This window comes from Carica papaya, chromosome 1, assembly GCF_054855325.1.
Source record: "Carica papaya isolate Zhongbai chromosome 1, ASM5485532v1, whole genome shotgun sequence".
In the NCBI taxonomy this organism is placed as follows: domain Eukaryota; kingdom Viridiplantae; phylum Streptophyta; class Magnoliopsida; order Brassicales; family Caricaceae; genus Carica; species Carica papaya.
The window spans coordinates 19,236,447-19,308,535 of NC_142309.1; the positions used below are offsets into that span (position 1 = coordinate 19,236,447).

General features: G+C 33.1%; 2 protein-coding genes and 1 long non-coding RNA gene across 32 annotated transcripts; 2 read left to right on the top strand and 1 right to left on the bottom strand.

Annotated features, from left to right (window-relative positions):
* The first annotated feature begins 15,332 nt into the window (after positions 1-15,332).
* On the top strand, positions 15,333-39,314 carry LOC110807300 (MADS-box transcription factor 23-like). Of its 3 annotated transcripts, none has more exons than XM_088221293.1 (10): positions 15,333-15,437; positions 15,604-15,807; positions 27,392-27,470; positions 32,930-32,991; positions 35,790-35,889; positions 35,982-36,023; positions 36,099-36,182; positions 36,310-36,464; positions 36,556-36,666; positions 38,999-39,314. In XM_088221293.1, the coding sequence occupies exons 2-9, from the start codon at positions 15,626-15,628 to the stop codon at positions 36,572-36,574; spliced, it is 723 nt and encodes a 240-aa protein (XP_088077419.1). In that variant the 5' UTR covers positions 15,333-15,437; positions 15,604-15,625; the 3' UTR covers positions 36,575-36,666; positions 38,999-39,314. The 3 variants fall into 3 exon arrangements, with proteins under 3 accessions (XP_088077419.1, XP_021888089.2, XP_088077420.1); XM_022032397.2 differs by having other exon boundaries at positions 36,099-36,140; XM_088221294.1 differs by lacking the exons at positions 36,556-36,666; positions 38,999-39,314 and having other exon boundaries at positions 36,268-36,404.
* Positions 19,609-48,930, bottom strand: LOC110807301 (uncharacterized). Of its 28 annotated transcripts, none has more exons than XR_015819659.1 (8): positions 48,689-48,930; positions 48,313-48,370; positions 45,508-45,625; positions 37,526-37,670; positions 37,024-37,087; positions 35,088-35,239; positions 27,173-27,221; positions 19,609-19,931 (listed from the first exon to the last, which is right to left on the bottom strand). It is a non-coding gene; the product is annotated as an uncharacterized LOC110807301 (long non-coding RNA). The 28 variants fall into 28 exon arrangements; XR_015819672.1 differs by lacking the exon at positions 35,088-35,239 and adding an exon at positions 27,325-27,363 and having other exon boundaries at positions 48,689-48,926; XR_002538449.2 differs by lacking the exon at positions 19,609-19,931 and adding an exon at positions 20,539-25,924.
* Positions 48,931-64,410: 15,480 nt separating this feature from the next.
* Positions 64,411-66,829, top strand: LOC110807316 (Pentatricopeptide repeat (PPR-like) superfamily protein). Its single transcript, XM_022032414.2, has one exon. It carries the CDS (start codon positions 64,720-64,722, stop codon positions 66,565-66,567), a length of 1,848 nt encoding a protein of 615 aa, XP_021888106.2. The 5' UTR covers positions 64,411-64,719; the 3' UTR covers positions 66,568-66,829.
* The last annotated feature ends 5,260 nt before the right edge of the window (positions 66,830-72,089 follow it).

Consider the following 72,089-nt stretch of genomic DNA (forward strand, 5'->3'; position numbering starts at 1 on the left):
TATAAAGAAGAAACCATGTCTGACTATTTAAAGATTTTTAATTGTTTGGTCTTCACATCTGCATTGACCGGTGATAGACTCAATTTTGATGCTAGAGCCAAGTGATGCATTTTAATTGGACACATTTTCTCAGTGAAGAGGTATAGGCTATTTTATAAAGAGACGGGTAAGATTTTTGTTTCCATAAATGTAATTTTTCATGAGGGAATTTTTCCTTGCAAGGAAAGAAGAAAGCTAGAGGAACAATATTCATCCCCATTCCGCTTTGATAACCACAATGGCATCGAACCGTGGATATCTGCACCAAAGATGGGAGAATCAAAACTATTGTTGTAGAGAAAAGCAGTAAAGAAACTGAGAGATAACAGGATCTTGAGGGACAATAAGTGATTATCAATGTTGAAGGGGATACAATCACTGCTAAGGATAAACCCAAAAGGAAATTTACAAGAATTAAAAGAAAACCAGAATATTTATATGATTATATGTGTGAACAGATTCTAGATCACCATTCAAATTAAGAAGATGAAGCCAGAGATCAAAGGACTGATGCAGCAGTACCAATATCCATGATTGTTGAGTACCATAAGATTAAGGGGGACACATAAATTATCTACATAGTATCATTGTTCAAAGGGAACCAGATTCCTATGAAGAGGCAAGTCGGTATACCAAGTGGAGAGATGCCATGATCAATGAGCTACAAGCTCTAGAAGAAAAGAAGACATGGAACGTTGTGAATTTGCCTCATGGGAAGAAAGTTATTTGCTATAAATGGGTATAAAAAACCAAATATAAGGCCGATGGGTCGATTAAGAGACACAAAGTAAGGTTGGTGGCCAAAAGGGTACACTCAAATTGAAAGTTTGGACTATCATGAAACCTTCTCACCTGTAGCAAAGATAGTTATTGTCAGAATACTTATTGCCCTTCATAATGTAAAAAATTAGCATCTACACCAATTTAATGTAAATAATGTTTTCTTGTATGAAACTCTAGAAGAGGATGTCTACATGGAGCTACCTCCAAGATATTCAAAAGAAAAGAGTGGTAAAGTCTGTAAGCTCTTAAAAAGCTTATACAGTTTAAAATAAGCATAGAGGCAATGGTATGTGAGATTTTCTGACTTTATTTTCAAACAAAGCTTATCTCAATCCAAGGCTGATTATAACCTTTTTATGAAGAGTAATGATAAACAATTTACTGTTTTTCTCATTTATGCTGATGATATCATAGTGGTCAGAAATGATACCAATACGATTAATGAGCTCAAAGTTAAAATGGATAGTGAATTCAAAATCAAAGACTTAGGAAATTTGAAACATTTGTTTGGGATAAAAGTTGCTAGATCAAATCAGGATATATACATATGCCAGAGAAAGTATGCATTAGATTTGTTAAAAGACACAAAAATGCTTGGAGAAAAGACTTTTACCTTACTATTGGATCAAAACACAAAATTTTTTAAGGATCAAGAAGAACCAATTCCTAATCCAAAAGTCTCTGGAAGACTGATAGGGATGCTTATGTATCTCACATTGCCAATACAAAATTTAGCTTACTCAATTCAAGTACTGAGTCAATTCATATAAGATCCTAGGGATGCCTATTTGAAAGCAGCCTACAAAATTCTAAGGTATCTCAACGCCACTCCAGGGTAAGGATTATTTTATTCAAGTGTGTCTAGTTTAAAGTTGAAAGCCTACTTTAATAGTAACTAGGCTGGCTATCTAAACACCAAAAGATATGTCACCGATTATTGTGTGCTACTTGGAAGTTCTCTGATTTCCTGAAAGTCCAACAAGCAGCATATTGCCCCAAGATCATCTATTGAAGCAGAGTATAGGATTATGGTCAGCACATTATGTAAACTTATATAGATCAAATATTTGTTAAATGATCTGAAAATAAAACATGAAGATGGAACATAATTGTATTGTGACAACAAAACTGTCATGGACATAGCTACAAATCTTGTTTTTCATGAAAAAACAAAACACATCAAATTGGATTGTTATTTTGTTAGAGGGAAAGTTCAAAAGGGAAGCATAGTGACTAAACATATTGCTAATAATGGGCAACTTGGGATATTTTTACAAAGTCTTTGTCAACTTGGCTGTTGAATGAACATATGATTAACATCGGAGCAGAAAATGTCTACTCGCCGTCTTAAGGAGGGGTGTTATTGGATCAACTTTTTCCTTGATGGGCTGTCAGTTCATGTCTGTTTTCTCCTCCATCCCAGAACGTTGCATTTCATTTAATGGGAGTCCTCCATTTTTATGTGCACAGGCACAGCTACAATTGGTGAGCTCAGGTATATATTGATATCTTCCAGCTTCACTAATCATTATGTATTCCCTTAGTCGAAACCCTAATAAGGTTTCCTCCTTTGCTGCTCTATTAGGGTTTTATCTCTCTATCGAATACAAGGTATTTTTGTAGCAGCCCCGGTAATTCAAAATGGAAATTATATTATAAATATTTAATGCGGAAGCGAGATCAAAATTTCGGTTAACATCCCTTACACGAAAACCAAAAACGTACTTAAAATATAAAAGATTAAACTAACTAAGAGAGAAACTCGAAAATAAAACTATGAGTATGACTACAGAGTCTCTAGGCATCCCCTTCGTCGTCCTCCTGCGGAACGGGCTCGGGAACCATGTCTTCCTGATCTGAAATGGTTAAATAAGGAGTGAGCTACACTAGCCCAGTAAGAACATCACGATATCTCACCGTCACGGAGGTAAAGGTGGGTAGAAAAACACAAAAGACCAATGGAGCATGATTTACAACAAATCCTTTTTATTTATGATAAAACCTTTACCATCCACTTACCTCGGTGGAATTCATGAAGCAATATAAGAAAACAATAACATTATCACAATCATGGAATAATATAAGCTGTAAAACATAGCACTTATCACGCATTTTGTAATTCAATCATTATACAACATATCCTTTTCTCATTTACCAGCCTACTAGTATCCATGGGGGTCCATAGGGGTCCCGCTACCCGTTAACCTTTAACATTCATAATCGGTTTCCAGGGCCGTCCCCATACCCCGTCCGGTATGGGCGCCAAAACCATAAACCTCAATACCCCGTCCGGTATGAGGGTGAAACGGGCCGTCCCCATACCCCGTCCGGTATGGGCGCCAAAACCATAAGATCTCCATACCCCGTCCGGCATGTGAGACCACAATCCCGGTAGGGTTCCCTACGGACCCGGTCCGTCCACCATCTCCCAGGATATCTAGTCAGGCTGACCCCATCATACAATTATCAGTCTACACAATCTTTCATTTTCCTTTTCCTCAATAAGCATCATCAATTCACATTAAAAAAAAATAAATCGTAATTCATACCAAACAGACAACATACAGTATCAGTTCTTCAGTCTTTCAACCCATAATTAATAAAACAGTAATATATGCACTCAAAACCATAAAATGAACACATCAAACCTCATAATGCATTTAAAGCTGTAAAACAGGCCAAATAACAGTAAATCATCAATCACACTAGACTCGGGCTCCATTAGCAACCTTAAGCAATTTCACACATGCGTTAATTCAAGAAATACCGTTTTATCATTTTGAACTTTAATACCGTGATAGAAAATAGGGTGAGGGGTCCTTACTTGTTTTCGGGATCCAAATACGATTCACAGTGCGCCTACAGGCCGTCCCTAATTTTTCCTGAATTTTTCCCGGGGAACTGAAACACACTAACGGTACCTGCACGTGTTCCAAAAAAAACCCAAATTAGGCCCAGGGCCTCTTTCGGCCCAAATCGCAACTCCGGCACGGCGGCTCCGCCGTGCTCCAGCGACGGCGCTGCCGCTGGTGGCGGCGAGTCGCCTCGGGTTGGCTGTTTTAGGCCGAATTCGGCCACACTCGCATCGGTCCCTGTGAGAAAACAACCCTAGGGCCCTCGGGGGGCCAAAAAATCACGGAAAAACGGAGCTTACCGGCGGCGGCGCTCTCGGGTGCGGCGGCTCTCCGGCGAGGTTCGTGTTTTGGTGATTCGGCTCCGGTCAACCTGTAGAGAAAAGAATGGTGATCACGGTGATATAAAAATTGCATCAAACGGAGGCCGGGAAGGGCCTCGTCGGGCTGGTCTTTGGCTGCGTATTCCGGCCGTTTGGCCGGGATTTTGGCTTCGATTTGGCCATAGGAGGAATCAGCTTGAAAAAACGAGTCGGGGGTATGAAATTTACCTCGATCGGCGGTCAAAAATTTCCCCGGTGCGGCGGCGGGTGGCGGCGGTCGGCCTCTGGTTCGTCTTCTCCGGCGAGCGGCAGGCGGCTAGGGTTTGTGGTCTGGTGTGGGGGTTCTATTTATAACCCCTTGCCCTTTGATTTCAGCCGTCCATTTTGTTTTAATCTGGGCCGTCCATTTTTTATTAAATCTGGGCCGTCCGATCACGCGATTGATCTGGGCCGTCCGATCGCACCCACGCGGATCGCCAACGTGGCCCGTTCAGGAGCGACGTGGTCTTGCCACGTGGCAGGCCCCGGTTGGCCGGGCCTGCTGACCGGGCCTGCTGACGTGGCTTTTCTCTTCTTTTTTTTTTTTTTTCTCGGTCCGGGCGCTACAATTTTTCTCTCATTTCTTTCATAAAGGATGTATATTTGTGCATGATAAACTGATAGACAAGTGAAATAGGAAGATTAATCGGTGAAAACTTTGGTTTGTTGCAATCTATACAGAAAATAGGCATGTTTTATAAATATTTATTTCTTAAAAAAAATTTACATGTAATTAAAAAAAAAAAAAAAAAAAAACTACCATTAGAATAAAATGAACTTTTTTGGCGGTTACAAGAGTTTGGCAGAAGCTTTCAATTGTTGAGAAAATGTAGCTCTGAAGTTCCAGTAGCGGCTAAACTGTCAATATTAATCATGATCTTTTTATACTTAATTTTGCTTAAATTATTTTCTAAAATATTTATTTTATTTTTAAACTTGTTTATTTATTCAAAAATTAAGTCCCATGTAATACATATTTCATTAGATAATATTGTTAACCGAGTATATTTTAACATATATATGGTCTTAAAAAACCTTAATTTTTTTTTATAATATTTATATATTAATCTGAAATTGATGCTCAATAACGTTGTTAATTTAAAAATATTACCACAATAAGTTTAACTAATAATCATTACAATAGTACATGCTAATTATAAAATTAAAATATATTATTTATTATAATAATTTTTTTATTAATACTGTACAAATTGATAATTCAAGATGTAAATTTTGCAAATCACTACTACCTCACAATATTCTCCTGATTATATATACATATGTGTGTGTGTATATATATATATATATATATATACGCGTCTTAACATTGTCTAGAATATAGAATTAATATAGCTACAACAATATATTTTTCATTTTTTTTTTTTAGAACTTTTGAAACGAATGATATTTAAAAATTCAGTAAAAATAATAAACCTTATATTATTTTATTTGTTAATAAACGAGAGTTGTTAGCTTTTTTTATTTATTCAGTTAGGGTTATTAATTAATAATTAATAATTAATTATAGAGGGTATTTTCCTACGTTGGCAAGAGGATTGAAGTTTATTGGTCCACGTAGTGCAGTTCACGTGGTATTCAGCTGATCATGGGTACTCGAGCTCCAATAGAACAATCGTTGATTAATCCCAGATATTTTCCACAAACACAATCTTTGAGCACACCGGCATTCCATGAATTTATCTTCTTAAAAAAATCTATCCATATTTCTAGGAATAATCAATTCAAGGAGACCACTTTTTAATTATAATTTCTTTTTGAGAAAGCACTCATTTTATTATTAAATTATATATATTTTATTTACCAAATATATTAATTAATTTAATAGATACCCGTTAAACTTGTATATATATATATATATAACCTTAATTCCTAAAATATTTTTTATGATTGATTTATTAAATGCTCCAAATAATAACACTTGAATTTATAGATTTCATAATTATTAAAAAATAGGGAAAAAAATCCATTATATTTATGAGATACAATAATTTATCTGTATTTTTGGAACATTATTAAATGTGGGTGTATATTGATGGGGAGAATATTTAGCATTGCGTGTTGAGGAGCTTCTTTTTGTTCTTTTAAACAATCGAAGACGTATGAAAATGCATGTTCAAAGTTACGAAACTCATTTTCACAAATTAATTTCCATATAAATTAATTATTTTGAAAACATAGAACAGTTATAAACTAACCATTATCATCTTAATAAAACTAAATCAATTAATTGAGAACACACTAAAAATATAACTAGAGACCAATACATAATTTGTCTCGAGAAATTATACTGTATGAATGACATTTATTGATTTAGTACCATGTTTCATCAAAAGTTTGATAAAGATTTATTTATTCCATGAATTTCGTCATTAAACTCATGTTTTCCTTAAAGTTTTTATGAACAACATTTTTTTAGTAAGATAAGTGTGAATTATACTAATGTATGCTAAATTATCCAATAAAATCTGTAATATCAAAATTCGAAATTTGATCCGAAATTAATTTTAAAATTAAAAAATTAAATTTATAAATTTTTATTTAATGTAAAATTAGGAAAAAAAATAAGTGTAATATGAAATTGAAAAAATTTTTGAGAAAAATTGTTGAAATTTTGTGTTCAAATATATTTTTAAAAGAAAAATCAGAAATTTAGGGTCAAAACATAATTAAAAAAATTGTGTCACACATGATACCCAGTCAGTAACCCCGACGAACCAGAACACACCGTGTGGCAAGCCACGCTAAGTCAGTGCCACGCGGGAGGCCACGCTGGTAATCCGCATGCCCGCGATTAGACAGTCCCGATGTGTTCCCGCGCACGCGAACGGTGCAGATCCGTTTCCTTATCAGGCACAATCAGAAGGTCGCGACTAAATGCGATAAACGACCACATTCGTTCCCTCTTTAAATATCATCGTACGGTTCAAATCAAATCGCAATGAACAGTCCATATGTATTTTCTCTTTAAACGCGATCAGACGGTCGAGATCAAATGCGACGAACGGTTCAGATTTAAGGAAGACGGGTATAAATATCTCACATCACACCGAACTTAAACCCTAACAATCAGTCCCCCGCCGGAGAAGAAGAACCAATCGCCAGAGAATGAAGTTGACCGCCGTCGCGCCGGAGCCACCTCTGATTGTTAAAAAATATAAAAATTCTTCTATTCGCTCGTAATTTGATTTTAAACACCCTCATGACCAAAACAGAGTAAAAGAAACAGCGGATGAACCAAAAATTGGGGTAAAGTCTGTCAGCACCGGTGCGAAAAAAACTAAAAATCACCTCAAATGAGCCCCTTCTCATTTCGCGTTTCGTATGATTTTTCCACTATTGTGTTCACCATTCCGTTTTCTACATGTTGACCGAAGAAAAACGTCCAACCGTGAAGGTGAACAGGCGGAGTCATCACACCAAAAAATTTCGCGGGCGGCGGCGCTGTGGCCGGAGCACGACGGTGCCACCGTGCTGCAATTTCAAAATTAGCTAGAAAATATTTTTAACACCAATTTTAGATTTTTTTAGGTATTTTATGTACGTAAAGTGTGTTTTTATATTCACAGAAAAATTTAAGAAATCCAGATACTGCTAGTAGGCGTAGTAGAAAGTTCAGTGTTTCAAACACCGATTCGGATAAGAATCCATCACCTTATTTTATGTTATGAAATTGGAGTCTAATTATAAATAATATAGTATTTTGCGTAATTTAAAAAACTTCGATAATTAATTACAGGTTACCAATGGAGGTAGAATCGGTTATTTATTTATGTTTGTCCTATTTTAACTGATTGTTTGATTTTACAATTTTAAATGCCTGATAATACACTGAAATTTGTAAGATGATTCAGTTGTATTTTTTTAATGCATGTATTGCTTGTCTTGCGTGATGTACAGTTAAATTATGAAAATAAAAAATAAATATAAATAAAAAATTACTTGGTTAAATGAATGAATGAAATTATTGTCTTACTGGATATCTTGGGAGATGGGGACGGATTGGGTACATAGGGAACTATATCGTGAACGTCACCTCATACCGAATGAGGTATTGAGAATTGATATTTTTTGTGCTCATATAGGACAGGGTATGGGGACGACCTGTTTCACCTTCACACCGGATGGAGTATCGAAAATTGCTATTTTTGGCGCTCATACCGGACGGGGTATGGGGACGACTTGTTTCACTCTCATACCGGACGGGGTATCGAGAATTGGTATTTTTGGCGCTCATTCCAAACGGGATATGAAGACGGCCTGTTTCACCCTCATACCGGACGAAGTATCGAGAATTTGTATTTTTAGCACTTATACCGGACGGAGTATGGGGACGACCTCTTTCACCCTCATATCGGATGGGGTATTGATGGATAGTATTTTAGTGCTCATATCGAATATGGTATGAGGATGGCCGGTTAGTTGACAATGTTGAATAATGGTTCATGCGTAGTGGAACATCTCTATAGATCGTCATAGATACCAGCAGACAAATAAAAATGGAAGGTTGTTATTCTTGTTTACTTGAATATGAGATTATGATGTTGTTGAACTATTGTCTTTGTAGATCGGTTTTGAAAATCTTGCAACGGTAAGTGTGAAATAAATAGTTTTACTTATGATAAATGAATTTACTTAATTTAAGAGCTTCATTAGTTATTTTTATGATTTTTACCAATATTTATTTCTGTATCGGTGAGTAGTGTGATATTCTTACTGATCTAGTGTAGCTCACTCTTTCATTAACCATTTCAGATCAAGAGGATCAAGATCTAAATCCCGATCAACAATTGGATTGTGAATAGTTTATCACTCGGACTCCCTTCAACGGCTAGTGAATGTCGTACTAAGATACTTAATTATTTATTTTTTATTCATTTCTTGATTTTTTACTTGTTTTTTTGGAATGGTCGTTCCCGTAATCCTATTGAGTATTCTAAATTATTGTGTAAGGAATGTAAACTCTAACTCTGTTATTCCGTTTCTGCATTCAATTCATGTCTTTATTTCATTTTCAAGTTTCTGGTCATTACAAAATCTCTATTTATATACAGATTAACGAAGAAAGTAGCACCAGTACAGACTACCTTATAAATAGAGTTCACGACTATCTACCTAAGATTATTATTTTTGACAATGTATTGTAGGAATCTAAAATTTTACTTCTACTTTTAATATTTGTGATAATATCTCTTCTAAATAAACTAGTTAATAATTTTTTTATTGATATATTATTTTACCAATAAAATTCGTAATAAGGATATTATTTTCTTCTAAATATATATTGCAATGTGTAATTTTTTGTTGTTGCATATTTTAGATTATTGAAATATGAAGTATAGTATCAAAGTAATTAAAAATGTTAATTACCATGTCAATTTAGTGGCAATTGATAAAAATTACGTGATAGTATAGTGTATTTTAAATAATAAATTTGCGATCCAACTAAGACTTCCATAATGTTTTAAGGCATTATTGATAAATTCTTTTTCAAGTGGCGTGGGACACAATCAATAATAATAATCTTATCCTTGAAGTGTTATTAAATCTTTAATTTCTAGGACTCAACAGAGGATTTTCTTCCTTACCCAATTTGTTTGTAACATAAATACGACTTTCAATTATTGTACTGCTATGATTGTATATATTATAATTTTAAATTCAAAATAAAAAGTTGCAAATTAATTAATGGTTATATTAGAAATCACTAAAAGACAGGTGGGGGTGTGTGTGTGTACGCGCATATATATATATATATAACACCATGTTCAGGAGATTCATGCCCCGATAAGCTTGGCATTCGAGTTTGTTTACCGAGAAATAGGATAAAATAATTTTTAATAAAAATTAAATTTCCTTAGTAAAAGTGAGGTGTAATAACTAATAATATATATATATATATGACTTATATATAGCTTCATTTATTATAATGTATAACTATCTTGCTTGTTTTAGTGGATTAATCTATTAGCTATTAAAAGAAGTATATAATCGAATTATTTAAATATATATATATTGAATTATAATCAAAATTGTCTCAAAAGCTTATCATGGTTCTAAATTACATATAATTTATCTAATAAAAAAATTAGTTATTCTTATAAGATTTTAAATCAAAATTAATAGTTAAAATTAATAACTTTAATTCACATTTGGTATATTTCCAAATGAATAGATAGATACTTAAACCTTATTTTATAGAGTATGACACTTAAATCTATTAACTTTTTTTTAAAAAAATAATTAAAGAAATAAAGTTCATTTGTGCTATAACATGTTAAAAATAAAAAAAAAATTGAATTTAAAAATAAACTTCCCTCTAAAGTACCATAATATTACCAACCCAAAATAGTGTCGGTCTTGGACTTGCCTCTGTCAGAAGTGAGGAAGAGAGACACAAGAACGTGGTGCCTCACAGTTCTTGCTGACAAAAAAAAAAAAAATATATATATATATATATATATAGAAAAAAAAAAGTATCAGAGCTTTGAAAGGGGACAATAATAATATCAGCTTAGAAATTTTTTTTTAGATATTTCAACGGGCACGTTCTCCAATTTCCTGATTTGGAAACCTTAAAAACTAAAAAAGGAAATACACATCTTTTTGGGCCAGACTTCACTTTACACTCGTCCTCTCTTGTTTTGACACGTGCTGTCGCACAATCGGTTACTTAATCGCCATTAGCATATATATATATATACATATACATACACACACATATATGTACGTACATGTACGTCACTCTTTCATCAAAATTCCATCCATGTCCTGTATATATATATATATATATATCATAAACATATAAAATACGTTAACCTTTTCTTTCTCAAACTTATTATATTTTTGTTTAATCTTAATATTTTAATTACTTCATGAAAAAATATATATGATTTACATTTTTATGTATAATTAAATTAATTTATAATGTCTTTAATAATAAAATAATAAATTTGTATTTTCACTAATTCAATAAACAATTAGTTAGTTCAAGTTATACATGAATTAACTTTATATTATATATTTTCTTTTAATTCAAAATTTTATAATTTCTTTATTATATTTCTAATATTTTATACATCATATCATATTTTAAATTAAACTTAACATAAATCTCAATACATTGAATTATAAATTTAATTACAGTAATACATGTCAAAAATATTTTTTAAAATAAAATTTAATCACAGCGAGAGCTCTTGTTATGCTTCTTGATTTGTGTTGGTAACAAATAAACTTAGAAACACATTGTGGCAAAAAGTCTTATTTCCAGTTGTGGGGATGGCTTTATGGTGGAATAACGAAACATCATAATTCACGTAGCATTAGGATGACTAAAAACGAAAATAATCATGAGAGATAATAATTAATCATGGCTTTTTTACAAGTGAAATGCCTATGGCTGTGATTTGACTTGCTAATCTCATTCTACTTTTTGTTAGATAATATTCCATATTCAAAATAGTAATATTGGCTTATCTATTATGTACAATTTTTTTTATAAATATTTAAAAATAAAATTTATGTTATATTACAAGTGACGTATAAATAGAAAAAATTAAATAAAATATAATAAACTAAAATCAATCATTACCCTAGCATTTAGCCCAATGGTTATCATTCACAACCATCTATAAAAACTAAATAATAATAAAAAAAAAAACAATAAGGTCGAGATTATTTATGTAAGTGAAAGAAAAATTACTTTAATAATCCATGTGAAATTAAAAATTAATGTTACATATATTTTATAAAGAAAATGAATAACAATTTTCATTTTATGTAAGTTAATAACCTACTAATACATTCTAAAAAAATGAATTTTCAAAATTTATTTGATAGAATTAAATCTAGAAAGTTTTGCAATGCATTTATAACTTGTAACTAATTTATTATTGGTGATTTTAAATTGATTAACTATTGGTGATTTTCAAAATGCGTCAATGTTATTGTAACGATCCCAGAAATATTCAAAAAAAAATAAAAGATAATTAAAGTACGGAAGCGTAATAAATGTTCAGAGTTTACATTCCTTACACAAATAACTCAAAATACTAAATAGCGTTAGAGAATTCACTCTTTTAAAAGAAACATAAGAATAAGGAAATAAATGAAAAATAAAGAAATTTAGCATCTAGTCGCAATCTTCCTGCGGATCGGGCTCTAGAACCTGATTCTCTTTATATGAAATGGTTAAATAAGGGATGAGTTACGCTAACCCAGTAAGGATATCATATTATATCACTGACACAGATGTAAAAATTGGTATAAAATCAACACACTAATGGAGTACTTAATTTAAATAAATTCTTTTATCATAAATAAAATTATTTACCGTTTGTTTACCGTAGTAGGATTCATAAAAATAACTTATGCAGACTATTAGTATCATACAGATAGTTTCATGTAAAATCAGCAACATAGCACATATCATAAGTCTATATACATCGTCAATAAATCAAACAATAACTATCACTTTTTCACCAGCCTACTAGTATCTATAGGGGTTCATAGGAATGTCCCTGCCACAAGTGAACCATTTTCTTTAACAATATCAATTACGGACTGTTCCCATATCCCATCCGGTATGATCGCCAAATTATTAAACCTCAATACCCCGTTTGGTATGAGGGTGAAGCGGACCGTCCCCATACCCCGTCCAGTATGAGCGCTAAATTATCATGTCTCCATGCCCCGTCCGGTATGAGACAATGTTCACGGTAGGGTTCCCTATGTACCTAGTCCGTCTACCATCTCCCAAGATATCTAGTAAGACTGTCGTCTTCATCTATTAATCTTCCCACCCAACTTTCTCGTTTTCTGTTAGTCTCCATTTTCCAAATCAACCATAATCACATAAAAAAATAAACATGCAGCAGGAAATACAAGCATATCTCAATTTTCTAACTAAACGATGATAATGTAAGGCAGCAATACATACATTCAAATCATAAAATTGATAAATCCGATACTATAATATCTTTAAACTGTAAAAATCAACAAAAATTAATAAAGAATAATTTTTAATTTTGGCTCCATTAGCAATCCGTAATTAATTATGTACATTTATTAAATTCGCACAAAATAGTATATTATTATTTATTTAAACTTCAATTCTATGATAGGGAATAGGGTGAGCGATCCTTACTCGATTTGATGTTCGAAAAATTAAGCTGTTCGATTAGACCTACGGGCGATTTTCGGATTCTCTGAATTTTTTTTTTCGATAATTAAAACATGTTAATAGTACCTACAAATATCCCAAACAAACCCAAAATCAGTCTCAGAGCCTAATTGGCCAATTTCAAAATTTCGACACTGCGGCTTTGCCATGCTCTGGTGACGGCGGTTTGCATCGAGTCAGCTGTTTTTGGCTGATTTTGCATTGATCTTTGCAATAAAATACGTTAAAGGGCATCGGTTGACTGAAAAAACACAAAAATCGAAACTTACCGGCGATGAGGCTCTCCGGTGCGGCGGCTCCTCCGGCTCATGTTGCGGTTGGGTTTTTTATTCTGGTCAACTTGTAGAGAAGGACACGATGATCACAACGGTGAAAAAATTACACAGAACGGGAATAAAAAAGGGTCTCATCAGAGACGTTTTGTGAAATTTTCCGCGTCGGCACCGCTGGACTTCGCTGGCGTTTTTCAGCCAATTAGCTAGTCTCTTTGCTTCGATTTGACCATGGGTGAGCTAAAAATTAAATTTCGAGCAAAAAGGGAAGTTTTTACATTTTTTTGCAGTCAGAAAGGGTTCTAGTGCGGCGGCTGGTGGCGGCTGCGGGTGGCGACGGCTCCTTCCCGGCAGCCAGGTCTTCTTCTCCAGCGAGGGATTCTGGCGGCTAGGGTTAGGGTTTGATGTGAATGAGAGTTATTTATTTTTGTCTGCTTTTGATTTGTGTCATCTATCGCGTTTGATCTGAACCGTCCAATCACAATTAAAAAAGGAGTGAATCTAGGCCGTTAATCATGATCCAATCTGGATCGTCCATCGCGATCCAATCTGGATCGTCCATCGCGATCTAATCTGGCCGTTCGATCGTGTTTGGGAGGGATCACATCCAGGCCGTCCATGCGTGCGGGAACAGACCTGGGCCGTTCGATCACGGGCTCACGGATCGCCTGCGTGGCACCGCGTCAGCGTCCGTTGCCACGTGATGCGTCCTGATTCGTCAGGGCTATTGACCAGGCATCCTACGGGGTAATTTTTTTCTAAATTACGTTTTGACCCCTAGTTTCTGATTTTTCTTTAAAAAATATCCCTAAAACTCAAAGTTTTACCAATTTTTCCCAAATTGCTTTCAATTTCATCATCCATCAATTTTACTTCATTTTTTACTCTAAACTAAAATTAAAAATTGAAAAATTAAGACATTATATTTATAATTAAATCTTAAATTATATTAAAATTAAATTTAGAGTATTACAGTTATAGTTTGATTGGTGTATTTTTGAAATGAATGAACTATTTTTGAAAACTTATATGAAAATTCATAATTACTTCAATTAAGAAAATTTATTTATTAAAAAATTTAAGTGAAATTATAAAATATTTAATTAAAATTAGTAAAAATTTGAGTACTACTACATTATTCCAATATCACTTAAAAATTCATAGGATTAGTTAAATTAAACAGAGATTTTAAAATTTATTACAAACATCACCTTTGGTTTGGTTGATCTAAGTACTTTGCTAATTTTCACCTTCAATTTAATAAATTTATACGTTGATATATGGAAATATTATTTGAGTTTAGAAAAATAATTATTTGACTGTAATGAAGTCAGCTTACTACGGGCACCTGATTTATGCCCCCCATTTATCTAACATGACTACATGAGTTACGCTAACGGTCGTTTATAAGAACAGTAACCGTTGATTTACCTAAAAAAGAAAGATAAACGAGTCGTCATTCTTGAAAACGACGGCCCCCGAGCTGTGACCTTAGCCCATGCCAGCCTCAAATCAAAAACCTCACGAGGCACACAAGTGGCTATTCCAGATCTTGAAAGGGTTATTACGCGCGTTTCCCCATGCAAGTTTTTTTTTTTGCTCTTTAAAAAAAATAATGAAAATAAAAGAAAATTCCTAAAAATGGGAACTACGGTGCGTTTTGTATTCGTAGACCCACGCGTCAACGATCTATACGGTGGACGGTTCGGGTCTCACCCTTCCCCCAAAACAAACCGTTTAATATTTTCTCGACTCCTGAATGGTCCACGTGTCAGCCATCTACCGGTTCTCTACACCTGAAACCACCGGATTTTAAATCTCGCATACACTTTCCTTATATAGGTTCTTCCTGTTTTGGCTGATGTGAGTCGTCGCCACCAAAACGACGTCTCTGAAACCTCGCTTTGTCTCCATTCTCGCGGTTAAAGTAAGTGAAAGTCTCTGCTATTTCTTTTAGATTCCTTTTTTCTCGCTCATAAAATCTCTTTCTCTCTCTTTCTTATCAGATTTTGTCTGTTTTTTAATTTACTTTCGGAAATCTGGCACGAAAATAGTTTGATTTCGACTTAGAATTTCGGTGTTCTTTTTGGAAGCTCGAAGAATATTCTGATTAGTATGGGGAGAGGGAAGATAGTGATAAGGAGGATTGATAATTCCACGAGCAGACAAGTGACTTTCTCCAAGAGAAGAAATGGATTGTTGAAGAAAGCGAAGGAGCTCGCGATCCTCTGCGACGCGGAAGTCGGAGTCATGATCTTCTCCAGCACCGGGAAGCTCTACGATTTTGCTAGCACCAGGTCATTTTTCCTCATCTAAGATCTCATGATTCCTTTCGTTCTTTTCATTTCTCTCTCTAGCATATATACGATATCCATGGATTATACATATACACATTTATAACGAGCTCTTCTCATCTCTATATGTACATAGTCAACTAAGGTTTTTTGCTTATACATATATGGTATTAGGGACCACTGTCGTCGTTAGGGTTTAACCAAGCCGATCTAATTATTTCGAGATAGTAGTTCGATTTCCGGAAGAAAAAAATAATTTAATGCTAAAAAACTGGAGCCTATTAATTGATATACTGTTCTTTTCTCCTTTCGTGATTCTAAGAAACTAATAGGATATATGCATGTTACTGTTGATTTCCTTATGAGAATTAGCATGATGTGCTTTTGAAGTTACCGAACTACTAAGCAGTGGCATTTTTGTTTTCTGTTGACATGAAATAGCTGAAAGATTAGCTATATTTATTGTTAATTGTATATCAAACTATCTATATACAGTATTAACTTGCTATAGATTGTGAAGTTGCCAAAGATTTTTTTTTTTAATTGAAAGAATTAGTAATGTTTCTTCATCTTATTAGTTCAAAATTTTAACTAAACTAGAACGTAATAGACCTAGTTTGTCAATTTACCAAGTGAATCTATGAATACATGGTTATATGAGTGCTTGAGAAACTGTACTTAAACAAATTAGTTTAAGTCAAACAAATTAGTTTGTATAAGGATAATTCCAAGGCAAGGGATAATTCTTATGTTACATTAATATGGTACTATAATTTTATTATATAAAAATTGACATGGAATAAACTCACATCTAAAATATTTATAGATTTGTAATTGATTCAATACATATACTAATATTCTAACTTTCGTAGTTGAAGTGAGAGATAAGACTTGATATCAACTAGTCATCAACTCTTCGATAGTATTATGTTGATTGTCTTAAATACTTTCAGCTAAACATTTTATAATTCCTTCTTTTATATATTGTTAAATCTATCCAACACTTTCCAAAGAAAAAGAAAGTAAGTCTATCTAATGCGGCTCTCTCCCTAAGCCTTTTCTTCCATATCCTAATTAAGAAGTACGTTACATAGCATCTCAATCTTCTCATTAATAAATTCCTTTATGTCAGCTGTATAATCAAGGACAAGTAAAAGGAAATGGAGAAATATATATAGCTACATCTTACATATGGTAAATACATTGCTAGACTCGGCTTTGGTTATTCTTAGCAACCCTGGTTATATTTTGGTATCCTATTCATCATGACTGCTGGAACAAACAGTGCACGAAGTCTGAGTTGATTTATTGCTTAAGTTCTACACTGAAGCAAGTGATTGTTTTAGTTTTTATAGAAGGTCAGGTTGCTGGTGATGAAAAAGTTTATTAGCATAGATGCAATAATTATAGAATTGGAGATAATAAAATAGGAAAAAGTTTTAATCATGTATCTATTTAATGTTTAAGTATGAAACTTGAAATGATAAAATATAATAGAATTAGTTTTAAAACTTTAATACTAATCTTTGTATTTGGATTCCTTTAGGCAGTTTCTCATGATGACTGTGTGCATGGTAATATTTAGTCAAAATTTATCTGAGTCTTTTTTTATGGTATACATAGGTGTAACACAATTATTATGGAAAATAACAATCATGAACAAACAAGTTTTCTCAGTTGATAGATAGACAAGTTTTACTCTTTATATGCTAAACTTTTCAAAACAATATGAATTCCTGAATTTAAAGCAATATTAGTACTTTTAGGTTCAAAATCTCTTCTTCCTCGAAAAAGAAATCGACTATTCATTCCTTTTTTGAAAAGGAAGGTAACAAATCATTAACTATTCTAATATGATGGTAGAAGACTTTTTAGAAACATGATACTAGAAGATGTATTGCATTTTAAATTCAAACACAAAGCGTTTCAAAGGGTTATGATCTTCTTTCTAGTATTTTCTTTTTGAAGAGACAAAATTACATCCTCATAGAGTGAGAAGGGCATAATCAGTTTGCACCACCCAAATACCAAAGAGGAATTAAAAATTCAATAACCCATATATTTTTCTTGAAAATACCCCAGTTCGTCGTTCTTCTTTTTCTTACAATTTCTCCATCTTCTAAATCTTTACTCAAAGCAAACTTTCCTTCCTCTTTCTTTACATCACTTTTACATTAAGTATGACCTTTAAGACTTTTAGTAAGTTAACTAAGTTAATAAATAAATGTATGATCCAATACTAATATATATCTTATTCTGCATACTAGAAAATGACTTTTTGAAGTGAATGTTGTGAAAAACGTGAATAAAGGAATTTCCTATCCTGATATCTTTCCTAATCTGTTCAACCATATAATTATTAAATAGAATTAGCAAATTTTAAGATCAATTATACTGCTCGGAACCCCATATTTAGATATATCTTTTGCAAAAAAAAGAAAAGCCCTATGAATAAGATATGTTGTTTTATACAAAAGAGGGAAACTACCTAATTAATTAATGAAATGTATTCTCAAGATAAATTTACGAGATATCATATATTATAGGTGTTTGATTTGGCACCGAGGAGCTTCCTTCGTAGAACATTCGTCACTTGACCTTAGTTTATATGTATTTTATTAGCCCATGGGTCCTCCATTAGTCTTTGACTAATTGCGTTTGATACAAAGAGAAACAGTTAATCTTTTAACTAATTATTCTGGAAACAACAAGAAGGAACAATTAATGAATCTTCTGTCCAACATTATAATCTTGTTTTGCCTCTCAAAGAAGGGAGAGTTCAGTTCTCTGTACTGCATAGGTACAGGGTCTCCTGGTTGTACTCAGAAAGTAAGAAGTGCTTTCACGAAAAGAAAAAGTGGGTTGTGAAGGTGCCAACCGAAACAGGAGAGAAAAAAAAGTTGAAGTTGAGGTAGGAATATAAAAAATTAAATGATGACTAAGGAATCATTATCCCAAGTCCAAACTCATTGGATTTTGATAAGTTTTCTATTAAGTTCTAAACATAAATTATTATCAAGAATTAGCATGCTAGTGTTAAAAAACGATTTTTAATTTTAAGGATCTTTGAAACATGTATGATGACATTGCAATTTGATATCGTTTTCTGTAGGAGGGAGCCTAAAAAATTCTGGCATTTTCCTGATTAAATTGTAATGTAAATTTTAAATATAACAAGTTGGAACTATATTGTACATTGTAACTCTTATCATTTAATCATTTAATTATTTCTTGAATTATAAAGTTCAAAAATAAATTTTAGGTCTTCAAATACACCTAATTTTATTGAACAAATGAGTCATTCACAAGACCTCTATAGATTTAGGTAAAACAATATGTCCACATTTCTATATAGAAAACTTTAGTATCATTATTAAAGGTTGAGAAAGCTAATCCATTGCAGAAGAATTGTCTTCCCTATCTTTAACAACTTTGTTTCAATTCTTATAGGCAAAGACTTCAGGGTAAATCCCAAACATATAATGTCAATCTAGAGAAATACCCTTTTTAAATTTGCTAGAAAAATTAGTGTTGGCAAAGTTTTGAAATATCAAGAAAAATGATAATTTACATAATTCTTTCGATTTCAAGCATAATTCTGATTATATATGTAGTTTTTCTTAAATAACTACATAGTATTTTCTTTGATTTAAAAAATTACTTGTCCTGTCTCTCTCTGTGAAAACAAGTTTTACAGAATTTAAATCCAGTTGAAGCAAATTTTAGTCAAATTCAATAAAAAAAAACCTCTTTTTTATAATTTTAAAAATTTAACGAACTTACAAGTTTTATAAATTTTAAAACTAACATAACTTCATTATTATTTATATCTAATTCGATAAAATAAACTTATACTTAGCTGTCACATCCAGTTCATAGTCGTAATGAGTTGCTTTGTTTTGGAGAGTAATACACATACAATTCGCAAAGGATCGCCGAATAATTATGACAAGCAGTTTAAGAAAGCCACAAGTTTTTTAAGCATACTTTCCCGTATTATTACATAATAATGCAAAAAAATTAATTGTTGAAATATCTCTTTTCTCATCGTACATCTTGAGAGAATTCATGTCCGACTTAGAGGAAGAAACCAGGGGTTCTATCCCGTGAGAGACTACTCCACGTTACTAAGAAAAGTTAAATAAAAGTTTTTAGATAGATTCAAAAGTATCAATAAGTATGCTCATAATAATGTGTCCATGTAAATATAAATTAAAAAAGTTTTTAAAAAATAGAATAATTAAATCTTTACATCCCATTTTCTCTTGTGAAATCCGTCTTACATGTTCACAATTAATTTTCTCTCAGTTATCATCCTTCGTTTTTGTATATACATACATACTAATTTTGGTGACGCATATTATTTGAACTTGGGATTTGGAACTTCCCAAGTTCGGTAGCTATAACTGCATAACTTGATTTAGGGATGAATATGTAACTTGATGTCAATATTTGTTTTTAGGGTGAATTTAGCTGTAAGCAAGATATTAACAAAGTGCCGCCAATGTGCAGAATTCATGAGAAAATATTTTTATGAAGTTACACGAAACATGGTGATGGAAGAGAAAATGACTTTTTCTTTCTTTTAAAAAATATTCAAGGTATGAAATTAATAACAATGGGGTCCGATAAAAAGAAACAAATGAACTCAAATACTCCTACTTATTTCTTTAAAATAACTAATAAAAGAGGGGACAAAAACTTCTTTGAGTTAATGAAATTCTAAAACCATCCAATGATTTTTTTTTAAAAAAAAAAAAAAAAAAAAAAACCATCCAATGCTCATCTTTACCAATGTTCAAGAAATAATTCAAGATATGTTGAGCAGAAACCAATTAAATCCCACAACCTTTTTCACCTCTATACTGAAAGGATGAGATGATGAGGGAGATAGCTCTCTTGCAAACATATCTTTTATGTTTTAACCTTCTATTTATGGATATATGTTTTATGTTTGCATTTAGAGGGTGAAGAGCATAGACCGTACAATAAGTTATAGTTTTGAAGGTTGTCTAGAGTGGTAGGTCAGAGTTGTAAATGAAGCTCAACATGCTTGGATGTCGCGTTTACTATGCAAATGAAGAAGTCATCTTGGAAGTCATCTTGGCATTTTAGTTAGACAAAAGGAGATACAAATGTAACCAAGTTGTCAAAAAGCTTACAATCATGTGCCTCAGTTATTCTTTTTATATATTTTTAAAGACAGAATAATTTTTTTTTAAAATGAAGAAAATGGGTTAAATGACATGTTCCTTTGCCTTCCTTTCCTTAAGAATGAGATTTTGGATGTCTTTTGATCCCACAAAGGGAATAAAGCTTTTAATCCAGATAGTTTTGCTATTGTAGTTATTGAGACATAATTGAGACAATTGTTTTGTTAGTCTAGAAAGAGATAGGAATCAATATTAGCTATTTAAAATATTTTTCTTTAAAAATAAATGTTACATCTCCTCAAATACACAATTTTTTGAGGCAAAAGGTCTTTAATAAATATCATTTTTGTGAAAAAAATATTGAAACCCATAATCATTTTTAATTGTGATGCACTTCTCTTCTTGTCTTTGGTATGCTACACTTGATTTGCTTGGCTTGAGGTAGATGATAGTTGGTCAGATAGGTAATAATAAGTTTTGGATGTGGCAAGGTATCCAAAATGAACTAAGAGACCAATAAAAGAAGGACGAGCCTTATCTCTATCATCATTTTCTTACTTTACTTGTTATTTAGAAGGAACTGAAGAGCTTTATCAAGATATTATTTTTTGTCTTGTCTCTCTCGTTATGACACTTCCAATAAAATTAGAGACCTTAAGTTTTTAAATATATTTTTTATTTAACAATCATCATTTTATGCATGACAAAAATCTCAGAAAACTTATAAAAAGTTTAACATAATTATAAATTCCTTTTTATTCCAGAAGGCACTTCATTAGTACCTCATTAATATTAACGAGTAAGAATAAGGCAATTGGGTAAGTAAGCTAACTATCAATGAGTAAATTTTTTTTTCTCAACAATATGTTTATGATGATTGAGCTAAAAAAATTAGTATAACACGAAAAATCATATTATATTTTTCTTAATTAATATTAATAAATAGAGTGATGGTTGTAGTCAGTAGTGATTGAGACAATAATGATAGTAATAGAAATCATAACAATAGAGGTGAGTGGTAATAAGGTGCCAGTGAAATTTTGGTGGAGCAAGAGAAAAAGCGGTGCCAATGGTAACAGTAGTAGCAACAACAATGATAGTAGCATAGTAGTGATCATGTAAATGATGGTGATAGTAATAATAACAATGATAATAATAATTACTAAAGCGATAAAGACGATAAAAATAATTTGCATTGTGGTGGTAGTTATTATAGTAGTAGCGGTGACAACATCGACATGCATGGTTGTTATAAAGGCAATAAGGATGGAGGGCAACAACATTGGAGATAATAGTGTTGTCGTAATTGTGGTATTAGCGTTGATGCTAATGGTAGTAGCAATGGTACCAACAATGATAGTAGCACTGGCAACGAGATAAGGTGATGACAATGGCGGCATAGTATTCTCGTGAAAGGATAAAGTTTAGAAGAACAAAAAATTATCAAGGACATTTTTGTTCTTTTAGAAGACTAATCAAATAGGTAATGCTTCTTTACTTCTTAAATTGAAGATTTTTAACAAGCACAATCACCTGCTTATATCTCCCTAAAAGATAATTTAAATTATCCTATTGATAATTTAAATTATCCTATTTTTCATAATTTCAAATATATCAAAAAATTTTAATTGCAATCTACCACAAACATTAAGTATTGATAGTTGAATAGTTAAGCCATTGAAGAATGTTGACTTTTGCTCTCTCACATGGTCAAATTTATTTTCTTTGTTTCTCACTGTTCTCAGTTGAATACTCGTCTTCGATTATCTTATAACAATCTACCGTCTGTTAAAATTGCTGATCCTTGGATATAAAGTTGTTGTGCATCATAATTTTCACTATCTCCAAATCCATTTAAGTACACAACCTAGATATCTAGCCATATTGCTTATCATCTTCCTTTAGTTGTACTTTTGGTCATCTTTATATATTGTTGGTGAAGAATGGACATGAACGAGAATTTCTAAGTAGATTAAGAATTGTATTTCTAGATGCTCTAAACTTCAATGTAACAAAATAAAATAAAATAAATTTTTAGTAACCTTAGGATTCTATTAACTGTTCAAATTCTTTTAAGTTATTCTTTCCATCCTACTTGTATAGATATAGTTTCATTAGTGCTATATGTAGAACAAATCTATAAATAATATGAAGCTCATTTACAAATCTACACTTAGTTTAACTAGAAAAACGCATAAATTTTATTATCTTTATTTGTTTTAATTAGGAGAAAATTAAATTATATTAGGATGACAAAAAAATTCAGTATACATGAACTACTATAAGAACTTAATTTTATCATTTTCTCCTAGTTAAAACAAGTATAAATAATAAAATATACACATTCTTAAATTTATCATTATGACAAAAACTCAATATACATGGACTTCTATAAGAACTTAATTTTATCATTTTAAGTAGGATCCTTTCATCATTTTTTTAATTAAAATAAGTATATTTTCATAAATAAATGCAAAAAAATTTGAATTTATTTGAAAAATAGTGATGCAGAATAGGAAACTTCAAAAACAGACATATTTCAATAATAGAAGAATGATGAACCAAATAAGGGGAACAATTATTTTGAGAAATTTTACACCGAAAGGAATAAAAAATGTTAATTTTTTTTTATAGCAAATTAAAATTTTGGAAAGTTTTATAATAAAAAGCTCTAATTCTTTTCATTTAACTTACTTTCCGATTTTAGCTTTTCTTTATTAGCAGTAAAAAGAAATGGGATGTTTCCTATTTACTAGCTTAGTCATAAGATAGGTTATTCGTAATTGTTATTCATATACTGAGATATTGTCTCAATTATTGAGATCTAAGATTTCTGAATTTTATTCTTAATAAAAATTCTCGAAATTTGTACTCAACCTCTCTTTGTTCTACATCAGATAGTATCAGAGCCTAAAATGGAAATGCCATACCTTTAAATTTGCTCAAACTAAGTTTCTTGCCAAAAAGAAAAAAAATACTACTACAGCCACCAAGAGCAACAGGAACGAAAAGACAATTGTTGGCCAACGTGATTTCTAGCCACCACCAAGAGGTGGACGACAATGTTGCTTTTGTTCACTTCAGAGCATTCCTGTCAGCTTGTTCACCAAATATCGCTCATGGGGGCACCGAAAAGATTTCCTATATTAGGTTTTCTTTATTTACAATAAAAGGAAATAGGAAGATTTTTCAGTTTTCTTCTATTTAATTTATTTTTCTATTTTATATGTATTCTATATTTTCTATTTTTATTGCATTTTAGTGCTTATAAATAAGGTACTTTAACTTAGTTATTAGGTAGATTATTCATGATTATTATTCGTATATTAAGATATTATTTTGATTATTAAAACTCAAGATTTTTAACTTCTGTTCTTAATAAAAATTCTCTCAATTTGTATTCAACCTCTCTTAGCCCTACGTTACTTAGCCTAGGATTTTTATGTTTATTATAAGTACCTATGTGATTTATCTTGCAAAATCAAGCCATGGGTTAATAAGATTATCATGAGAGGTTTCTTAACAGCTTGGTCTTGTATGCAATCATGCGTATAGTGTGATGCATAAGAAACCTCTTCTTAGCATGATGCTCAATGGTTTCATAAATGTGGCTTCTTGTTAATTTTCTGTTCCTATACCCAACTATTAGGGGTATCATATCTGGCTTCTTGTTAGTGTTCTGTTTCTATACCAACTATTAGGCATCATACGTAAGAATTCCTTGAAACAACCCCAAATCCCTAAATAAGCAAGTTAGCCCTTACTTTGTACTACATCAGTAGCTAACTACCATAATGGCCTATTCAGTTATGGTCCTTTATACATCAATTAACCAACAGCTTGTTTTCTATACTTCTATTTGACCAAGTGCTAGAGTAACTATACCAGTGCTGCAACAGCTAAAGCACCAATCCTGAGTTCTGATTCTAGCAAATTAGTGCTCAAGAGTTCTATCAGTATCCTCCATAATTCTGGGTACTGTTGGGTAATGGTAGCAGTCCTAGGCAGTTCTGAAAGTAGTCAAAAGACTATGACCCTTCTGGATTCCATTAGTTGCTTCGGCATCCCGTGGTTGTCTCAATGCCCCAGACATCTCTTGATCCACATGTTGTGCCATAATCGAGATGGCTTTAGGGGTCCTAGCCAGCTTTCGGGTCTATGATTTTTTCCCAATGTTTGAGGTTAAGTCCATGAATCGAGATGACTTTAGAGGAACAAATCTTTTGACCACTACCAAGTCCAAAAAGTTCTCTAATACTACATCTTGAAATACTAAATAAAATGTTAGATGTTGATAACCTAGATTAGGAATATTTTGTAAAAGAACTCTATCAACGATTCGGAGGACCCTTACGGAAAGACTTCATAAAGGAGTTAAATTACACCAAACAAGTACCATTTTTGAGTACGTAAAACAACTACAACACACGATAAAATTCCTCAAGCCACAAATGCTTAATTAAACATTCGAACAGCTTTAACTGCATAAACAATCAGTAATAGAGTTGTCCATGAATCCTTATCTTCCCAACAATGATGCTCCATTATCAGAAAAATATTGATATAATGATAGACCCCTTAGGAGCATAGGAAATAAAGCAAAACCTAGAAGATCAGCAGTCTATTACAAATATGAAGATAGGTATTTTCCAGGGCACTGTTGTGCAAATAAAACAATAATGGCCATGGAAAAAATTGTTATGGAAAAAACTCTCAAAGAAAAAATTTCTACAATTCAACCTTAAGGACAAGGTTGATGCTCAAGAGGAGGGTATTGTGATGAACCCATTTAAGGTGTAATAAAAGGAAGGGTAAGTAATGAAATTCACATCAAAGAGCAAAATAATAAAACAAAACTAGGGTTCGATTTTGTCAACCCTAATAATCTCTTCAATCTCACAGCCAATGCCTCTGCCATCTGCATTCCATCCCGCAGCCGACACCGCGTTCATTATCACCGCGCAATCCTGTCAAGCATGATTTTGCCAAGAAGAACGCTTTTGTTTACTGTATTAATGCCTATAAAAGGCCATCTTCCATCACTTGTAAACACCAATCGAAATCAATAAAAATCTTATATCTATTTCTCCCTTCATATCTTCTTCTTAGTATTCATTCTCTCATTCTTCTCTTTTTCTTCTCTCTTTTCTTTCTTCATATCAGAGCCATGTCCAAGGCTTTTGATAAGGCTCTCTTGCTAATTGTGGAAGACTATTACTTCAATCACTGTTTTCTATAATAAGGCTAATCCCTGAGCCACTAAAGCAGCTATTTATATGGTGATTAGTTTGATGCAGAAACTTAACGTTTGTTACCAATCTTCTAGATGTTGGAGAAGGTCACTACAATCACTCTTTTTTAGATTGATAAATGGATAGGAGAGGGAGAGATACTTATAAGCAAGGATAAGTTTAGTTACTTGCCTTATCATGTAAGAATATAATTGTAAGCATGTATCTGTAAATTACTTCCAAAGAGATATTTTGTTTCTGTAGCAAAGCCATGAATGTTTATTTCAAGGCACAACTATATATTCTGGTTGCATATTGACACCAACTGCAATACATGTGCTTTTCTGAAGATTCATCTTCTTCATGCCCTCCGGACAACTCTCTTCTATTGGCTTATTTGTCAGGTGGACCTCAATTAATCTGAACTCTGATTTTCCCCGTCTATCTAACAACTGAGCTACTGATGGATATTGTTGTCCATCAATATGTAATATTCTCTTTCCCATTTGGCTCCCAAAATGAAGAGAAAAGAAGAATCTACAAAAGGTTAATGACCTGATCTAGATAAAATATGACTTCTGACAGGAAACTTCTATTAGAATATACTAAAAGCATTATTTAAACTATCATCACTAACTCTAACTGGAACCTCCAGATTAAGACTTGTTGTGATTAGATCGCATCATTAGAAGTTAAAACCAAGAGAGCTTAGCTGTAAGTGATTTGTGATTAATATTCCTCATGAACTCTCAAATTTCAGCTGCACAAAATCAAGCTAGTAACAAAGATAGAAAAAAGATTCACCATGGTGTCCCCTTATGGTGGCTCTGACAGGAAACTGTCACAATGAAAACACGACTGCTCTTTATTATATATTTCAATTTGCATGGATAATATTTTATTGTTAGCAGAATAGAAGAACAAGATGCTACCCAAACCTACTGAACTTCAACACTGTCCATAAAAAGCCAAGGAGAAGAAAACTTCTAGGTTTGAGCTCCATAGGCACTGACAGATTTATATTTCCATGCTCCTGGAAATTTGTAACTATTACTTAATGGGATACCTTAACTTATATCTAGAAAGGAGAACAGAGAAGATAACGAACATCAAAAGGTCATAAGAACATATCATACGTTGCATCTTCTGTCTTTGCTGTTAGTGACATTGTTTTCCTGATATAATTTGAATTTCTCTTACCAGCATGAAAACTGTAATTGAGCGGTACAATAGAACAAAAGAAGAAAACCAGCAGCTCGGTAACCAAACATCTGAAATAAAGGTAATTTTCACATGTGATCCTTAAATTTCTTTGTCTTAACCTTAAAATATGATTTTGCTGCCACTGTGCTTGATGGGAAGATTGAAAGTAGGCACATCTATGCGGTTTCAATGTATATTGCATTCTTTAAAAACAATATTAAAAATATGCAAGAAGCAACAATCTCAAATTTGCTTCTGTTGTTCCACAAACTTATAACCTGTAGGAGAACAATGATGATCTTTCCTAATGAACAGTGACTATGGCTGGAAAACATGTACCAAACAATATCGAACCAGAAACTGGAGCAATTTGATGTATGTCTTAACTGAATCAACAGTCATTGCAACAGGAATGTTATAAAATAAGGAAGGCTAACTGTAGTGACAAGGAAGATTCATGTTGTCTGTGCATGCCACTAACAACATGCCTACATATTTTAAACATGAATATTAAATTTCCTGGAAACAGCTAATAAATGTAGATGGGATGTAGGTAACTATCAATAACTTAATGCAGTCCAACATGGTAACGTCAAAATTATTAGACTGGGAAAATTGCAGGTGAATACCAAGATGGTAGCATTCCAACATTGTTTGCTGGACATATTATCAGTATTCGTAGTGTATGGTCGAACAAAGGATGTCCATATGGAAGCAGCAGAAGAATTGCTGTTTCTGAAACAAGGCCCCCGATTTCATGGAAGACTAAGTAAGCTAAACAAAGTAAGGCTCAAAAATACTGTAAAGCAGTCATTCTGCCGCTAGTCATAAGGTTCACAAATGACAAACTCTAGCAAACATCCCTTGAGTCCAACAAAAATGTCCATTTTGTAAAAGAAAAATAAAAAAAATTATAAATAGCTGTAACAATGAAAGTTTATAAAGGATTACTATTTTTTTTAAATACAATGCATAAAGTATCATTAAATACAAGCACCAAGAAGGTACAAACCCATATATAAAAAATATTTATATATCAACTAAGATATTTATCAAATCACTAAAATTCTCCATGAAGCATAAAAGTTGACCGATGGCAAAAAATTCTAGGCTCTGGAAGCATTTCGCTCTAATCTTATTAATATTCTCCTCCACCTCATCGAATGTCCGGCTATTTCTTTGTTTCCATGTAAACCAAAAGATTGCCAATGAAATGAGCCACAATATTTTTTTGGACCAGTGATATCCTTCCATGCCCAAATTTCATTCCTTACACTACTAGCCATAACTCAGTTATACCCCAAGACCCCATAAACTATATGTTATAAGGCATAGAAATAGAATATGGCTATAAGTCTCTTCCGCTCTCTTATATAAACAACACCAATTTGTCATGATCTTTCCCATTTTCATCAACTTATCAATTGTCAGAGTACATCCACGACATGTTTCCTAAGTGAAGAAAGCAATCCTAGGAGGTGCACTCACCTTCCAAATTTGCCTGAACTAGAAATTATTTTCGTTGAGTTCTTCCTTGGTCAAATTTCTATAAAAAGAACCAACTGTAATGTTCTTTGTTGAATCAAGGGACCAAATCGGTTGGTCATAATTCTTGTCAAGAGATACAGAAGACAATGAGTTCAAGAGTGATTCGTATTTGTTAACTTCCCAATTATTGAGGTTCCCCAAGAGCTCTACATGCCAATCTCTTCCCTCTTTTCTATCGCTTAAGCCTTTTTAACCAATAGATCCTTATATCTATAATAGTGAAGATCTGAGAGAACCTATCTCTCAACACTCCTCCTTTAGTCCAAACATCCATCCAGAAACCAATTCTCTCCTCATTCCCAATTCTCTAATTGATACCTTCTTGAAATTTATCTCTTCCCATGTTTCTCTGTTTCCAAAACCACTTCCCATGTGGCCTAGCCAAAGCACCAGAGTATCTCCCCCTATCCATTGTACCAAAATTTGCCTCAATCGCACTCCTTCATAATATACCCCTTTCTTTCATAAACATCCATATCCATTTTTCCTGAAGTGCCTGATTTATTTCTATTACAAATCTCAAACACAATCCTCCCTCATTTAACGATCTTTTACTCACCTCCCATGCCACCAAGTGGTATTTCCTTCTTTTCTCTAAGTCACCCCATATAAGTCTGCAGTGAATTACTTTTAACTTCTTAGCAATAATTGTTGGAATTGTTAAAAATAATGTAGTAAACTGGAAGATAGGATAACGTGCTCTTGATAAATGTTAGGCATTCACCTTTAGAGAGTAACTTCCTTCTCTCCTCTATATCCATCTATCCTTAGTTCTAGCCATTTCCCTTTCGCACCCTTCAAAAGTTTATTGTTCTTCTCTTTCCACACCACCCAAAAAATAGTTAAAGGAACAAGATTTACAAATTTTTTCTTTGCACATATCTCATCTCATGCCCATAATTTATCTCTAATTGTTCCTGTAATAAGCTAGTTAATCCCCAGCATACCATAAATCACTGTCTAAATGTTGTACATCATCGAACACTAGAGAAGAATGTGATTACAAGATTCAGTAGCTTTCTTTAACTAGAATTTTGCCCTTTTTATCAACTTATAAATGGTCAGAATGCATTCTTGTCTCGCTTCCCATGCAAAGAAAACAATTCTTAAGGGTGTTTCACCTTCCAAATTTGATTAATTGGGAACTTGACCAGCCTCGCCTTATCCATTTTGACCAAATGATTATAAAAGACTAACAATGAACTCTCCATCCTTATTCAGTTTCTGCATGATCTTGTCCTTGTTTTCACTCAAATGCATATTGAACAACAGCTAAAGCAATGTCTCATATTCTTCTACTTCCAATCGTGAGGTTCCTTGTCACATTCGTATTCCACTTCCTTCTACAATTCTCCCCCTAAAGGCTTCCTCTACAACCATATTCTTCTCTTGATTAATAGCATAAATCCTCGGGAATTGATTTCTGAGACTACCCTTTCCTATACATTCATTATCCCAAAATTGGATTTTATTTTCCCTCTCAATCTCCATTGAATACACTCTAAAAATTGTTGTCTTCCATACCTATCTTCCTCCACAAACCCATCTTGCGAGGCCTCACTATCTCTCTAGTTAACCCTCCCCCTTCGTCCACTCTATCAATAACTCTCTTCAACAACCTCCCCTCCTCTTTCAAATGCCTCCATATCAATTTTCCTTGTAAGGGCCATACTCATCTCAAAAAATGATCTTAAGCCCAAACCCCCTTACTTCACCAGATGATATCTCCTACTCCTTTCATTATCCTCCCAAAAGAATTGACATTGAATATTTTTCAGGTTTTTTGCTACTTTACAGGCACTATCAAGATAGATAAATAATAAATAGGAAGGTTTATGAGCTTGCTTTTAATGAGTTTTAACCTCCCACTCTTAGATAGGTAATTTCTTTTCCACCCAGTTAGTCCTCTCAAACATCTCAATCGCAGGGTCTCAAGTTCTCTCTCATCTTTATATTTTGCCTCTAGTGGAAGTCTAAGATACTTAATAGGGACCTTTACAGATTTACAACTCAAAACCTCCACAACCCTAGCCCCAAACCAAAGATTTAATATCATCCATTCCTCAAGTTGACAGAAAATCAGAGTATCATCAGCAAAAAATAAATGAGAGATCTCTATTTGATGGACAACTCTTTGCATTTTTACTTCAATACCTCCACCATAACTTTCTCCAACAATCTGCTCAATGCTTCCATACTATAATAAAAAGAAGTGTAGATAAAAAATATCCTTGCCTCAAACCTCTTGACACCCTGAAAAAGGAAGGCCCTCTATTTACCATCACCGCAAAAGAGGATGTTGTGCCTACTCATGAACAAAAGATTTTTAAAATCTTCCATGGAATATAAAGAAATACTCATAACCGACAAGCCCAATGTTTGATATCACCTAACTTTAACCTTATTAACATCCTCTTCCACTCCAAAAATCCTTCTATTCCTCTTTTCCCACACCACACAAAAGATAGTAAGAGGAATCAATCCTAAATGTTTTTTTCCAATCACTGACACCCTTCCATGCTCATAACTCATTCCTAACATTATCCGCTATTACCTAACCGACGCTTAACAACCCATATGCCAGACACTATAGTTTATACGTTAAGGGGCACCATAGTAAAATATGATTGCAAATCTCTTCCACCTTAGAAAGGTAGCGCTCGTTCACCAAATATGATCGCATGTTTTGTTTTTAGGAATTCTCAATGTTTGGAACATAGTTTTAAGCTTTTGAGCCCAGGCTTCTTCTAGCTTTGGTAACAATTAATATAGAATAAATTATGATTAATTTGGATCCTGATATATAATTTATTAGACATTATATTTAAAAAGTTTTAAAGCATCACACAACTAATTGAAGAAAGTAAAACTTATTAAACAATAAAGTCTGTCTCAAAAGTAAAATTAGAAAGTTCTTCTTAGTTAACTAAAACTTATTGTACAACAAAGTCTGTCTCAAAAGTAAAATTAGAAAGTTCTTCATAATGCTTCTTAGTTAACCTTTCTCAAATAAGATTAAACTAAGAAATACTGATGCTAATAAGATTAGGAAATAATACTACTAATATTAAATAAGAAAACTGAATATTAATAAGAATAAAATCCTAAAGTTGCTAAAAGTATAACAATTTTTTTTCCGAATGATAATAAAACTATAACAATAGACTCCTATATAGTATAGTAAATTTATAGTTGATTGAATCATAATTTCTAATTTATATAAGTAACCAAGAGCTAATCCATTCTGCATTATATAAAAGGACATAGGACCACCTGTTGCATACAGCAGATTTCCTCAACTAAAAACAATTGGTCCCTTTTCCCTAAAATCCTCACTTGTGAAGAAAGAGAGTTTTGAACATGGCTCAAACTGTGGTCAGTATAAAGATTTGTCCTAGAAAGAGTTTTAGTACTTCCTAGGAATATAGCATAACCCAAAATTTATTTCTACTTAAAATTCATATAGAATCCAAATTCAAGAAGTACTAGGAGTACCTAGAAACAAGGACATCCAAGTTTCAATTCTTTCTATCATGTCCCAAGTAAACTATAGTTTATCATCACGTATTTAAAATCAAATAGTTGACAGTCTAATTACTTCCTAGGAATATAGTATAACCCAAAATTTACTTCTACTTAAAATTCATATAGAATCCGAATTCAAAAAGTACTAGGAGTACCTAGAAACAAGGACATCCAAGTTTCAATTCTTTCTATCATGTCCCAAGTAAACTATAGTTTATCATCACATATTTAAAATCAAATAGTTGACAGTCTAACTACTTCCTCGGTACACATCCTTCCTCTATATGGAACTTTTACCAATTAGAGAAGACATGTTAAGTTTTTTTGAACTGTTTATGTTGATAAGCTCTTTTACTTAAAAATCATAAATAAACTGTAGAAAATAAGAAAAAAATAAAAAAAATAAAAACAGAAAACTGTGTGCCATATCCATTACTCATCTAAATCCTTCAATTTTTTTTCCAGTTCTGGCAAAGGGAGGCAACAATGCTGAGGCAACAGCTGCAAAGCCTCCAAGAGAATCATCGGTATTATGTTTGGTTTTGCTTTTACTTTCAAGAATTTTTTCAATCCAATATCAATCAAAAAGCAGAAGAATTAGGTGCATACAGTGAAAAAAAATGCAGAACTAAATGTTATTTAGTGCATCAAGGACTTGTCACACATCGTATTGGACATAAACCAAGGGACAATTTTTTTTGAATGTTATACACCAAAGCATACAGTCTATTCATCAACATCCAACCAGCAGATAAAAAAAAAAAGCTTCTTTTCCTTTTGCCCGAAATCATGTTAAGAAAATGGAGACAACCTTTTCTCTAATTCATTATCAATAGTGAGGTTAAGAACATGTACACTGTCATTCTTATACTGATCAAACAACACGATAAAAATGCATCCATCAACATCTGACCTACAGACATAAAAAGAGGCTTTCTTCTCTTTGCCGGAAAGCATGCTAAGAACATGTAACTTCCTGATCTCTGTACTTATTATTCTATTATTAAGTTAAGAACATATGCATTGTCAATATTAGTATCTCCTATATGTCAAAGGATAATTTTTTGACAGACTCTTAAAGTGAACATATCTGGACTGCTTAATGGGAAAATTATGGAATAGAATTTAGCCTGTAAGCACTGATATTGGTGAACCAAATAGCCCATTAGTAATTTCTAAATCATATGCTTTTCTCAGTTTTCTGGTGAACGCAGAACAGGTCACATATTATTGTCTTCTAATTCCTCTTATGGTGTTATTCCATACATTTTAACATACGAGGCAGTCTTCTAGGTAGTCTGGTCACTGCAAGACTGGGAAAATAATGTTATCAAGGAACTAAGGGGTGATACAGAGATCAGAGGTGATTTAGATTTCTGTTAAAATGTCTGTAAGGTTACGTAGGTCCTCATCATGCATAAGAGAATGATCCTTAAAACAAAAACATAGGATTTGGTGTCAAAGGTCCCTCACAGTATGTAAGAGAAAAATACCATCTACAAAAACTCTATGGTTCCTTTTTTTTTCCTAACAACCTGCAGTGTAGCCTAAGAGATGAGAGAGACAAGCTTCTTCCTTCTCTTATCTAGAAATGCCCTACCAAACTTATCAAATACCAAACTAGCCATGACCCAAACCCAATCCAAGGAACTGAAGTGCAGCACACCAAAAAAGAAAGGAAAAAGTGCACCACGTTGAAAGGTAATTTCAAATGTCAGCTGCCCTCTTACAAAGAAAGCACCTGTTAGCCAATCCCGAAAGATAATTATCAATAGTTAGGAATCTCAGCGGTTAGCCAAAAGCTGTTCTCAAGGCCATATTTTACTTCCTAAGTGGGTTCTTGCTTTTGACAGTGCTGCATGAATCCCATTACAAGAAATACAGGAGAAGCACATGATATTCAGGAGACTGACATATCCATCTTCTTCCAATCTTTCAAATTTCTAATCAGATCCACCTCCCACACCACCTGACCAGAGGATATGCAATGGAGGTGACTCACTAATGCCTCCTTCCTCTTGCACAATAACAACACTGAAGGAAAATGATGGTCTAAGGCCCTTCATCTTTCCCAAACTTCAACTTCCTACTAAACATGACACTCATCTATAAACAGTTGCAGAACTCATCCCTGCCTGCAATATACTCTTCTAAAAGTACAACCCATACTTGTAAGTCCCGGTCCTCCAAACCCATCATCCAAACCAAATTTGGTTATAATCACACTCGATCAGAAGCTACCTTTATTGTGAATCTCCAAATCCACTTCCCAATGAGTGTCTTGAAGAGTAATCATAACTGGATTCAAATCATGGCTGAATCCCATGAGACCTAGTCCATCCTCTCTCTCCCTTCCTCCTGCGCTCTCCTCCAATTGCAAGAGTTGTCATTCACAAACAGCTAGGTGAAGTGGCAATCGTTAGCCAAATAGAATGATTTTCCATTCATAGTGGTTGCTCGGTAGTGACTAGATTAGTGGCAACTTGCAAACAATCAGTAGTGGAGATAGGCAGGAATGGCTGAATAGCAGCTTCCCCAACTTTCCAAAAATTATAATATTAGCATTTTTACTTCACAGATACTCTTTAATTTAATTTTTTAATATTGAGAAAGTGTAATATACATTAACTCACGGCTCATTCCCCTGGCCACCTTCTGGGATTGGGAAGGAGAGGACTGGAGGGCTTTTGAAGGGATTGAATCCTCTTTTGACAGGTTTAGAGACTTGTGGTTCAATGTCCCAAGCTTTTTTATAAAGGACCAGCCATCGGGTTCCTGCGAGGAGTCGAGGGAATTGATTGATGTTTTGCTTGAGATATAAAGAATTTTGTAGATAGGTTGGTGCTCATTTATATATATTCTTTTTCTTGCAGAAGAAATATGTATACACCACTAACTTAACAAAAGAGTTAATTTTCGTATGCTTTGATGAGAGATCTTAGAAACTGTAGAAAAAATATTATGCTGAGGCAGGAATTCCCTTTTATCTTTATAAAAATTCTTCCTATCATTTTAGGATACTTAGCTTTTTTAGTTTTGGTCAAACAACAGTAACTTTGACTTGTTCACAACAGTGTAATTATTGTCAACATGAAAACTTCTTTTCCTACAAAAAAAAAATCCATAGTAACAACAACGGAGCCCCAGAAAGCAACATCTTGCTCCCTACTACATAGACACAGCATGGCATATATCAAACTAAAAGGTACGGAGAAGATGTAACATGAAAAGAGACATCTCTTCAAATTTCCAATGCATTTCAGTAACATCTTTAAAAGATCAAAGTTTTGGAGTCAAATCACTTATTTCCATACAACAATAACAGGCAGATGATGGGGGAAGAGCTTTCTGGCTTGAATGTTAAAGATTTACAGAACTTAGAGAACCAACTGGAGATGAGCCTTCGAAGTGTTCGCATGAAAAAGGTCTGATAATGAAAATATAACCAAATAAAATTGGAAACTGCTAGCAAACAAAGCGTATTCAGACTCACTTCAGTTATTGGTTTACTTTGTAGGACCAAATCTTGATGGATGAAATACAAGAACTAAACCGAAAGGTGAATTGAGAAAACAAAAGGTTTATTTTTTGTCTGACTTTTTTTAATCCTGACTAACTAAATTTAGTATTGCAGGGGAACCTCATTCACGAAGAGAATGTTGAGCTCTATAAGAAGGTAAACCTCATCCGTCAAGAAAACATGGAATTATATAAGAAGGTATCAGTTTTGGTAACTGATAAACACTGCAACCATGCATAAAACACTAGTCCAGTTCAGTCAGTAAACTTTGTTTCTATTTCAGTATGTTCCAGAGTCACTATAAGAACAGTGATTTGCATACCAGGTTTATGGAACAAGGGATGGGAATGGAGCAAACAGGAATTCCATTTTCACAAATGGTCTAAGCTTAGGAGATGACTTGCATGCACCTGTTCACCTCCAGCTAAGCCAACCAGAGCAGGCAAACTACGAGAGACCTTCAAGGGCTACAAAACTGGAGTATTGTTCTTTCCTATTAAAACATTTTGGTTATGCCCAGATATTATTATGCCACAAAACTTACAGAGGCCTGTTTCCATTGTAATTGCAGCAAACTGCAACTGCATTAGCAAAGAAGATGCATTACAAAGGGATTAAATGAGCTCAATTTCTATCAAGAAGGATCCATGGATGAAGTTATGCTCCTAATACTTGGGATGTGGTATGTGAACCACTAGCTATTCAAGAAAACCTTTTGGTTAAAAATGATTAAAGGAAGCAACTTTAGCAGGTGTGTGTGAAGAGGGAAACCAGCTTCTTCTGTAAAGATAAGATTTAAGTGTAATAAAGGATGAAAAATAAATTTCACTGCATCTACCAGGCAATAATTTAGCAGTAATAAAATAAAGGGTGATCCTGAGAAAGATAATATGGTACCATCACAATATTACAAGATCAGTAATTAAGCAAAACAAAAGTTTTCTGCAACAACATGATTCATGAATGCCCCATAAGCAACACTAACAAGTAATAATCCGTGCCTCACTAAATAACTGTGTCAAATTAGTGTGTGACATACCTTAAACATTCAAAAGCGAATAGATTTTCCTTCAGATCAATAGACATCCCGGTAGATTAGAGCCCTGCTGAAAGACAGATTCTGAATAATCAACTTATGTAAAAACATATAAGCATAATGTAGCAATGCATTTAGGTTGGACTAGAAGTTAAATACCAACGAGAATCTGAAATACATAACCCTTCAAACAGAAGGAAAAATTTACAAAATTAATTCCACAAGGTATCCTCCCACTTTATACACATTCTTTTTATCTCAAAAAAAGGTAACCTCCCATTTTATGTTCTTTTTATCTCTCGCTCTCTCGCACTTGCGCTCGCTCTCTCTCTCTCTCTCTCTCCCTCTCTCTCTCTCTCCTCTCTCTCTCTCCTCTCTCTCTCTCTCTCCCTGTTTTAAGTTTATTTTCTTATAATAAAAAGAGGAAACTACGAAAATCTGAAAGCCCTGATAAAGGTCAAGATTCATAACCAATTAAAAATTGTACTTAGAAAAGAAGCCTTACATCTGTATAGCCTGCAGATGTGAAAAATATCCTAACTTGACTTCTTACTACGTGGCCCGCGTGAAAGTAACTTTTAATCATAAACACTCCAACACTAAAGCCACGGAATTTACTCTCCAATGTTGAACGCTCAAGTTAACTTTCTCTGCCAGAAAAACAAGATCCATTTAAACTGAGGAAAGATCGCATAGCGATGACATTTAGATTACAAATAACCACAACTGTTAACTATTTGGCAAAGATATAACATAAGAGGATTGAGAAACCTAGGGAATAAATAATTCTAAGCTATTCAATTTAGCTCAACCTCAAAAAGGATCTTCAATTTCTCTATTTCAAAAGAAAAAAAGATCTTCAATTTCTCTATTTACCAATATGTTTCTCCTAGAAATATAAAGGGTCAAAGTTGACAGTTTTGGCTGCCACTCATAATTTCCTAAGTTAAAATATATTTTGTTGCAATGCCACAAGAAACAGTGGTTTACATCAAAACTTCATGATGCAAATCTTTAGGTCTAACTGAACTCTTCCGACAAGCAAAGGCTGAAAAACATCAAGTCAGTTAAAGTAGCAGGGAAGAAGGCAAGCCTCGCAATACACATGAGAGTTTCCATAAAAGTTTGATTTTTGGACCATTAGCGTATTACAAGATCTTTTTTTTTTTTTTATATAAAAAGAATATTAGAAGATTAAAACCAAATTTACATCCTCAAGAATCTTACTTTTATTCAATTAGACCAATGATTAAATGAGAAACAGAACTAAGGACTATCAAGAAAAGGAAAAGACAATGGATAGAAAGAAACAACAGCCTGGAAACATTTAGTGTGTGAATCATCACCCACCACCTCCTAGGAAGAAAAGAGATCCTTTCTTGAGCCTTCTACTTTTATCAGCTATTAGGAGACAAAGTAACAATTGAATTTAGCATGTCAATGCAAACCTAAAAATAGGCACAGATATTCATGAACATGTTTGCATGAAGGCCCAATAATGGTAACAAATGGGTAAAAAATAAGGGGGGAATTAAGTTCCTACTATTTGGAAAAATTTTGATACCATGTTAAATAATTAGCTGGGATCAGAGGCACGTGCTCATAGATCTAAGAAGCAAAAAGTGAATAGCATACTCTACTGCAGGGAATCATACAAAAGAGGGGCCTAAAGTATTTCAAATAGACCAAAAAAAGCTTAAAGACAGATAGTAACTTAAATATATATGAAAAAGATAATCAAAATCTTGAAACTCAAAGAGTAAAGTTTTTCATTGATTAGAATCTGAGAAATCTAAACTTCAATATATTTAAATAGTTATCAATCGACCTCTATGCTATGCAGCAGAACTTCAAGTTCTAGTAGGTGTAATCAAAGCTTTTGTCATTGAAAACTTGCTGGTGCTAGGAGAATTTACTAATAAATTCATTTTTGGCTGTGAGACAATGTACTAATAAATATTCAACTTTGGAATTGCAGGCAGCCATCCTAACAGAGAATGCAACCTTGAAAGGAGCACTAGCTTGCTAGGAACGTGTTGCTAGAAAAGCTTGATCACTTTCAAAAACTCTAGCAATTTACAGTGACCACTAACATTTAAAATAGGGCTATATTACATTGTCCAGATTTTATTGTGATATAATCATCTTCCTCTACAAGAGGGTACAACCCTCATCAAATGCACATTCTCCAACCTGTCGATTTACTTCATGTCTCACAATACTGTGTACAGTTAAGAAGCTTGAGGCACTACAATATAGATTCCTTTGATTTGGGGGATCCAAAGTAAATACCACCTAGTGGCTTGGGAGGCTGTGGAACAACCTTTCTCTTTGGGGGTATCAATATATTTAAATAGTTATCAATCGACCTCTATGCTATGCAGCAGAACTTCAAGTTCTAGCAGGTGTAATCAAAGCTTTTGTCATTGAAAACTTGCTGGTGCTAGGAGAATTTACTAATAAATTCATTTTTGGCTGTGAGACAATGTACTAATAAATATTCAACTTTGGAATTGCAGGCAGCCATCCTAACAGAGAATGCAACCTTGAAAGGAGCACTAGCTTGCTAGGAACGTGTTGCTAGAAAAGCTTGATCACTTTCAAAAACTCTAGCAATTTACAGTGACCACTAACATTTAAAATAGGGCTATATTACATTGTCCAGATTTTATTGTGATATAATCATCTTCCTCTACAAGAGGGTACAACCCTCATCAAATGCACATTCTCCAACCTGTCGATTTACTTCATGTCTCACAATACTGTGTACAGTTAAGAAGCTTGAGGCACTACAATATAGATTCCTTTGATTTGGGGGAACCAAAGTAAATACCACCTAGTGGCTTGGGAGGCTGTGGAACAACCTTTCTCTTTGGGGGTATCATGGGATTAGATCATTGATTACTTTCAATGATTACTATCATGGGATTAGATCATTGATTCCTTTGAAGAGGTTGATGGAAGAAGAGATCCCAATTTCTTCCTTCATTGGCTTAATTCAATGGAAGAATACTTCAACTAGCATGAGATTTCAAGGTGAGGTTGGTTAGACTTGTAAAAATATGGTAGTACATTATTGATGAAAACATTACAAGGATATAGCTAACAATTGAAACATGGGATGAGATGAAAACTATTATTTGTGAAAAGTATTATTGAACCATGTTTCAATTGTTAGCTATCTTCCAATTACTTTGACAAACTTCGTGACTAAGTTTATACTTTAGTTCAGGACAACATGTCAGTAACTGAGTACACACTAAAGTTTGAATAATTAAAGATTCAAAGTCAACTAGTCGAAGATGATGGTCAAGCAGAATCTCAATTCAAGACTAGACTAAGAGTTAATATTAAAAAAGGATTAATTTACAACCTTATGTCACTATAGCACAAATTTACCAAGTGGCCCTTGATCTGGAAGAATATTCAAAATATCCAATCCCCAGAAACATTGTGGAATTCATTATAAAGATACATTTGAATCAAAATGTAAGCTGAAGAATGGATCAATATCAAATTTCAAACTTCTTAAAGGTAAGGAAGTTGTGTGCTTTAGATGTAGACAAAGTGAGAACATGAGTAATGAATGCCCAACAAAGAATAACTTGCATATTCGATTAAAAGAAAAGGATGAGGTGCAAGAAAGAAATAATGGTTGTGTATCCTACGTGGATAATGACTTAGCTTGTAGTGAACAAGTACCTTTCTTTTGTCAAGCTGCATATCGTCAGACTCTAAAGTGAAAGAGTAAGAAGAATCACTATATCTTCCCATTGCTCAAGATCTTTCCATATGAGTCAACTCTATAAATAGGCAAGAAAAACCAATATGGCTTCTTATTGCTCAATATCTTTCATCATCCCATAGAGATTTAATACTCCTAAACAATTGTGTCTTTCTATTATTTTAGGTATTGAGGAGATCAACTAAACACAAAAGGTTGTTAAACTTTTATGGAAAAGCTCGAGTGTCAAGATTTTACATTATTTAGCACTTTAAAACTCGTGAACAAATTTTCTCCAATCAAGAAAAAATTATGTACAATGATTAACACTATATTTCTTAAATAAATTAGAAATAGTAATTTTATTAAATGTAATACAACTATACTATTTATGAGTCTATTATTAAAAATATTATTATAGTTTTAGTAATTTAGAATTTTATTCTTAATTATAGTTAAGAGTTTATTCTTATTAATATTATTTTCTATTGTATTAGGATTAATATTCTTAGTTCTACTAAATTATTATTTTCTACATTAGTTCTAGTTAGGAAAAGTTACTTACGGATTATTGTAAATAATTTTGCAATTTTATTTTTTATTCTTTTAAGTATTCAATAATATTTTGAGAGTTTTTCAATTTTGTAGTTGTATTATGTAATCAAACCTTTAAATATCATATTTAAAACTTCTTAAATGTGATGTTTAAGAAATCTTGGGTGTGACGTCTAATTTTTTTACTCTCAAATCCTTAATCAGATAGATCAATTCTATTTGTCCTACATCATAAGTTATGCCTGGGAGGATGCTGAAGCTTTGGAAGGATGAATGATGTGGGGAAAGGACCTTACACCATCATTTTCCATTTGTGTGCAAGAGGAAGGAGGCATTAGTGATTAACCTCTATTCTAAGTCGACTCTATACGTGGTGTAGGAAGTGGACCTATTTGGTGCGAGTGGTGATCGTGTTGTAAGTTGGTAAAAGCATTCCGAAAATAGATTTTTGTAAATGTTGTTTTAAGATGAAAAGCAGTATAATGTTTGGTAAAACTTACTGTAAAAAGTGCTTTTAATATTAAATATAATATTATATTTAGTTAATTATATTATAAAATAATTATAAATATTAAAGTAATAAAAATGATTACTATAATTTTTTAAATAATTTTTTAAAAAATACTCTAATCATTTAAATTATTTTAAAATATTTATTTTCATTTAATTATCTTTATTAATTTTCAATATAATATTAATTTTAAATAATTATAATTAGACTTTAAAACAAATATTATTTAAATAATTTATAATAAATGCAAAATAATGAATAACCAATTTTTATTTTAAAAATATAATTTATTAACTAATGAAACAAAAAGTTAATAAATATTCATTGAAAATATTCTCTACCTCTTACGGCAGAAGTAATTTCTCTCAAAAACATCTATTTCCAGGTCTTGATTTTATCTTTATCAAAGAAAAAATAAAAGATAACTTCTACATTTACTTAAAAACACTTTTTGTTTTTAGTGTCAAGCTCTTGAAGAAATTTCCTATTCCAAATTTGACAATAAGCAGAAGTTGACATCGTTAAATATCATTCCGCAAAAAAATTTCCACCTTAACAACTTCAGAAAAAAAACTAAAATATACTTTTAAATTGCTGAAACAAAAATGCTGAAAAGAAACAAGATGCTTCTTGTTTATTACAATCAAGTTTATGGTTTTAGTAAATGATAAGTTAGTATGTGTACTTATTATTGGCTGCAATATTCGGTTAGGAAGAATTTGTTCCAAGTTAAAAAGATCCCCAAAAATATTTGGAATAGGAAAAAGAAAAACACACAAGCTTGATGTAATACCACTATTGTTTTTTATTACTCTGAAATGTTTAACTTTTAGCTGATTGTCACTTACATAAATCTTCTGAAATGTTTCTTTACCAAGCACAGATGACCTTTACTAGGAGTGATGACCACTGGCTAAGATGCCAAGGTCCGGATGTTTTGACTTGAGTTAATTTCATTAATATACATCTTTTGAAATTTTGTAAGTTAAACTAATATCATTTATATGATTTTTTTCACAAAAAGAATATATCATTTATATACATTTTTTTTAGTGGAATACTAGTCATAGTTTTCGATAATTAATATCCTACTAAAAATATCATTTATAAATGCTAACAAATATTAGTAGTTTGTTAATCCTCTGATCTTAATAATATCACAGAATTATATTTTAAAATTATTGTTGTAATTGTAAAAAACAATTGTGAAATTTTCTTGCAGGAACTTGGATCCTATTGAATAGTTATCACATGTCCTGACGATAAAGATAACACCAATCAAGGAGGCATTTTGAGTACAAGGGAAGAATCTTGAGGACCTTATTAATTTTCTAACTGAGCTGTAAATTCCTTAATTTGTTTCTAGGGTGGAACCTTCTTGGTGCATTGTTAAGATCTATTTTATCTTTTACTGTAAAAAACATTATGGGAAAAGGAGAGATGCAAAACTATAAACAGTTTGCCTTATTGCAAAGCTTATTCATCAATTAGCAAATCATCTTTCTGTTGTACTCAATAATAACAATCACACACTGAAAATACCTAAATGCCTTTATAAGACCTAAAGAAAAATGCATTTTTTCCACCTTAAGTTACTACACTTATGGTGTATGAACTCATGATTTGGCTGCACTACCGTAAGTTGAATGGGAGCAACAAAAGATATTTACTCTTCGGAATAGAGTGGAAGAAAAGAGGAGATTCACAAAAGAGGAATATGATCATATATGTATATGTATGTATATATCTTAGTGTATTAACGGTATATGATGTAGATATAGCCCAAGGTAACTTGGTAACGATCAAATCATCATATCTGCATGTTTAACTATGATATTCACTAAAAATAGATCTCCAGAATTGCTATCACCGAATCTAACTGGTAATCAAATATGACATGTAATGACTTGCGACAAAATCAACATCGATCTATAGAGTTTTAACGCTCAGTGGTGCAAAACAAGCTAAACCAACAATAAATTTAAACCTAAGAGTAATGTTTATCTTTTATCAGGTCATTGCAGCCTGAGTAAAACCACCTACCTTCACCCCTGCTTGTGATTATATATTTCACATAGATATCTCCAAGATGAAGATGTGATTTGAACATGAATGAGATTCAAGATGCTTGATCTGTAATAACATGAACACAGCCAGTTTGCATCTCCGTTGTCAAGTATTAATACCCAAATATTCCTAAAGGTAAAGCTTCTGGTCACCCCAAATTAGCCATAAGGCTTTTCTAAAGGATTTATTAAGCACGCCAAAAGGAACTAATATACAAGACCAAACTTTGGGCATTGGCAAGTTAGAATTATGCAATCTTCTTTTTCTTCAAAGGCAATTATTGGCAATTTAGAGTTAAATGCCCACAGTTCAGAACCAATTCAGTGAACCTCCATTGAAATAACATGAGCTCAAAATTTTGTTCTAACTTAATTCCACATAGATAACTCCTAAAAAAAAATAAATCTGAATACAAAATGACATTATATCCATGCATCTAGGAGCTCAACCCCCTTTTTTCTTCATTTAACTTAAGATTTCAATGGTACTAATATATCATTTAGTAAAAAGCTGCTCTGTTTAATTTGATAAACAGTGCATATCATGTGATTCTAGTTTCGGAGCTCATTTAATATGCCAGTATATGATCTATGATTAACACGAAAGTGGACCATGATGGGTTCACAGAATGAATCATGCTAAAAAAGACATTCTAAATATGTCCAACCTGACTTGTCCCAGAATCTGAAGAACCATGATCCAGAAAACGTGTTCCCATGTGGTAGGGTTTACTAGGGAATTATGACAGAAAACTTAGAAGGTCATCATGAGATGATGTCAGTTAACATGACCTTGCGGAAAACTGTGGTTGATTAGTGAGGAAAAGAGTAGAATAAGAGAAGGTATGTATATATACCATCGGAAGTGAATAAATGAAGGCATGGTTAGAGATTGTTGCAGCCATAATGAAATCTCGCGAAATCATTGTGAGGGAAGGCCTTTAGACTAAGATGAAATTACTAGAGAAAGGAATAACAAACAGGAACAAAAGGTTCAGGTGAACCCTTGGAAAAATATTAGGCTTGAAGGTTGGACATGAAGAAAAAGTTCTATATTTTCAAAATGCACGGAGGCAATGAACAATCTCCTCAAGAAAAGAAGCAACGAATAACTAATTATTTTCCAAGTCTTATGATAAATTGGTGAAGAATAATCAGCTCTTATGGCCAATATTACATATAGGTCAGACTTACAACAAACATATCACTTTATTTGTCTACCAAGCAAGTAACAGGGAACATGTTGGCAAAATTTTGTAGAACCACAAACACAAGATGCAAATTTAGTGCTTCATCGATCACAAAGCAAATGAAAAGTAGAACAAGAAACTTCTTTCCATGTAAATGCACAAAAATGAATGGGATGCATAGGAATGTGGATGTAACGTGTGGACATTTATGGGGTAATTCATACTACACACAATAAATTTTTCATTTTTCCCCCAAACAAAATAATAGATCATGGTTATGCGTAAGAGAAACACAACTTGACCATTCTTCTACAATTTTATTTACTCATTATCTGTTAATTGAGATGCAGAATATCATGCCCCTAACTGAAAGAAAAAAGAAGTATTTGCATCTTCAATGAAGGTAAAGTGGAAATGCTAAGTAAGCATTATGTAACATACCATTTTAATTTTCAGCTGAGACCTTGGACAGAGGAATAGCAGCAGCAATGATGGTTATCAAGCATTCAATTGGAATTGGTTGACTACCAGATGTACTTTCAGTTTCGGACAATTAAACCTGCAGTACCAACCAGAACTATAGGTAAATGCCTTAATTAAAAACACATAAAAACACATGCACAACATCTAATGCCTATGTGAGTACTTCTTGGTTGTTTCTACATTAAGCCATAGTGTAATTTGAATTTAAACTTGTCTATTTTGTTTTTTCTCCACTTTTTATTTCTTTCGAGGATTGTTATCCTCTGTTGACGTGCTTCATCTCTTTCTATAATTTTTTTCGGTAAGAAAAGAAAATTTTAATATATATCCTCATCTATTCATATATTTCCTATTATGGAAAAATAAAGTACTATTAGAAAGCAAGAGAAGAAAAGAACTTGAGGGTAGGACTAGTGATGCAGAAGATGAATATCTTAAAATGCATTAATTTCTAATAAGATACATTTATATAATTGTTAAATTTATGTATTATTCAGACATTTAGGTCATTTAGAAATTAGTATATATATATGGAATAAGTTTATTATTTCCTATTTAGTTGGGATCTTATTTAGTTATTCTTATATATAAGTTGTTTCAATTAATAAGCTCATTTTCTTACTCTTCCAAATTTCTAGATAGACTTAAGAATTCCTATTTTGGTTGTATTTTTTACATATAGATAAGGTACCTAACTAGTTATTAATTCATAATTGTTATTCAAATTTTAAGATATTGATTTGATTACTGAGATCTAAGATTTCAACTTTGATTCTTAATAAATTTTCTTTAAGTTTTGTTCTTCAAGTTTTCTTTGTCTTCTATCAGTTAGTAATCCTTCAAAAATACAAATACACAAAAGGAGAATAGGCCAAAACAACAAAATAAGCCGAATTATTAAAAAACGGCAAAGCAGTCCCCATGTAAACTAGACAAGAAATTCGCCTTAAAGAGACTATTTGCCTTAGCCCAAAGAGACACCAAAAATGGCTATCTTGTACCAAAGAAAGAAAGGAGAGAAAGAAATAGTCCCTAAAATCCTAGCATTTTTCTCCAACCATAGCACCCATAACCCAGCAAGAAACATCCCTCTTAACAGCAAATAGCCGTCTTTTTTCTTTGGAAAATCCATGAAAAGAAGAGAACAAAAGCACTCATGATTCAAAGGAGAAACCCCATAAACACTTAAATATGCTTTCCGAGTTGATGCTCCAATGAAATATGTAATGGTATCACCACTCCCTTTACATTAATAGAAGATAACAACCAATAAAAGACCAAATATAAAACTTAAAGTAGGTATGTGTAGCCAATGTAAAATATGATACTTTCTCCACCTACATTGTCAAGTACAAAAATACTCCCATGTTACAGATCATAATGCTTTTCCGAAAAGATTTCTTAACCAAACCAATATGAATCAATACGTAAAGACCAGACATTCTGTATTGGAAATTTAGAGATTACATTCCTATAATAGAGAACCAATTAACAAAAACAGCAAAAACAAAGACAAAATCATCCAACTGGGGATCAGCAAATGAATTCCGGAAAACTATTTAGACCAAGCTTATGCATCAAAAGCATCCACTAGCTATTAGATGTAAAAGGAAAGAAAACAAAGATATGTGGTCCCACACATACAGACACCAAGAGAGGTTATATCTATAACTATTATCCACAGATGACAACCGACATGCAACTACTTAAAAGTAACAAACAAGCAGTCGAAAAAAATATATATGTAGCTTGAACATTTAGCTAACATCCATAAAGAAGGCGACGCAAATAACTCCAACTCAAAATATTAACATATTTGTATTAATTGACCTTAAGAAATTGAAGTTGCTTTGCTTTGATATACCATCTGATCGTTAATGTTACGACTGATATATTTAACAAAATGCCATAACAAGACCACTACATATCTTTTGAATAAAGAACCCAGAGTGTTGGATCCTTCACATGCTATAATCAATTTAATCTCATTTTATAAAATCAACATAGAAGACATGTCAAAGATACAAAACCAATAAATAATAGAGACTATAGAATCTATAATGTTGCAATGTTCTACATATATATATATATATATAAAAGAGGGTAATGGACTGCACATATTAATTCCACAAGCAACAAGTATATTTGCTCCTTCATATTCCAAAAAACAAATATCTCCTTGCAGATCTTTATATATGAATTGACAACTAATTATCCGCAGCTGCAAAAATTAACATGTCAATTCATATATTTTAGTTGTCTAAATAAATGTAGGGATCTAATATTTTATGTGTTTGTCCATGCTGATTTTGATCAATAGAGGTATAGATTACCAGAAGCAAACAAATAAATGATAAGAATGATAATCCTGCAGCATTACATAAGCCCTAAAATATTGAAATGTATTGGAGAAAAAGTAAATTCGCAAGATATAAAAGTCAGGAACTGTAGCCAAAAAGCGTCTATCATGAATGGTAAAAAATAAAATCCAAGAGCATTTTAACAAGGCAATAAACAGCTCAAAACTAAAGTCATCTATGCAGTGATCTAACAAGTTAAAAAGGTGAACTCCTCAATACACTGTACAAAAGCAGCACCACACGGTACGCGTCTAAGAAACAACTGTATATACATCTAACAACGAGAAAAAAAAAATCCTATATTAATTAAAAAGTAAATCGCACTACATACTCTAGAAAAAAGAAACAGCAGACATTTAAACGATACGAACTGACAAATACGAAAAAGAATCATAATTCCGACCTGTAAGAAGAACGCGCACCCCTTCGAATAGAAACCAATATTAATTAGCAACTGTTATCTGCAAACATTTCCTCAACAAAACATGCCGTCAGAAATTTTCACGATGAAATAAGCAAAAGACATAGTAAAAGCTTTTCCTTATTCACCAACAAAAAACCGAGAACTGCAATGTCTAGACAAAAGTAAGGTTGGTTCTTAACCCGTTTCAATTTACTGTTGCTGCAGTTTCTCGGCAGCCAAACGTATTCCGATTCAAATTAAAGTAGCAAAACCGTGTTCACGAACAAAAATATAAGAAGAAAAGAAACAAAAACACGAGAACGGCAAATCGCAACGAAATTAATAAAATGCATAAGAGAAATTTCGACAAACTAACCAGTATGAAGCTTGATACCATGGATTCCAGCTTCAAGTGTAAACAAGAAAAGATACAGAGGACTAAATTTAGAAAAGCAAATCAAACATCGCAACAAGGAATAAACATAAACCTTCGACCAAGAATCGGAGAAAATTTGAGAAATGGATTGGTATGAGAGTGAGATCGTCTCGTACTGCAAAAAACAAGGAAAGTTGTAGAAAAAGAGAGAGAGGAAGAGAGAGAAAAAATATCTGGAGGAAAGGGGATTTAAATAAGGTAATGTGGGGGAGGGGGAGAGATTGGGTGGGGGATGATGCCCCCACTTGATCTGTGCACGTAATCAAAATGAATAAATTAATGGTCGGTTTAGTATGAGCTTTTTTGGATTAGCGTTCTGTTAAGTCTAATTAAGTTGATGAATATCTAGGGTTTCGTAATTCTCGTAATTGTTTTTTGTGCTTTGGGGGCAGCTACTGCTTCATAGGAGCAAGCAGGCAATTAAAAAATACTGTTTGAAGTCGATCGCTTAGCCAATCAAATTTTTTACTCGGCTTCAAATTCGGACATAGTAACTTTTTTATGTCAATTTATTGTTTATGTAAAATTTCATATAGTTAAATAATAATTTATATTTTTAGAAAATATATGATGTATCTAAATTTATATTTTTAAAAAAAAATATTTTGAGATAGTTTGTTCTAATATAATTAAAAATTCATAAATTTTAAACATAATATAAATTATTTTTATAACATATCAAAATAAAATTACGAGATCACCGTGAACTTGTACTTGTAAATATTGCATTTAATATACCATGTGTTTACATTTAATTATATCCCTTTAAAAAAAAATTTGTTGATTTTATGCTCAATATATTGTGTAAATCATTAATTGATTTAAGGTATAAGTTTGGTTTTCATAAGTATGTACACAAAAAAAACCATTTTAATTATATTTATAAAAAAATTATTTTAACTATAATATGGTACTAAAATAAATATAGTTAATTTAATAGATTTTTTTAAATGCATTTTTAGCTTCATACAAAATTTTATATGAATTTTTATATTATCTTAAAGTAATTTATAATATTTATAGTTGATTTAAATATGAATTTAAAATAAAATCTACAGTATTGATAAATTTATAATATATTTTTCTTGAAAAAATATAAAATTTATGTAGAATTTATTTATAAATTCTTGAATTCTTACCCAAAATTATGAAAAAAAAAAAGTTGACATGAAATTTTATATTGACCTAACATGTCTAAAATTTTATCAAAATATTATGAATATATAATTCTATTTCCATATAAAATTTATATATATTTAATTTTTATCAGATATAATGTTTATATTATTTATTGATTAAATTAACTATGTTTTAAAAAAGTAAATTTTATATATTTCTATATTTTTATGTGAGAAAATTTGTATGAGTCACTAAACTTTTACAACTACACATTTCATCAATTAAATTATATTTGGATTTAATATTATTTTTTGAATTTACTTCAAAAACAACCTAAAATTATGTACTAAAGAAAAGTGATGAGCCGCTCAAGCAGCCCCGTTGCTACTTTGTACCGGTAAAAACAAAAACTAGAAGCTGAGACGTTTTTAGCCGTTTGGCAAACCAACTGGCGCGGAAAAACGGAGGGAAGAAGGTTGTCGCCAACTAGCTTCACACGTGTCGAAACACTAACTGAACACGTAGACTAAGTATAACCACGCAACAAAATACAGGCAGTGTTATTTGTCTCATTGAGCAAATAGTAACCTGCCACGTAGACCTGCCGTGGCTATTGAGAATTTCGAAGGTGTGTATATATATATTTTTTTAGATTATATGAGAAGACAGTTCTATTTTGTATTTTTTTATTTTAAAAAACGTTATAAAAAGGTCAAAAAGAAAGGCGCCCAACATAGCAACGTGTCAACTTGTGGAGCTTGGTCCTACTGTACGTTTTGTTAATTTCTTAAGAACATTTTTTTTATTAAAGTAATCAAAAGGCGCGAGGCCCAGACACTGTGGAGACTAATTACGACATCTATGACGTATTAGCGCATGTAAACCGAAATAATTAACAAATCGGATTTCGCAAGTGTTCATTAAAAAAAAACGATCATAAGAAAGTGTTCATAAAATAATGACTTATAGTAGGGAAAATTTAAGTGAACGATTTTATGTTTTTGGATGGGATTATAATCGAATTTAATTATTCTTTAAACAATTATTACTTTTTATATAAAAAATTTTTATTTATTTTAAATAAATTTACTTACCAATTGCTAATTTACTTATGTTCAAGAGTTTGATTTATAATTTTTGAGACCTTATATATTTTTAATTTTTACATAAGTTCATTCACAATTTACAAAACCAGCCGTAAAATTTGACTTGATTTTGTCCCAGTATAAATAAGAATATTATATTTTATAATTTTATGCCAACTAAATATTAGTGACATCATATTTACTAATTTTAAATAATTTTTATGTCAGATTTAAACAAAAGTTATAATTTTATCTAAAGCTGTATATTAATTTAAAACAAAAATTTAACTATTAACGGTTAAGTGAAATCGAATTAAACCAGTATCTTAGTTTATTATCAATAAAACTTATCCAATTTAGCTTTACCCATGAACATATTTTAATTTAAACGTATCTTTGATCTCTTAAATATAAATATTAATCTCAATACAAATAAATAATTCAACCATTAATGAATATATTTTGTGACTTTACCAGTTAAATTAATTAATTTTGAACATTGAGATTATGCATGTAACAAGACAAACAGTCCATATTGATTTTTCGGATAAGCGTGATTGGACGACCTGCGCATCTTCGATCGAGCGATCCAAATTTATTTTCCTGATAAGCATGATTGGACGACTGATGAGGATCCACGTGGGCCCGAATGGACGGCCCAGATCGTGGGTCCATTTTGGGTCGCCGGAGAAGAAGAATAAGGACGGCCGAAGGAGAAGTCCAGGCACCAGTGTTGCCGCACCAGAGACCCAAAATGCAGTGGTGAGTGCGATTTTTCTTCTCGTTCTTCCCTTTTCTCCACCCTTTAGCTGCCTAACACATTTTCAATACAGAATAACAAAAAACAACTGCAATCCACGAGGAAGAACGACAGAGCTCGGCTGAGCAACCGCACCGGAAGGCCGAAATTGCCGATAAGCTACGATTTTTTCTCTTATTTTCGCTGATAAACACCTTCTAACCATGATTTAAACATATTTTTAACGAAAACTGGCCAAAAACGGTCTGACCCATAGAGGAGCTGTCGGAGAAGGAGGACTAAACGTCAAAGCACAGTGGTGCTGCCGCGCCGGAATTCCAACCCGACCCCCCGGTAAGCTTTTTGTCATTTTTTGGCTGTTTCTTGCGTATTTTCACGCTATTTTAACGTACATTTCGATCTTAGCATGAAAACTCAAGAAATTCAAGAACTAAGAACCATCGGAAATAATAGTGAAAAAGACATTGTTCTTGACACCGATTTAGGGTAAGAATCTCTCACCCATTTTTCTTGTTATGGTTAAATTGAAGTTAAACTGATAATAAATAAAAAATTTAACTAATTTACAGTCTTTTAATTAATTAAGTATAGGTTGCCAATAAAGCAAGTAACATGTTAGTTTATATATGTTTTGAGTTTTAATTGCAGTAGTTATTTCTTCAATTGTTTATTATGCCTATTTATTCATTGTACTGCTTACATTAATTTATTTATTTTAATTCTATGACTAACATGATAAGGTTTCTTAATCTATGTTGACCTATTATTTTATTGTGTGGATAATACATTTCTGTTGGTATAATGTATTCTTATTTCACGTACGTACCCCAAAATATAAATTTCATACTCATGTGTTATTTGGGATACAGATATATGTGTTTTTTAAGGCTAAATAATAAATAAAAAGAAAGATATGCATGAATTAATGGTGTTGAATGAAAAGGTCTTACTGGGTGTCTTAAAAAAGAGTGTACGAACTTGGTGCATATGATGAACCCTACTATAGACGTTACCTTCAATCTTACGGGGCTGAGAAGTCTCATACTATAAGGGGTTGAGAATTATTTTAATTACACTCATAACGGACAGGGTATTGAGGTACCTGTATGTTTTGGTGCCCATTATCAGACGGGGTATAGGGACGACCGTTTGATTATAGAATGAATATTCGTATTCACGTATAGTGGGGATCCCTACAGACCCCACTGGTAGAAAAGGTAAAATGATAAAGGTGAATATAGTCCAAAAGCCAATTTTGGAAAATAATGCAAGGTTAATTGTTATATGTCCTTTAGAATGCGTGTTGTAGATTGTTATTCTGATTCTTATTTTAATAAATGATATTTAAGAATTTACAAGTGAGTTGAGAAAATATTATTATTTTCAGTGAAATGAATAATGAAAGCACTAGCATTCAAGTTTTATTAAAGACAAACGTCATTCGTTGTTTTATATTTTCTACAACCCTTTGATTTTTCGTATCAGTGGTAAGATGTTAATATTTTTATTGAGCTAGTGTAGCTCACCCATTTTTTTATTAACCATTTTAGATCAGAATGACCAACATATGGATCTTGAATATCAAGAAACTGATTAAGAGATTGCATATTCTGCTTCGTCAGTTTCAAGTAGAGGTGAATCATATTTGTTTTCTCTTATGTTTTTTTCATTAAAGTTCCAAGGGCATTTCTATAACCCTATTGAGCATTTTAAATGAATTGTGCAAAAAATGTAATCTGAAACTTTAATTGCTTCCGTTAAATTATAAATTTCATTATTGTTTATTTTATTATTTCTAAGTTAAAAGCTCGGAATCCTTAGTGGGGGGCCTGGACATTTTACAGTTGGTATCAGAATCACATTCTTCGGAACCAATCCTTACACATAGGGTTAGTGTAAATTTAATACAATCCGAATCTCAAATAAATGTTATGAAATATAGGTAAAGGAACATGAGGAGAGGAATACCTCTGTTAAATATGGCAGTCTGGGAGGGATTACTCCGGGAGGATCTTGATCAGTTATTTAAGATGGTTGAGAAACTCATTTCTGCCCAGCAGACTAGGAAGGAAAGAAGGGAGTTGTCTGATCCCCCTCCACCCCTGCCACAGTATGAGCACCTCAACATCGAGAGGATCCAGTACCCCAACGATACAACTTAACTTAACTTAACTCCTCCACAGTACCATATGGTATTGTCGTAGTACAATCTAGTGCCTCCACCGTATAACCCAGTGCCGACACTGGGCCACCCAGTTCCTCTCCAGCATAATCTAGTTCCCCTTCATCAGGACCCAGCTTCATTTATGAGGGACTCGGGCTACATCGAAAGGTACAAAAAACTTAATCCATCTACTTTTATATAGGCATCCACTTTTTAATAAGCTGGGTACTAGTTAGCAGAGATAGAGAAACCTTCGCAACCCTTAGGGTGGTTCTTGAACAGAAGGTTGTCTTTGCCACTTACATACTTATAAGTGAGGCAGGGTGTTTGATGACAACTTAAGCAAGCTACTCTACCCACTCTAGTCACCTAGGAACAGTCTTTGGCAGCCTTCAACACTAAGGATCTTTCATAACACCTCCTACATCTGAAAGAAATAGAGTTTGCACACTTGATATAGGAAAATTTGTCAGTATCAGAATATGCTCGAAAATTCCTAAAGTTAGACTAGTATTCCCCTGAGAGCATGACAAATGAAGGCAGGAAGGTAAGAAGGTTTGAATGAGGTCTTTTTTTTGAGATCATACAATATTTATATGTCTTGAGCTTGACACCTATTCAGCGATCTTGGCCAAGGCACAATTAATAGAGAAGAACCTTTGCATTTTTCCCTCAGTATTAGGTAACTCCAGGCCCCCAGTTCTACATCATAGGCCAGCACCTACTGCACTGAATCAGAAGAACAAAAGATTGAGACTTGCAACTCAGGCTCCTTGTAACGACCCCAGAAATTTAAAAAGGAAATGTATATAAAGAATATAAGTGCGAAAGTGAAATAAAAGGTTCTAGTTAATATCAATTACACAATAACTTAAACGTACTAACAATACCGAAAATAAGTCATCTAAAGAAAAATACTAGAAATGAAAGACTATAAAAGAAACTAATAAACATCTAGGTATCTACTCGTCGTCTTCTTGTATATCAGGCTCGAGAACCAAGTCCTCCTTATTTGAAATGGTTAAGTAAGGAATGAGCTATACTAGCCCAGTAAAGACATCCCACTATATCACTGTTACAGAAGTAAAGATTAGTAGAAAACCAAAGACAACCAATGGAGCACAAGTTTAAAGTAAATTTATTTATCAATAATCAAACCATTTACCGTCCACTTACTTCAGTGGGATTTATAAAAACGACTCATGAAAATAGTAACATCATAAATATCATGAATTCATACATAATCCGTATCATAATACATGTCATACTTTTATATTTCAATCATCAAACAACAGTTACTCTCTTTTTATCAGCCTACCAATATCCGTAGAGATCCATAGGGGTTCCCGCTACACGTGAACCATTCCTTTAACAAACTTAATTCCCAGGGCCGTCCCCATACCCTGTCCGGTATGAGGGTGAAGCGAGCCGTCCCCATACCCTGTCCGATATGAGGGTGAAGCGAGTCGTCCCCATACCCTGTCCGATATGAGGGTGAAGTGGGTTGTCCCCATACCCCATCCGGTATGAGTGCCAAAATATTGAAAGTCTCCATACCCCGTCCGATATGAGACAACGTTCTCGGTAGGGTTCCCTATAGACCCGGTCCGTCCTCCATCTACTAGAATATCTAGTGAGACTGTCAACTTATCCATTTAACAATTCACATACATTTTCTATTTTTTTCTTAGTTTTCTGTTTTCCACATAAACATGAATACTTAAACAAGTAACGAGCATCTAACAAGGCAAGCATATCATCGAATTCACAAAATCAAGCCATAATGAAGTAAATAGTGATTCATGCATTCAAAACCATAGAATAAATAAATCAGATACCATACTGCATTTAGACTGTAAAATAAATCAAACAAGAACTAACAGAGAAATATGTCCAGTGCGGGCTCCATTAGCGACCGTAATAATTATGTATATCTATTTAATTCATACAAATACAGTTTTATCATTTATTAAACTTTAACCCCGTGATAGGAAATAGGGTGAGGGGTCCTTACCTAATTCGAAGTCGAAAATTGGATTTTTTTACTACACCTACGGGCAGTCCCTAGGTTCCCTGAATTTTCTCTCGGGAACTTAAACGTGCTTACAGTACCTACACATATCCCAAATAACTCAAAAATGAGACTCGAGGCCTATTCGGTAAATTTTAAAATTCCGGCACGGCGGCGATCCGCCTTGGGTTGGCCGTTTCCAGCTGTTTTTGGCCGAATTTGGCCAAAATTACATTGGTTCCTGTGAGAAAACACCCTAAGGGTCCTTGGTGGGCCGAAAAAATACCGAAAATCAAAACTTACCGGCGGTGGGGCTCTCCAGTGCAACGGCTCCTCCGGCTCGAGTCGCGATTTAGTGTTTTGCTTCGGTCAACCTGTAGAGAAAGGAACAGTTGTCACAATGGTGTAAAAATTACATCGAATGGGAATCAAAAAGGGTCTCATCGGAGGTAAAAATTGAGAAAACCCGCGGCGGCACTGCTGGGCTTTGGCAGCGTTTTCCGGCCAATTAGCCAATGTTTTGGCCCCGATTTGGCCACAGGTGGGTTTAGAATCGAATTCTGAGCAAGTGGGAGAATTTTTACCTCGTTTGGTAGCCGAAAAGTGCTCCGGTGCGGCGACGGGTGGCGGCGGTCAGCTCCCCGACGTCTGGGCTGTCTTCTCCGGTGAGGGCTCTAGCGGCTAAGGTTAGAGTTTGGGTGTGGATGAGATTATTTATAACATTCCGCTTTTAATCTGAGCCGTGCATCGCGATTTAATCTGGGCTGTTCGATCATAATTAAAAAGAAATGAATATGGACCGTTCATCACGATGCAATCTGGGCCGTCCGTGCGCAGTTTAATCTAGGTCGTCCATGCGCGTGCAATCTGGGCTGTCCGTGCACGCGGGAACGGATCTCAGCTGTTCGATCGCGCGCAGGCGGATCTCGCCCACGTGGCTCCCTTCCGTGGCATCCCGCGTCAGTGTCTCTGCCATACGGCGCGTTCTGGTTGGCCAAGGCTGCTGACCGGGCAGCTGACGTGGTGTAATTTTTTAAAATTACGTTTTGACTCCTGATTTTCAATTTTTCTTTCAAAAATACCCCTATAACCCAAATTTTCACCCATTTTTCTCAAAATTGCTTTCAATTAAATCCCTAAAATAATTTTACTCCTTTTTATTATTATTATTATTATTATTTCTATTTAATTAAATTAAACTAAATTAAAACTACATAAAAATTCATATATTCATATAAAAATTACAAAAAAATCAAAATAAAATAGTAACAATAATAATAATTGGGGTGTTACACTCCTTTCCAAGCCCCGATAACAGGATGCGAAAGATTTGCCAGTACTGTGGCAAGGATCAAGGAGACCGACCTTATTATCGCCTCAGTAACATGTCGCATATGCGGGAGTGTCCAACACCACGCAAGAGAGTGCTTAAGGAATCAGAATCAGACTAGACCTGCAATCTAAGGCAGAGTCTACACACTCACTCAGCAGGATGCTGAAGCTAACCCATATATGATACATGATACGTGTATTATCTATAACCACCTTGCACATGTTTTGATTAATACTGGTGCTTTATATTCTTTTGTCTTTTACTCAAAATTTAAATGTGTTGTCTGAAAGTTTTGATTTTGTATTGTTTGTGTTTACACCTGGGAACGGAACATTACTGGGGAATGTTATATACAAATCTTGTATTATAGAGATAACAGGTAGGGAATTGAGTGTATATTTAATAGCACTTGATACAAAAGATTTTGATATAATTTTGAGGATGAATTAGTTAGCAGCATATCACGTTACTGTGGACTGTTATCATAAGAAGTTTGTATTCAATATTCATAATAAAGGGTCTTTTATTAATTAATGAAATATTAAACATTGTTGTCGCATGGTGATTATATTGTTATTTGAATGTGTTTAACTTAACTATTCTTTTCCACGTTAGGGAAATCTAAGAAAGAGATTTGCATTCAAGATATCTTTTTTGTCTGAAATTTTTTGGACGTATTCCTTAAAGAACTACCTGAATTGCTAGTAGATTGAGAAGTTGAATTTGCCATAGATTTTCAGCTTGCCACCCAACCTATATCGGTTGCTCCATATCGAATGAGTCGTGTTAAAATAAAAGAACTGAGAAAGTATATCAAAGAGTTATAAGATAATGAGTTCATCTGACATAGCATATATACTTGGGTGTCGGGGTTACGTTCACAAGAAAAAGTGATGGGTTTTTGAGATTGTGTATATAATACAGAGAACTAAACAAGGTCACAATTAACAATAAGTACCATCTTCTCTGAATTGATGATTTTTTTGATTAGTTACAAGGTGCACAAATTTTTTCCAAGATTGACCTACGTTTAGGAAACCATCAGGTGAATATTAAGACAGAAGACATTCCTAAGACAACCTTCAGGACCTGGTATTTATGAGTTCCTTGTTATGTTGTTCGAATTTACTAACGTACCTGCAGTCTTTATAGATTTGATGAACATGATCTTCAAACCATTCTTAAATCAGTTTATCATAGTTTTTATAAATGATATCCTAGTTTACTCTAAGAGTAGAGATAAACACGTTCAACATCTAACTCGGGTCTTACAGGTTCTCAGGAAAAAAAAAACTATATACAAAGTTGAGTAAGTGTGGATTGTGGCTTGAGTAGACTTCCTTCATATGACACATAGTATCGAAAGATGGAGTGTCAGTAAATCTCGACAAGATTGATGCAGTGATGGGTTAGAAGCAGTTGATATCGATCAAGAAAATTAAAAGCCTCTTGGGTATGATAGGTTATTACTGCAGGTTTGTGGATGACTTCTCAAGTATAGCAATCCCCCTGACACGACTTACGAAGAAAAATATCAAGTTCTAGTGGAATGAGAAATGTAAAAAGAGTTTTACAGAACTTAAGGAACGACTGATTATCGCACCAGTGTTGGCTATACCAAATGGGACAAATGTATAAACAGTATACAGTTATGCATCCTACCAAGGACTGGGTTACATTCTGATGCTGTATGGAAAAGTTATAGCTTATGGGTTCAGACAATTGAAACTTCATTAAAAGAATTACCCCACTTATGACTTGGAGCTTGCCGCAATTATTCACGCCTTGAAGACTTGACGTCGTTAGTTATATGAAAAAATATTTAAAATCTATACAGGCCATAAGAGTTTAAAACATATATTCAACTAAAAAGACCTCAACATGCATCAGAGATATTTGATAGAACTCTTTAAGGATTACGATTTTAAGATCTTATACCACCCGGACAAGGATAATGTAGTAGCCGATGCCCTCAGTAGGAAGAATGTAGGTATGTTAGCTCACATAATGGTTTATGAGTACAGGATGATAAAGGCTACATAGCAAATACAACTCCAAGACTTAAAAAGGGTCATATGTCTACTTCACTTAGCAGTCCAACCTGAGTTAATACAAAGAATAAGGGAGGCTCAACTGGCTGATTCCACTCTAGAAACTCTAAAAAAGGATACAAAACAAGGTTTGAATTCAGAATTTTGAATCTCTGCAGATGGATTGCTCAGGTTTTAGGATAGGTTGTGTGTTCCTAGTGATAGTGAGTTTAAAAGAGATATCATGATAGAGGCTCACAGTTCGAAATTTATCATGCATTCGGAAAGTACTAAGACGTACCAAAGTATGCGGTCCCGATTCTAGTCGAGTAAGATGAAAAAGAAAATTACTGATTTCGTCTCAAATGTTTTTCATGCCAATAGGTCAAAGTAGAGTATCAACGCCCAGAAAAACTATTTCAGCTGCTGCCAATTCTGGAATGAAAATGAGAACATATCACCATGGACTTTTTAACAAGATTGCTTAAGGCACATTCGGGACACGATGCGATTTAGGTAATTTTTGATCGATTCACTAAGTCCTCTCATTTCCTAGCTACCAGAATAACGAATCCATTGGACAAGCTAGCTAGAATTTATATTCAGGAAATAGTCAGACTACATAGAGTTCTGATGACAATGGTATCAGACAAGGACCTCAGATTCACCTCTAAGTTTGGGACAAGTATTCAACAAGTAATAGGAACGAAATTGTCTCTCAGTACAATATTTCACCCCCAGACCGATGGATAATCAGGAAGAACTATCCGCACATTGGAGGATAGGCTCAGGGCTTGTGTTCTAGATTTTGAAGGGCACTGAGATAACCACTTACTCCTAGTAGAAATCACATACAATAACAGTTATCAGACAAGTATTTATATGACTCCGTATGAGATATTATATGACTGACCTTGTAGGTCACTGATCTGTTAGAAACAAGTGGATAACAGGAAATTGATTGACCCAAATCTTGTAGATGAAACCACATTGAAGATTGCCAAAATCATAAAAAATATTCAAACGGCCCAGAGTAGACAGAAGAGTTATGCGGACACGTGAAAAAGAGATTTAGAATTTGAGAAAGATGATTAAGTGTTCCTTAATGTCACGTTTGGAAATAGGAGAAAGTTGAATCTCCAGTTCATTGGACCATTTGAAATTTTGAACATAATTGGGATACCTGCCTACATACTAGCACTGCATTTAGAACTATCCAAAGTGCATAATGTCTTCCATGTGTTAATGCCACACAAATATATCTTTGACCCCTCACACGTTTTGTTTTACAAGTCACTTCCACTTCATAAAGATTTATTTTATGAGGAGGTACTGATTAACATTTTGGATTGAAAGAACAGAATACTTCACAACAGAATTTTTTTTTTCAAAGTTCTATGGCAAAATCACTCACAGGATGAGGCCACCTGGGAGTTGGAATAAGACTTCAGGGCTAAATATCATCAACTGTTTGACTAGGGGACAACAATTTGATGGACTGAGTTTTCTTAAGAAGGGGAGAGTTGTAACATCTCGAGCCCAAATTTAGACTTGAAATGATATAATTTAATTTTTAAAATAATAAAAAAAGTGTAGGGTTAATTTTAATTATTTTTGAGATATATGAATTTTAGATGAAATTAAAAATAATTTTAGAATGCAAGACAAAACTGTAAATAAAGGGGGATGTATTTGAAAGAAAAGTTTGAAAATAATGGTCAAATCACAAAAAGAAAAAGTGTAGGCCATGTAGGACAACCACGTCAGCAGCACGACGAATCAGAACACGCCGCGTGGCAGACACGCTGGCATAGGCTCCACGTGAGAGCCACGCAGGCGATCCACGTGCTAGGGCAATCCAACGACCCATGTTCACTCATGCGCGCATGAATGGTTCGGATTGATTTTTTAGATAAGCGCGATCGAATGGCACACAAATCTTCAATCGAATGACCTGGATCTGTTTTCTTTATAAGCATGATCAGACGGCTGAGGAGGATCCACGTAGGCCCGGATGGACGACTCAAATCGAGGGAGGGGGGTATTTAAGTGTCTTTTCCAACCGGAACCCTAACCTTACCCGACATCCACTCACTGGAGAAGAAGAAGAAGGGCGGCCAGAGGAGAAGCCCACCCATCGGCGTCACCGCACTGGAGACCTAAACCGCATTGGTGAGTGCAATTTTTCTTCTCATTCTTCTCGTTTCTTTGACCTTTAGTCGTCTAACACATTTTCAATACAGAATAATCGAAAACAATTGTGACCCACGAGGAAGAATGACAGAGTTCAGCTGAGTCACCACACCAGAAGGTCGAAATCGCCCGTAAGCTTCAGTTTTTCTCATCTTTTCCCTGATAAACACCTTCTAACCATAATTTAAACAGATTTTCACTGAGAACCAACCAAACATGGCCTGATCGAGAGGAGGAGCCATCGAAGAATAAGGATCAGGCGTGGAGCACAACAACGTCACCACGTTGAAACCCCAACCCGAACCCACAGTGAGATTTGTGTCTTTTTTTTAGCCATTTCATGCTATTTTGACGTACGTTTCGATGTTAACAGAAAAATTTAAGAAATCTAAGAATTGGAAACTGTCAAAAATCGTAGTAAAAAAAGCGGTGTTCTAGACGTCGACCCAGGGTAAAAATACCTCACTTCTTTTTTCTGTTACGGTTAAATTGAAGCTAAACTGGTAATGAATGAATAATTTAGTTAATTTGTGGTCCTTTAATTGATTAAGTATAGGTTGCTATTGGAGCAAGTAACGGGTCAGTTTATGTTTGTTTTGAGTTTTAATTACAGTAGTTATTTCTTTAGCCATTTATTATACCTATCTATTCACTGTACTGCTTACACTAATTTATTCGTTTTAATTCTACGACTAATGTGATAAAGTTTTTTAATCTATGTTGTCCTATTATTTTACTATATGTATAATACGTTTTTGTCGGTATAATGCATGCTTATTTTACGTACGTACCCTAAAATATGAATTTTATACTCATGTCTTGTTTAGGATACAGATATACGTGTCTTTTAAGGGTAAATAGTAAATAAAAGAAAAAATATTCCTAGATTAACAGTGTTGAATGAAAGGGGCTTATCGGGTATATTTGAAAAGAGTGTACGGACTTAGTGCATAGAGTGAACCCTACCGTAGACGTTACCTTCAGTCGTATGGGGCTGAGAAGTCCCATACTAGAAGGGGTTGAGAGTTATTTTAATTACACTTATACCGGACAACGTATTGAGGTAGTTGTGTATTTTGATGCCCATTATCAGACAAGGTATATGAATGACCATTTGATTATAGAATGAATGTTCATGTCCACGTATAGTGGGGATCCCTATGGACCCCCAGCGACACTGGTAGAAAAGGTAAAATGATAGAGGTAAATATAGTAAGAAATCTAGTTTTGAAAAATAGTAAGGTTAATCGTTATATATTTTTTTAAAATGCATATTGTAGATTGTTATTCTGATTCTTATCTTAATAAATGACATTTAAGAATTTACAGGTGAGTTGAGAAAATATTAACGTTTTCAGTGAAACGAATAATAAATACACTAGCATTCGAGTTTTATTAAAGATGATCTCTATTGGTTGTTTTTTGTTTTCTACAACCTTTTGATTTTTCCGTATCAGTTGTAAGATATTGATATTTTTACTGAGCTAATATATTTAACTCATTTATTTTTAACCATTTCAGATCAGGACGATCAAGACTCAGATTTTGAACAACAAGAAACTAGTTAAGAGATTGCATATTTTATTTTGTCAATTTCGAGTAGAGGTTAATAATATTTATTTTCTCATATACTTTTTTCATTAAAGTTTCAAGGGCATTGCTGTAATTCCATTGAAGATTTTAAATAAATTGTGTAAGTAATATAACCCTAAACTCTAATTGCTTATGCTAAATTATAAATTTTAGTATTATTTATTTTATTATTTCTAAATTACAAGCTGGAAATCCATAATATGGGATATGAACCTTTACAGATCATAAGCTTTAAAAACATTATATGCAATTCATTAATTAGGACTCCATTTTTAAGTACAGTAGCCATTTAGTAATATATTATTCATATTTCAATCTAAATTTTATGATTTATAATTTTCTAAATACCATAGGTTTATGTTTATATGTACAATAAATTTAAATATAGAAATGAATATCTGCAACTAAATTTAAAAAATATATTTTAATTCAACGGTACACTGAATGGGGAGTAATTTGAAAAGCACGACAAAAGTGCAGAGGTGTATATATATATATATATATATCTATACATATATTTATAAATGTAAACCAAGGGATGAGGTGTCAAGATTAGCTCGCTAGTTAATTTTTCCACATTTACTGTTTGGAAATGTGAAGAATCTTCTTCATTATCAACAGTAGGAGACTAGGTAAAATGATTGTTGTCTTGTCGGGCACCAGTCTGTGTCCGCACATGATGCAGCAATATTCACCAGCTGTGCTTATATACGTTGATTAATTATCATATGGGTAATTAAGCAAATTAAGGACTAAACTTATATCATAACAAGGTCCTGCTTTGGTTTCTGTTTATATATATATATATATATCGATCGAAATGATTTCCAGCAAGTTCCAAACCTCGCTTTTCATCGGAGTTATTAATTATTAATCTTGAACTTTTTAAAAAGCTGTGTAATTTTTTTGTTATTTTAATCAAATAATTTAATTTGAGGTGAACTATTATCACAGTCATTGAAATTATTTATCAAGTTATAATCAAATTAATTTTAGTTTTAGATTATTAGAGATAAAATGCTATAACAACTAATTAATTTTAATAAACTTAATAAAATAATAAAAATTTAGAGAAGAAAAAGATAAACATGATAACAAAAAATTTTAAAATTGTTCCCGTTTTATTTTAAACAGAAGAATGATGTAATTTTTACGTCATTCATCAAAAATAAAGTTTTAAATAACTTTGTAAAATGAAAAAAGTAATTAAAAAAAAAATATACAATTAAATTCACAATTTAAACTCCCTTCGCATAAATTCACAATTTTGGGCTTACCGCAAATTTGGGCTTAGACATAGTTGAGCCTGAAAACTGTCAATCCAAACTTTGCTGGAAACCCACGAAATTTACAATCCACCCCACCATCTCGTTTCCTCCTGTTCAGATATTTTCGTAAAGCCAGAACAAGAAGACAAACACATGGATAAGCAGCAACGCCGGCACGTTCCTTCTTCATTTGCCACTCTTCCATGGGTAAGCTTTCTGGCTGTTTCTGCTGTTCATAACAACCATTAAATCATCTGTTCCCATTATTATGACGCAAAAGCCATACACCCCTCTTTTCAAAATCCTTCACTAGAATTTCCAGGTTATTGTTTATTTGAGATATTCTTTTCTAGAATCCGTGGTTCTTTGAGTAGTGGTATTTTCCTGCTATTTGTATATACAGGCTGCTGAGGGTATGGACTTGATAGTACCTAGTAATCCCGCCCAAGAAGGGTTTTGCTCATTTCAAAACTTTCATAGGGAAACGACAAAAAGTAGTAGTTTCATTGGAGCTAGGGTTAGAAATAGAGCTGGTAAACACAATGGTTCAGTGAAAGTTTTTTTGGGTAGAAAAGCTCGCTTTGTTGTTCTATCTGCTGATGGCATGGAGGGTAAAAGGCCTGAGCGATTCAGAAAGCAAAGGCTTAGTCAGGTTTTTGCTGTTGCAAAAGTTGAGACCTTTGGTTTAAATGGTAAGATTCAAATTCTTGAGAAATACCCATCTGGGCATATGTCTTCTGGTTCGGCAAATTCTTCCCATAGTTCTGAGGAATTCAAGAGTAATATTCGTCTACGAAGACTAGTTAGAAATGGAGAATTAGAGGCAGGATTTAAGTTTCTTGAGAGCATGGTTTATCAGGGTGATATTCCTGATATTATTGCATGCACGAGTTTAATTCGTGGGTTTTGCAAGATTGGTAAAACTAAGAAAGCAACCAGGATAATGGAGATTTTAGAAGGGTCTGGGGCGGTTCCTGATGTTATAACTTATAATGTTTTAATAAGTGGATATTGCAAGGCAGGAGAAATTGATAATGCCTTACTGGTTTTGGATCGAATGTGTGTTTCTCCAGATGTTGTCACCTATAACACAATTCTGCGTTCTTTGTGTGATAGTGGGAAACTTCAGCAAGCAATGAAAGTTCTTGACAGGCAGTTGCAGAGGGAATGTTATCCAGATGTAATTACTTATACCATATTGATTGAAGCAACTTGCAAAGAAAGCGGGGTTGGCCAGGCTATGAAGCTCCTGGATGAAATGAGGAGTAGGGGATGTAAGCCTGATGTGGTTACTTATAATGTTCTTGTGAATGGTATTTGTAAGGAAGGGAGGTTGGATGAAGCGATCAAATTTTTGAATAACATGCCATCATATGGATGCCAACCCAATGTTATTACCCATAACATTATTTTGCGTAGCATGTGCAGTACTGGGAGATGGATGGATGCTGAGAGACTATTAGCAGATATGCTTCGAAAAGGATGTTCGCCTAGTGTTGTTACCTTCAATATCTTGATTAATTTCTTGTGCCGAAAGGGTTTGTTGGGTCGAGCAATTGACATACTGGAAAAGATGTCTCAACATGGATGTACTCCAAATTCCTTAAGTTACAATCCCCTGCTTCATGGGTTTTGCAAAGAAAAAAAGATGGATAGGGCAATAGAATATTTGGAATTAATGGTGTCTAGGGGGTGTTATCCTGATATTGTGACCTACAACACTTTGCTTACAGCTTTATGCAAAGATGGGAAAGTTGATGTTGCAGTCGAGATTCTTAATCAGCTAAATACCAAAGGCTGTTCTCCTGTTTTGATCACATACAACACGGTGATTGATGGCCTTTCAAAGGTGGGAAAAACAGAACAAGCAGTAGAGCTTTTAGAAGAGATGCGTAGAAAGGGTCTAAAACCTGATATAATTACATATTCTTCACTCGTTGGAGGACTTAGTAGGGAAGGGAAGGTCGATGAAGCAATCAAGTTTTTTCACGAACTTGAACGCATGGGTGTCAGGCCTAACTCTATCACCTACAACTCTATAATGTTGGGACTTTGTAAGGCTCGGCAGACTGATCATGCAATTGACTTCTTGGCTTATATGGTGCAGAGAGGATGTAAACCCACTGAAACTACATACACCATTCTCATTGAAGGTATAGCTTATGAAGGTTTGGCAAATGAGGCCCTAGAGTTGTTGAATGAGTTATGTACCAGAGGATTTGTGAAGAAAAGTTCAGCAGAACAGGTGGCTGTTAAGATGTAGTATATTTTTTCATGCCATCTTTTATCCTAAGATGGTCTCTTGTATTCTTGTGGCTTAACTCCTTGGAAATATATTATTAACTCCATTATGGAGGGAAATGGTTTTAAAGGAGCTTATAGTCAACACAGTTTCTTGTTTCTAGAAGCAATATAAGAATTCAATTTTGGTAGGGGTAGATTCTGCACTTTCTGTCTGTGAGTTATCCTTTATATGTCTCATTATGAATATACATTCGGCCATGAGTCATCTCTCCCTTCTTTAAGGTACAATTCTTTCTTTAAACTTCCCCTTTTCCATTATCTTGTTCTTATTTTATATGAACCTCAAAAAATGATATTTTCTGAAACAAATTATTCCTTTTAACGACATTATATCGACTAAAATTGGTGTTTGGAATTGTTAATGAATTTGACTTGATTAGAGATAGGTGGTTCCAGAATGTTGAATTTTTGTTATTCCACCATTCTCGATTTTATGACGGATTTAAGAGATCTCATTGATATTTTATTAGAGTTGTAAATATTCTATATACAGTTGATCCCCCACTGGTACTTATTAATAAGATACTTACACTTCATATTTTAAAAAGAATGGTGTTTGGAATTATTGAAATAAAGCTGCAAAGAATATTTAAGGTGCTTTTTAAATACTTATTTTTTCTGCAAAAAATAAATATTTATTGTATTTGTTTTACAAAGTATCTATTCTAAGTCAATATAAAAACTACTAATTATCATAATATGTAAATAAAATACTTAAAACTATTTATAAAGATTATGAATTTCAAACACCTCATTAGCATATATTCTGGTTTTTGTAGAATAACTGAAGAAAGACAATCATCAAAGATGGGCTAATATTTTAAGTAGGAGGATGCTTAACAACTAAGAGAATTAGTTTAAATAATTTTACTTTAGGGCTGTACTTGTAATTGTCAAAGAGGAAGAAAAACTGTATGATTAAAAAAGAAGTAAATCAAGTTATTAAAATAAGAAGAAAATTATGATATTAAAAGAAATTAAATTAAGATGTCAGAAAGAAAATAAATTAAAATGTTGAAGAGGAAACAAATTAAGTTAAAAGAGAAAATTATATAATTTGTAATTAATTATATAACTAATTATCTGTTTCTTTTTCTATTATGGGAACAAGCCTGTATATATAAAATTGTTATATTTAATGACAGACAAATCAATCAAAAAATAATTCTTAACAATAATAAAATACAAATTTATATAGAATTTATTTAAAAACTAAATTTATTTTAATTAGGAGATAATAAGAATTTTATATAAAATGGTAAAAATTAAGTTTATAATATGAAATTGAAATATTAAGTTTAACAAATTTTAAGAAAATTTTAAAATCTATTTTTCTAACTCCACATGAAATTCTATATATGTTTAACTATTACGTCACTTTAATTCATATCTTTTCAATTAAATGAAATTCTATTTTATAAATAAATTTTATATAATTTATAGATTTATTATAAATAAATTCTAATATTTTTTAATACAGAAAAAATAAAGTCAAGTTTTTAATCTATTATAATTATTTATATAAAAAAAAGTTAGGCTAATTTGGTTATCATAGTTTTAATAATAAAAAAAATCAGTAAAATGCTAATTATGGCAACACAATTATAAACATTGGTTCACGTCTTTTTCTTTTAAAACAAAAGAATATTTCCTAATTATAAATATTGTTCTCTTAAATTTTTTGTTGAGAACTCTTGAAATTTTGTTTAGTAAAAAGTTTTTCATTTCAAATAATAACCGTTAGTTCTGCATATATAGTCGTATTTTTTTATTTTTTTTTTAAATTTAACTATTGTGATGTCATAAATCACTTATTTACAATACGTTTTAAATTGTTTCAGAAGGTAGTTTTATGTTCCAACAATTACTAATATTTTAATTTCATACTTTTGGTAATTTATTTGAGCAATTTTTAAAACTGGATTGATTTAGTTAAATATATACATCTACATATCGTTATTACACAATCACGCTAACCTGAAATGACATAAAAGGACATATTATTCCTTCTTCTACTGCTCCTCTGATTGCTTCTTTTTCTTTTTCTTTTTTTTTTTTTTTTGTTTTATTTTAATTTATCCCTCGTCCCATTCGTTTCTTTCCTAACAAACAAAAAACGCCTTGGTACCATATGAGCTCATACCACTCCTCTGCCACACACTCAAAATCCTTCAGACAAAAAAGAAAGCAGAAAATCTCAGACCCCACACTGCCTCTTGCACAAGTAGAAGAAGGAATAATCTCTTCGTCTTCCGTTAGCAAAGCTTCTTTGTGGAAAAGTTTAACTTCGGTCATGGAGAGATCAAGCTCGTGCCCGCATGAAGATGGAGAGTCGGTGCTTTCTTGCTGGGGTCGGCTCAAGTTGAAGCTTCCATGGGTGAGAAGAAGAGTGGAGAGGAGCGGAAGAAGAAGAGAAAAGAGTAGCACTGTAGGGTGTAGTAATTACTTGGCGAAGGCTTTCGGGGCGAAGGAGAAAAAAGCAGGAAGAGGTGGTTTTAGGTATGATCCTTTAAGCTATGCTCAGAACTTTGATGATGGATGTTGGGATGATGATGTTGCAGGTTCTTTGCGTTATGGCTTCTCTTCTAGATATGTTGCTCCTTTATCAAAACCTCTTCGTGATAATAAACCATAGAACTCTTTCTTTATATATATATATATATATATACACACACAAACATAAGAAACTTTACCTATGTGTATCCCATTTTTCTTCTGTTTGTTTGTTATTTATATTGTTTTTGCCCTTTTTCCTGCTTTGGGAGTTTCAAGGGGTTGTCCATGGGCGTTGACAGAAATGATTCAATAATAAAGACAGGTTCAGGCCAGATTTTCTTCTTAGAAAAATTTAAAATGAACCAGTAAAATTGTATGGCCTAACTGTTGTCACCATAATCTTGGAAAGCTGGTAAGGCGCGTTGATGAATTGTATAATTACTCTATTTTGGACTTGAAACAAAAAAATCATGTACATGAGGATAGATGTTAAATATAGCCTGTAGATAGGTATTATCTATTATTATTATTATTATTATTATTTAAAATAAAAATATAACAATCTCATAAATTTTAAAAGAAATAAATTATAAATTAAGTGTAAAAGTAAAATAAATAGTTAGAGTTTATATTTCTTACATAATAACTTAAAGTATTAAGTAATGATACGAGAATGACCATTTTGAGAGAAATACGATAAATTAAAAAAATAACTAAAAAATAAATAAAATTGGCATCCTACTTGCAACCATCTCTAGATTTTGATCATCTTTATCTGAAATGATTAATAAAGAAATGAGCTACACTAGCCCATTAAGAATATCACACTATTCACCAATACAGAAATAAAGGTTGCTAAAAATAATAAAAACAACAATGGAACTCTTAATTTAGCAAAATCGTTTATCATAAATAAAATCATTTGCTAAAAATAATAAAAACAACAATGGAACTCTTAATTTAGCAAAATCGTTTATCATAAATAAAATCATTTACCGTCTACTTACCGTAACAAAATTTACAAAACAACTTATAGAGATAATAACATAACACATCTCATGATTTCATATGCAATTGGTTAGAACAACAATTTTCTCTTTTATCAGCCTACTGGTGTCCATGGGGGTTCATAGGAATGTCCCCACAACGCACGAACCATTTCCTTTAATATTTGCAATTAACGGGCTATTCCCATACCCCGTTCGGTATGAGCACCAAATTACTAAACTTCAATATCCTGTCCGGTATGAGGGTGAAATAGGCCGTTCCCATACCCCATTCGGTATGAGCGCCAAATTACCAAGTCTCGATATCCCGTCCGGTATGAGTCAACATTCACGGTAGGGTTCCCTATGTAACCGATTCGTCCACCATCTCTCAGGATATCCATTAAGGCTGTTGTTTCATCCATTCACTTAATCATATAATTTTTCATTTACCTTTATTCTCTATTTTTCAATTCAACCGTAATCACATAAAATAAACAAAACATGCATAAGGGAATATATAATCACATTCTAGTTTCCCAATTCAACTGTACTCACATAAGCTAGCAATACATGCATTCAAAACTATAAAAATCGATCAACAGATATTATCATGCATTTAAACTGTAAAACAATTCAACAGAAATCAACAGAGAATAATTTTCAGTTTTGACTCCATTAGTAACCCGTAATTAATTATAGATATTTTTTAAATTACACAAAATATTGTAATATTGTTAATTAGACTTCAGTTCTATAACAGAGAATAAGATGATGGATTCTTACTCAAATTGATATTCAAAATACTAAACTTGTTGACTGCGTTTACTGGCAGTCGTCGGGTTCTCTGAATTTTTTTTTGGGGATTAAAATGCGTTATAAGTACTTACAAATATCCCAAAAATTCAAAATCGGTATCAGAACCTCTTTTTGGCCAATTTCAGAATTTCAGCACGACGGTTCTGCTGTGCTTCGGTGACTGTGCCACCGCTTGCAGCGGCGATTTGCCTCTGGTCGGCTATTTTCAGCCGATTTTGCATCAAAAAAATGAAAAATTGAAACTCACTGGCGACGAGGTTCTCCGGTGCGGTGACTTCGCCGGATCACCTTTACAGTTGGGTATTTTATTTCGGTCAACCTGTAGAGAAGGAAATGATGATTACAATAGTAGAAGAATTATGCAGAATGGGAATCGGGAAGGGCTTCATTGGAGGCGTTTTTTAAAATTTCCTACGGCGGCGGCGTCGGGCTTTGCCCGCAGTTTTCGACCAATCCACTGGTCTTTTTGCTCCGATTTGGGCATGTGGGTGTTTAAAATTAAATTCCGAGTAAAAGAGAATTTTTTTACCCCTTTTGACGGTCGGAAGTGGCTTCGGCGCGACGACGGGTGGCAGCGACTTTCCTTCCTGACGGCTGGGTTTCTTCTCCGGCGAGGGTGTCTGGCGGCTAGGGTTAGGGTTTGGTGTGAAGAGGGTTATTTATATCTATCCCCTTTAAATTTGGGCTGTCCATCGCGTTTGATCTGGACTGTCTTATCGCGATTAAATAGGGAGTGAATCTGACCGTTGATCGCGTTTAAATCTGATCGTTCGATTACGTTTGGGGAGGGAATACATCCAGGTCGTCCGTGTGCATGGAAGCGAGTCTGGGTCGTACGATTGTGGACATGTGAATTGCCTGCGTGGTACCGTGTCAGCGTCTTTTACTACACAGCGCGTTCCGATTCGTCAGGGCTGCTGACTGGGCGTCCTATGTAGCACAACATTTTTAAATTACGTTTTAACCCCTAGTTTCTGATTTTTCTTTCAAAAATACCATCAGAACTAAAAATTTCACCCATTTTTTCCAAAATTATTTGCAATTTCATCATCCTATTTTTCTTCATTTTTACATTAAATTAAAATTCAAAAATTATATTTATAAATTAATTTAAATTATAATAAAATTAATTTGGGTATTACAACTCTCATCTCCTTAAAAGAAATTTGGTCCATCAAAT

Coding starts and splice junctions, on each gene's coding strand:
- LOC110807300 (XM_088221293.1), top strand. CDS start 15,626: ATGGGGAGAGGGAAGATAGTGATAAGGAGGATTGATAATTCCACGAGC. Junction 35,890..35,981: donor GAAGTGTTCGCATGAAAAAG/GTCTGATAATGA, acceptor TTTACTTTGTAG/GACCAAATCTTGATGGATGA. Junction 36,183..36,309: donor ACATGGAATTATATAAGAAG/GTATCAGTTTTG, acceptor TTTGCATACCAG/GTTTATGGAACAAGGGATGG.
- LOC110807316 (XM_022032414.2), top strand. CDS start 64,720: ATGGACTTGATAGTACCTAGTAATCCCGCCCAAGAAGGGTTTTGCTCA.